This window comes from Nycticebus coucang, chromosome 22, assembly GCF_027406575.1.
Source record: "Nycticebus coucang isolate mNycCou1 chromosome 22, mNycCou1.pri, whole genome shotgun sequence".
NCBI classification, from domain to species: domain Eukaryota; kingdom Metazoa; phylum Chordata; class Mammalia; order Primates; family Lorisidae; genus Nycticebus; species Nycticebus coucang.
Genome location: NC_069801.1, coordinates 22,156,798 through 22,227,479, shown reverse-complemented (window position 1 = coordinate 22,227,479; position 70,682 = coordinate 22,156,798). Strand labels below are relative to the sequence as shown.

Below are 70,682 nucleotides of genomic sequence, written 5' to 3'. Positions count from 1 at the left end.
ACTCACTGAGCCACAGGCGCCGCCCGCCTGGCTAGTTTTTTCTTTTACTTTTTTTTTTTGTGAGACAGAGTCTCACTTTGTTGCCCTTGGTAGAGTGCTATGGTATCATAGCTCACGGCAACCTCAAACTCTTGGGCTCCAGCAATCCTCCTGCCTCAGTTTTTCATTTTTGGTAGAGACAAAGTCTCATTCTTGCTCAGACTTTTCTCGAACTCCTGAGCTCAAGCAATCCACCCACCTCAGCCTTCCAGAGTGCTGGGATTATGGGTCTGAGCTACCACGCCAGGCCCATTTTATTTTTTAATTAAGAAAGAAACCTTTCCGGGGCAGCTCCTGTGGCTCAAAGGAGTAGGGCGCTGGCCCCATATGCTGGAGGTGGTGGGTTCAAACCCAGCCCCGGCCAAAACTGCAAAAGAAAAAAAAAAAAAAAATTGGGCGGCGCCTGTGGCTCAAGGAGTAGGGTGCCGGTCCCACATGCCAGAGGTGGCAGGTTCAAACCTAGCCCCGGCCAAAAACCAAAATAAATAAATAAGTTGTGTTTTAAAAAAAAAAAAAAAAGAAAGAAACCTTTCCTAAGCCTCTCCTTCCTGTCCTATGGGCCAGAATTAGCTCACAAACTAGAGATTCAATGAACAAAGAAGAAACAGAAAAAGATTTGGGGTAGGTAAAATATTCTATTCAAATGTCTTTTGGGTCTTTTCCTCATAGACACGTAAATGTGTGTGTATATATGTGTATATGACAGAGTCTCACTGTTTTGCTCAGTGTGGACTTGACTCTTTGGGTCAAGGATTCTTCCACCTCAGTCTCTATGGTAGCGGGGACAGGCTGGGCGAGATGGCTCACGCCTGTAATCCCAGCATTCTGGGAGGCCAAGGCAGGCGGATTGCTTGAACTCACAGAGTTCCAGACCAGCCTGAGCAAGAGCTGGTCCCTAAAAATAGCTGGGCATTGTGGTGGTTGCCTTTAGTCCCAGCTACTCACAAAGCTGAGGCAAGAGAATCACTTGACCCCAAGAATCTGTGGTTGCTGTGAGCAGTGATGCTACTGCACTCTACTGAGGGTGACAGAGACTCTGTTGGCAGCGCCTATGCTCAGTGGACAGGGCACCGGCCACATACACCGAGGCTGGTGGGTTCAAAGCTGGCCTGGAAAGCTAAAAAAACAATGACAACTGCAACAACAATCAAAAATATATCTGGGCATTGTGGCAGGAATCTGTAATCCCAGCTACTTGGGAGGCTGAGGCAAGAGAATCACTTAAGCCCATGGGTGTGAGGTTGCTGTGAGCTATGACACCAGGACACTACCCAGAGCTTAAGACTGTCTCAAAAAAAAAAAAAACAAAAAAACAAAGTAGCTGGGACTATAAAGGCCTGATGACACCACATCCAGCTCTACATATGAATGTATTTTATACAAACAGATTATACTATAAATACTACTTTATAATTTAATTTATAACTTAACAACACGTTGGATATATCTTTCCATGGTCATACATATTCATTTATAACATGATTTTATTGGGTGAATGTCATTTTTGAGTGTTTTGCGTTCTGTGACATGTAGAAATCTTCCTAAACTTCTCTTGGCACAGTGAAAACCAGATTCACAGATGCATTCAAGCACTGGGTCAGAAAGAGATGGGTGATAGCAGAGCCTAATTTCTTGGATCCTCTGTCTCTGACTGAAAGCAAAAAATTAGATGTCCTTAAAAAAAGTTAGAAAAAAAATTAGATTTCCTCCCCCACCCCCGCCCCAGAAGAAGTATTCCAGTAGGCACACCCTCTAATTTCTTAGAGTTTGGCTTCCAAATCATTTCCCCCCCAGGGAGCTTGCTTCAGTAATTGTCACATCTTCCTTCTCACTGGCTGTTTTTACTTTCTCTTTCTTGTCTTTCTACAGCCCATGTAATTCCTTGGGATGCAATTTGAGACCTTTCTTTTCTTTCCTTTTAGAGACAGAGTCTTACTTTGTCACCCTCAATAGAGTGCTTTGACATCCTAGCTCACAGCAACCTCCAACTCCTGGGCCCAGGCGATTCTCTTGCCTTAGCCTCCCGAGTAGCTGGGACCCACCACAACGCCCAGTTATTTTTTGTTGCAGTTTGGCTGGGGCCAGGTTTGAACCCTCCACCCTTGGTATATGGGGCTGGTGAGCCACAGGCACCACTCCAATTTGAGACCTTTCATAATTATATATATCAGCATTCTTTCAGCTCCGAGTGACAAAAAGCCAATCCCACCTTCCTTACTCATAAAAAAGAATTTTTTTGCTCACAGAATTGAAGAGTATAGGTGAAGACTTCAGGCATAGCTGGATCTCGAGATCAGATATTATCATAAAAAATCTGTTTTCCTTCCTCTTCTCTCTCTTTCTCTGTTTCTACCTTCTCTCTTTTTTTCCCTCTAAATTTGACTTTCCTTTCTCTTAGCTTCCCTGGTGAAACAGAGCTGCTTTTCTCCCAAGAGAGCTAACAAACCTGCCAAAGAGGATTCTTATTGGCCCAGCCCCATGTGTCCCTTATTGTCATTGCTGCATTTTAATTGGCTAGGGTAGGCTCCATTGTGTGCCCACATCTGGACATAGATAGATGCAATCTGGCCCACCAGAATGATACAGACAGAGCAGGATAAATGGATCACTAAAACAAAACAGAAGTGTGCTGTTCCCAAAACATGTGGCAAGCCAATTGGTTAGGTAAATGTAGACACCCTTTCCAGGATATTCATGGCCTTGGAGCTGCTTGCTCAGTGTCCATTCTGATCAGTTGTTGCCCATGCCTTTCCATTTGTTAAATATTTTGAGGATCACCCCTGCTTGTTTCCATCAAACAGTCTTGCCTTCATCTATATATTTTTTCCAGCCAGATCTTCTGTTCCGGCCCTCAAGTGCACACATCCTATGGCCCACCCCAGTGGTCTATACCAATGGTCACGTTTCTCCAGACCTCTGTCTATGAAGGAGCAGTCTGGCTGTCTGATCCATCTTCAAAGACCAACTCCTTGAAGCCTTCTTCAAGCCACCCCAGTGGTCTATACCAATGGTCACGTTTCTCCAGACCTCTGTCTATGAAGGAGCAGTCTGGCAGTCTGATCCATCTTCAAAGACCAACTCCTTGAAGCCTTCTAATTGCCCCACCTTGAACTGACCTCAGACCTGCCTTACCCCACCTGAATGCTCTTTATTAACATCTCTTCCATTGTCTCTTTGTTTGGAATTAGATTTCTACTCGTTTTTATCTCTTCAATGAGACTCTAAGCTTGTTGAGGTCAGGGACTTCATCTGATTCATCTTTTTATTTCCCCAAAAGTCTGCCATAAAGATTCTCTGCCACTTAATTAGTCCTGTGACATTGGGTAAAATCGTTCACCTCTTTGCGCCTTGATTTATTATTTTGTAAAATAGGGAGGATAAGAGCCCTTACCTCATACTCTTGCTGAGGACTGAGGCACACACACACACACATACACACAATTTATTACATATATACCGTGTGTTTCACAGAGGTGATGTGCCTTGTGAAGAACAAACACTTAGTGTTGGCAGAGCTGGGATTCAAATGTCTTTCCCTAAATAGAGACTGTATTCTACCCATGTGGGAGAGATAGTGGCTGGCACACAGTGGGAGTGCAATGAATGTTGCTAAATGTTTGACTCTGTTGAACTGAATCAATTTCAGATTCACTTTCCTCTAGTTTGCCCTGTCTAGTTCTTCCTGGCTGTGTCATTAGACCACGTGGTACACCATCCCTTGGGGGCCCTGCTCACCTGACTGGTGTCTTCTGCGCACTCCAGTAAACTGGGAGGAGCCCATGGGCTGTAAATCCTAGATCTGGAACAGCCCAAAGGTCTCTGCTTACACTGACCCAGACAACAGCTGGAACTCCAGCCAGGGGAGATGCTGCCTGGTAGGGAAGGAGGAATGGAATGTATGAAACTTCCAGTCCTTCCCCACCCCAAGAAGTCCAAGGTCCAAGGCTGCAGGGCTCCCGTCTTGAATGGATGGCTCACCCTTTGATTTCTGAAGTATTTGCAGTGATAAAACCACTTCCCTCTGTAACAGCCTCATGGCTAGATAATTGGGAAAAGGATGCATCAAACTCGTATCGGTGCTCCTGAAAACATATTTGTCTCCAAAATCTATGTTTTCCATTTACCCAAGCAACTGACATGTGCCAGGTGTTACAGTGAACATATTATATGCATTATTTAATTCAGGATTTCTCAATCTCGGGACCTGTTGACTTTTTTCTCCTGGATAATTCTTAGCTCTAAGGGACTGCTCTTTACATTGTAGGATGTTTAGCAGCATCCGTGGTCTGTCTGCACTAGATGGCCAGAGGCAACCTCCCACTCATAACAACCAAAAATGTCCTCAGACTTTGCCAAATGTCCTGTGGGGGCAAAATCATCTCCAGGTGAGAACCGATGTAATTGATAGAACATAACTCTATGGGCTAAATGCCATTATTATCCCTTTTTACACAAGAGGAAAGTGACTTAAGAGTTGAAGTGACTCCCCTAGCGTGGAACCATAAACCATAAACTCTGACTCCAGGCTTGGCGCCTATAGCTCAGCAGCTAGGGCACCAGCCACGTACACCAGCGCTGGTGGGTTCGAACACCGCCGGAGCCTGCCAAACAACAATGATAACTACAACCAAAAAATAGCCAGGCATTATAGCAGGCACCTGTAGTCCCAGCTACTTGGGAGGCTGAGGCAAGAGAATCACTTAAGCCCAAGAGTTGGAGGTTGCTGTGAGCTGTGATGATACAGCACTCTACAGAGGGTGACAAAGTGAGACTGTCTCAAAAAAAAAAAAACTCTGACTCTGGCGCATAGGCTTTTTTTTTTTTTAACCCAAAACTCTTTTAGTTGCGGGAATGGGCCTTTTGGGGGCAGGCCAGGAGCCCTCACTGTACAGCCTGTTTATTGGCGCTGCTTCGAGCCCTGGGGCTTCATCACATTGGGTAGCTCTAATGGGCTGGAGAAGGGGCCTGGAAGACGTCTTTTGCCCTGAAGGCCAGTGCTACTGTGGTGGGGGCCTGTGGCCGTGCTGTTTGGCTGGTGAAGCCACACTCGCCCAGTGTCTTGCCATCATCCAGGAGCTGGTCATCCTTGTACAGTTGCTGCTCCTTGGGTGGCCGCTGGAGAATGCCCTCAAAGATGCGCTTTAGCTCAAACATGGTGCTAGATTGCTTGGCGTCCGTGAAGATGGTGGTCTTGTGGTGCCGGATCATGAGGAAAGCGTCCATCGAGGCACAAATAGAAGCTTTATTCATAATAGTCCAAATTGGAAACAACTCAATTGTCTAGTAGTTGGTGTATACATAAACAAATTATAATAGATCTGTACAATAGTATCCTACTCAGAAATAAAAAGGAAAAGGGCCCTGGCCGGTGGCTCACACCTGTAATCCTGGCACTCTGGGAGGCCGAGGCAGGAGGATTGTTTGAGCTCATGAGTTTGAGACCAGCCTGAGCCAGAGTGAGACCTCGTCTCTAAAAAATAGTTGGGCGTTGTGGCGGATGCCCATTATCCCAGCTACTTGGGAAGCTGAGGCAAGAGAATCATTTGAACCCAAGAATTTGAGATTGCTGTGAGCTGTGATGCCACAGCTCTACCATAGGTGCTAAAGGGAGACTCTGTCTCAAAAAAAAAAAATTTTTTTTTTAATTAAAATAAAAACAGTTGATGAGGGGTGGTGCCTGTGGCTCAAAGGAGTAGGGTGCCAGTCCCATATACCAGAGGTGGCGGGTTCAAACCTGGCCCCAGCCAAAAAAAGAAAAAAAGAGATTGCATTCCAATTATTAAAAAAAAAAAGAGGGGCGGCGCCTGTGGCTCAGTCGGTAAGGCGCCGGCCCCATATACCGAGGGTGGCGGGTTCAAACCCGGCCTCGGCTGAACTGCAACCAAAAAATAGCTGGGTGCTGTGGTGGGCGCCTGTAGTCCCAGCTACTCGGGAGGCTGAGGCAAGAGAATCGCTTAAGCCCAGGAGTTGGAGGTTGCTGTGAGCTGTGTGAGGCCACGGCACTCTACCAAGGGCCATAAAGTGAGACTCTGTCTCTACAAAAAAAAAAAAAAAAAAGAGTTACTATAATTTATCTCAATAGCCATGATCCAGGCATTAAATTTTAGAATTGACTTTCTTAAATTTACAGTAAGCACCCCTCCTGCTAATTTATAATTTCTTTGATCTAATGACTGCCTTACAATTCAACGAGAGACCCCAAAACAAAACTTTCTCATTTTTTCCCCATTTCTTCCTTAAGTTGCCATTTCTTTCTTCTTCTTTTTTTTTTGTGTGTAGAGACAGAGTTTTACTTTATTGCCCTCAGTAGAGTGCTATAACGTCACAGCTCACAGCAACCTCCAACTCCTAGGCTTAGGCGATTCTCTTGCCTCAGCCTCTCAGTAGCTGGGACTACAGGTGTCTGCCAAAACATTTGGCTATTTTTTTTGTTGTTGCAGTTTGTCTGGGGCCGGTTTTGAACCCGCCACCCTCAGTATAGGGGGCCGGCACCCTACCCACTGAGCCACAGGTGCTGCCCTCTTTCTTTTTTTTTCAGACAAAGTCTCACTTTGTCACCCTTGGTAGAGTGCTGTGGCATCATAGTTCACAGCACCCTCAAACTCTTAGGCTTAAGCAATTCTCTTGCCTCAGCTTCCCAAATAGCTGGGACTACAGGTGGCCACCACAATGACTGGTTATTTTTAGAGATGGGGGGGGGTCTCACTTTGAGACTAGCTCAGGCTGGTCTTGAACTGAGCTCAGTCAATCCACCCGTCTCGGCCTCCCAGGGTGCTAGGATTACAGGTGTGAGCCACTGCGCCTGGCCGTAAGCTGTCATTTCTTTGAAATTTAAGAATCTTTTATTTATTTATTTATTTATTTATTTGAGACAGAGTCTCACTTTGTCATCATGAGTAGAGTGCCATGGCATCATAGCTCACAGCAACCTCGAACTCTTGGGGTCAAGCGATTCTCTTGCCTCTGCCTCCCAGGCAGCTAGGACTACAGGTGCCCATCGCAACGCCCAGCTATTTTTAGAGACAGAGTCTCACTCTTCCTCAGGCTGATCTCAAACTCCTGAGTTCAGGCAATTGACCCACTTAGGCCTCCCAGAGTGCTAGGATTCTACCGTGCTGGCCCTAAGAATCATTTTTGAGGCCAAGCATGATGGCGTGCCTGTAGTCTTAGCTACTTGGGAAGCTGAGGCAGGAGGATCACTAGAACCCAGGAGTTTGAAGTTGCTGTGAGTTATGATTGTATCATAGCCCTCCAGCCTAGGTGACAGGGTGAGAACTTTGTCTCTTAAAAAAAAAAGGTAGGATGGTGTGTTGGCTCACACCAGTAAACCTAACACTTTGAGAGGCCAGGACAGGTGGATTACTTGAACTCAGGAGTTTGAGATCAGGCTGAGCAAGAGTAAGACCCCATTTCTAAAAAAAAAAAAAAAAGCTGGTTACTGTGGTGCATGCCTGTAGTCCTAGGTACTCACGAGGCTGAGGCAAGAGGATTGCTTGAGCCCAGGAGTTTGAGGTTGCTATGAGCTATGATGCCACAGCACTCTACCAAGGGCGACAAAGTGAGACTCTATCAAAAAAAGAAAAAAAGATGAAAAGTCTTAAAGAGAAAAGAAATGGAAGGAGGGTAAGTTTACTTTGAGAAAAGGGGGTCAGATCAGAACTCTCTGATAAGATATTAAAGATGGGAATTAAAAACTGAAGGTTTGGGCGGCGCCTGTGGCTCAGTCGGTAAGGCGCCGGCCCCACATACCGAGGGTGGCGGGTTCAAACCCGGCCCCGGCTGAACTGCAACCAAAAAATAGCTGGGCATGGTGGCGGGCTCCTGTCGTCCCAGCTACTCGGGAGGCTGAGGCAAGAGAATCGCTTAAGCCCAGGAGTTGGAAGTTGCTGTGAGCTGTGTGATGCCATGGCACTCTACCCGAAGGGCATCAAGTGACACTATGTCTCTACAAAAAAAAAAAAAAAAAAAACTGAAGGTTTTCAGGCATCCTCAAACTTTTTTTTTTTTTTTTGTAGAGACAGAGTCTCACTGTACCGCCCTCGGGTAGAGTGCCGTGGCGTCACACGGCTCACAGCAACCTCTAACTCTTGGGCTTACGCGATTCTCTTGCCTCAGCCTCCCGAGCAGCTGGGACTACAGGTGCGCGCCACAACGCCCGGCTATTTTCTGTTGCAGTTTGGCCGGAGCTGGGTCCGAACCCGCCACCCTCAGCATATGGGGCTGGTGCCCTACTCACTGAGCCACAGGCGCCACGCCTTTTTTGTTGTTGCTGTGGTTTTTGGCCTGGGCTGGGTTTGAACCCACCACCTCTGGCATATGGGACCGGCGCCCTACTCCTTGAGCCCAGGCGCCACCCCATCCTCAAACTTTTTTAATGTTGGGCCAGTTCACTGTCCCTCAGACCTGTTGGAGGGCCGGACTATAGTTTAAAAAAAAAAAAAATGAACAAATTCCTATGCACACTGCACATATCTTATTTTGAAGTAAAAAAACAAACGGGAACAAATACGATCACACCGCGTCATGTGGCCCATGGGCCACAGTTTGAGGACCCCTGATTTAGATAAAGAGCTAGCCCCACACTCTGGAGAACATGCCAGGTTGTGGGAATTCCTTGTTATCTTGCATCTCACAACTCCCATTTCACAGATGAGGAAACTGAGGCTTTGAGTCTAAGAAAATGGCATTGCTCAAATTCCTGCCCTCTGCTGAAGGGAAGAACTAAATGAACTAAACAGGCACTTTATTTATTATTTTTTATTTTATTATTATTATTATTTTGAGACAGAACCTCAAGCTGTCACCCTACGTAGAGTGCTGTGGCATCCCAGCTCACAGCAACCTCCAACTCCAGGGCTCAAGTGAGTCTCCTGCCTCCGCCTCCCAAGTAGCTGGGACTACAGGCCCCCACCACAACGCCTGGCTATTTTTTGGTTGCAGCCGTCATTGTTGTTTGGCGGGCCTGGGCTGGATTCGAACCCGCCAGCTCAGGTGTATGTGGCTGGTGCCTTAGCCATTTCAGCCACAGGCTCCGAGCCTATTATTATTTTTTGAGATAAAGTCTCAGTCTATCATCCTGGGTAGAGTGCCATGGCATCATCATAGTTCACAGTAACCTCAAACTCTTAGGCTCAAGCCATCCTCCTGCCTCAGCCTCCCAAGTAGCTGGGACTACAGATACCTCCCACAACACCCAGCTAGTTTTTCTATTTTTCATAGAGACAGAGTCTCCTCTTGTTCTGGTAGTCTCGAACTCCTGAGCTCAACCAATCCACCCACCTCAGCTTCCCAGAGTAAACAGGCACTTTATAAACATTTTCTCATTCGATTCTGATAGCAACATTTTTGGGATGCAGATGGTGACATTCCCATTTTAAAGACGAGGAAATTAAAGAAAGTTACCAAAGGTCACACAGGTGCTTGGTTCTGTTTATTTATATTCTGCCTCATTCCAGATGGACTTGTACTCAGATTTGAGCCTCATCTGTCTGGTTCCAAAGTCCAAGCTCTTTCCCCTACACTAGACTGACGCTGTGTCTGAGAGCTAGCCACAGAACAGACAACCAGCCAGGGAGAGACAATCAGAGCAGAGGCCAAGTCCATGGTGTCAGGAGGTTGTTATTTCTTAATAGCCCAGTGCAAGACCAGGCATCCTGATGGATACAAACATGTATTCCACACCTATTTATTCAGCCCCTACAACATATCAGGCCCTGTACTAGGATCTGGAGATAAATAAAGCAGGGAACAAACCAGGGCAAAATCCCTGCCTTCATGGAGCCCCCAGTCATATGAGATGAGGGAACCACACAAATGATTATAATCTTAGACACAAAATAATCCCTTGGGTAGGCATTTAATGCCATCACCATTATTTTAGGGGATGAAGGATTTGCATAGAAAAATAAAGGACAGAAAAAGCCAAAAAAAAAAAAAAAAAAAAAAAAGAAAAAGAAAGAAAAAAGAAAAAGAAAGAAAGAAAGAAAAAGCAACAATTCCCTGGAAAAACAGAAGTATTTTGTAAGAGTCAAAGAAGGAAGACCTATTCTTTGGGTGGTGATTGAGAGCCATCTGTAAACTGGAGATAATAACAGGCTCTACTATAAAGGGCTATGATGAGGATTAACTAAGACCATGCCTGTGAAGTACTTAATGGGTTACCTGGCATGTAGAGGGTACTAAATTAGCCTTGCTACCTTCTCCACTCACCCTCTCTTCTAATAAAGATTATCTGTTTTCTAATAAACAACAAAGTCTCCTTTGAAGACTTTCCATTACCCATAGGATAAAGTTCAAAATTCTTAACATGCCCTGCAAGGTCCTACCAGACCTGCCCTGGACTTTTTTTCTCCAGCCTCAGCCTTGGTCAAGTCCTCCCTGCTCCCTCTGCCCCTGCAAGGCTGCATTCTCCTTTCTGGTCCAAATCTTCCCTCTCGCTCTTTCCTCTGCCCAAAATCTTTTCTCCTCTCCCATTCCTGGCCAGCCCTTTCTTACCCTTCTGGTCTGGGGTAGCTTGTACCCCTTCAGAGCGCCCTGTTCTCTCTCTTTGCCCAGGGCTCATCACAAGAATTTGTGTCATGTTCATCTCCTTCCCACTGAGCCTTAAGGCTGCTGAGGCCAGGCCCATGTCTGTCTCATCGCTGTACTTCCTCTTTTAGCAGAGTCTGGGACCCAGAAGTGTGTGTAGGGGGGAAGCGGGGTCAGTGGATCCCCACGGTGGATCCCACTGTACTGGCATATGCTTTACTTGCTGGGTAAAGGACACAACTACAACTTGGACTTTACCTTACAAATGCAAGCAAATGTAACCTAATTGTATGTACCCTCATATTGATCTGAAATTTAAAACAAAGAAACTAAAAAAATGTGGATCTAGGCTGCAAATGTGTACAAGACTGGAAGAAGCCCCCACCCCCGGCTCCCCACATAGAAGCAGCGGCTAGAGAGATGCTGCCATTCTGATGTCTGAACAAACCCTTCTGGGGATGTGTGTGACTCCTAGCACAGAGGACAGTGGTTTGCACGTCTGCACCCACTGCCCACGCCAAGGCCACGCTGAACTCCAGCAATGGCTGACTTCAGCGTCTTGCCTTCCCACTACCAGTGGTTCTCAACCTTCCTCATGCTGCGACCCTTTAATACAGTTCCTCATGTTGTGTGACCCCCAACCATGTAGCAATAAAATAATTTTATGGTTGGGGGTCACTACAACATGAGGAACTATGTTAAAGGGTCGTGGCGTTAGGAAGGTTGAGAACCACTGCCCTAGACCAAAGGGAGGGAGAAAGATTTCCAAAGGGTTTCCCATTTTGCACAATGTCCTGTTAAACTACAATCTTTCCCCATTCATTTCCTACACAAAATCACTGCAGTGTGCCTTATTTCCATTTGCTTTTGCTAATTTTATTTTGGTCATGCTTCAAAGCCCAGTTTTCCATCTTGGAATGCTTTAGGGATAGAATTGTACCCTTAGGGTGGTGCCTGTGGCTCAGTGAGTAGGGCCCCAGCCCCATATACTGAGGGTGGTGGGATCAAACCCAGCCCTGGCCGAACTGCAACAAAAAAATAGCCAGGTGTTGTGGCGGGCACCTGTAGTCCCAGCTACTCTGGAGGCTGAGGCAAGAGAATTGCCGAAGTCCAAGAGCTGGAGGTTGCTGTGAGCTGTGATGCTACAGCACTCTATGGAGGGCGACAAAGTGAGACTCTGTCTCTAAAAAAAAAAAGAACTGTACCCTTAAAAATTATGCAACAAAAATATTTATTTAGGCTCAGCTCCTGTAGCTCAGTGAGTAGGGCGCTGGCCACATACACTGAAGCTGGTGGGTTTGAGCCTGGCCCGTGGCCAGCTAAACAATGACAAACTGCAACCAAATTATAGCCAGGCGGGGGTGGGCATCTGTAGTCCCAACTATTTGGGAGGCTGAGCCAAGAGAATTGCTTGAGCCCAACAGTTTGAGGTTGCTGTGAGCTGTGACATCACAGCACTGTACCGAGGGCGACATAGTGAGACTCTGTCTCAAAAAAAAATTGGGTGGCGCCTGTGGCTCAGTGAGTAGGGTGCGGGCCCATATACCGAGGGTGGTGGGTTCAAACCCAGCCCCAGCCGAACTGCAACAACAACAACAAACAAAATAGCCGGGCGTTGTGGCGGGCGCCTGTAGTCCCAACTGCTCAGGAGGCTGAGGCAGGAGAATCACAGAAGCCCAAGAGCTGGAAGTTGCTGTGAGTCCTGTGACGTTATGGCACTCTACTGAGGGTGGTAAAGTGAGACTCTGTCTCTACAAAAAAAAAAAAAATTAAAAACAGGGGGAGGACCCAGCGCAGTGGCTCACACCTGTAATTCTAGCACTCTGGGAGGCTGAGGCAGGTGGATTGCTTGAGCTGAGGAGTTCCAGACCAGCCTGAGCTAGAGTGACCCTGTCTCTAAAAATAGCCAGGCACTGTGGCAGGCACCTGTAGTCCCAGCTACTCTGGAGGCTCAGGCAACAGGATCATTTGAGCCCAAGAGTCTGAGGTTGCTGCGAGCTATGATAGTACAGCACTCTACCCAGGGCGACAAAGTGAGACTCTGGGAACAGAAAAAGTGGGGGAGATCCATCTTGAAATGTGACTTTGAACGCTCAGAAATGAGACACAAGACCAAGTCTCCTGCCTGCTCTCTGCTGAAAGGAACCAACTGAGGTTTGGTTGGATTTGGGAAGAAGTGTTACGCCCCAACTCCATCTTGCTGGGGGCTTTCAACACTCCCCCTTTAAGACAGGAAGCTCAGCTGAAAGAGTTCCGTAATAACTGCAAAACCCCAGCTTCCCCTTGTAAGGACTCCCCTTACCAGGTGTTGGCAGCTTGTGAAATTCGGCTTCATTAAGGATTCCCCCTCCCCTACCAAAAGCCCCTTACGAAAGGTTTCCACCCCTGCTTCTAGGGGTCGAGAGACTTTGAGGCGTGAGCCTGCTCTTGGCCTGGCTAATCAATAAAGGACCCTTGCTTAATTTGGACTCAGTGTACTGGCTTTTCTCTATTCCACTTGCTTTGGGTATAACAGAAGGAATTTCTGCTACCATAACCGGCTGAGATGTGGTTTTTCTTAGGAGCAGGGACATCACACAGAGGCAGACTTCAAAGAAGATGAGCACTGAGGTGGTACTTAACCTTCACTCCAGAGAGAAGTGACTTGCCCAAAGTCCCCCAGCATGGGAGCGAGAACCTATTCTGGCCATTCCAGCAGTTGCCTGCATACTCAGCAAGAGAATGGCAGGAAGTTATAGGACTGGGGCACAGGGTGGTGACAGACTATAGAGAGAATCTGAAGGTTCAGGCCTGTAAGACCTCAAGCAAGTGACTTCTCTCTGGTCTTTGTTTTCTTTCTTCTCTCTCTTTTTTTTTTTTTTGAGACAGAGTTTTACTTGTTGCCCTTGGTAAAGTGTGTGGTGTCATAGCTCACAGCAACCTCAAATTCTTGGGCTCAGCGATTCTCCTGTCTTAGCCTCCCAAGTAGCTGGAACTACAGGCAACCACCACAAAACCCAGCTATTTTTAGAGACAGGGTCTCTCACTTGCTCAGGCTGGTCTCGAACCTGTGAGCTCAAGACAATCCACCTGCTTCAGCCTCCCAGAGTGCTAGGATTATAGGCATGAGCCACCGTGCCCAGCCTACTGGTCTTTATTTTCATCACCACCTGTAGTAGGAGAACCTCTTATATCCAGTACCCTGGTAAGAAGACTCTGAAATGGAAATCTTTATATGGAAGATTTATTGGGGATCCATAACCTAAGACAGTGAGCAGCAGAAGTTGGGCTACAAGGTGCCTGCAACTTAGGACTCAGCTCATTCTAGGGTAGGCGCTGGAACTGGGCTAAGCCTTTAGAGTTATTTTGAATGGAAGCATAAGGCCCAGGCCTTTGTGCTCTCCTGTTCCGCCAACCAGTCATTGGAGGCAGACTGCCTGGAGGGGCATGACCAAGAGCTAAATTGCTCCTTTCAACCCAGGGCAGCTCCCAGAGAGGGACTCAACTGAAATTCTTCAGCCCTCAACACTTCTGATGGATTGGGGGGTATGAGAAGGAAAGAGCGCCACAGATTAGGTGGCACACTACAGCACCCACATCAGAGGAATGTTGATGAGTTTTCTCTCTCTCTCTTTTTTTTTTTTTTCTTTTTTTGAGAGAGTCTCAAGCTGTTGCCCTGGGTAGAGTGCTGTGGCGTCACAGCTCACAGTAACCTCAAACTCTTGGGCTTAAGCAATTTTCTTGCCTTGCCTCATCCTCCCAAGTAGCTGGGACTACAGGCGTCCACCACAACACCTGGCTATTTCAAAGCTATTTTGTAGCTTTCATTGTTGTTTGGCAGGCCTGGGCGGGCGGGCCTGCCAGCTCTAGTGTATGTGGCTGTCTTCTTGAGCTACAGGCATCAAGCCTAGTTTTCTCTTTTATGGAGCCCTAAGTTTCCAAGAAGATGCTTCAGTTGGGGCTTGGCACCCATAGCACCAGCCACATATACAAGGGTGGCAGGTTCAAACCCGGCCTGGGGTCAGCTAAAACAATAATGACAACTGCAACAGGAAGTGGCCAGCTGTTGTGGCGGATGCCTGGAGTCCCAGCTACTTGGGAGGCTGAGGCAAGAGAATCGCTTAAGCCCAAGAGTTTGAGGTTGCTGTGAGCTGTGACGCCACGGCACTCTACTGAGGGTGACATAGTGAGACTCTGTCTCAAAAAAAAAAAAAGATGCTTCAGTGGGTAGGAAACCACTCTCCTTAGATGTGTTAGAGCTTCTGCAAAAGTTGACCACTTCCCTACATTAGCCACCTCCTTGACTTAATTTTGGTAGACATGTACCACATGTACCTATCAGTACGGCAGGCCTAGTTCCTTATGTCAACTACCACTGTTGACCAGTTTGTTACAGTCCCTTAGGTGGTCAACTTATAGAGGTTCATATTTCTCCTTTGAAGTTCTGATCACAATTGTAATTTAATACTTAGTTGTGTAATGATTTAATGGCTGACTCACCCACTTGACCATAAATCCCAAGAGGGCAGGAACTATGTCTCCTTCAGTGCTAAATCTCTGGCACATATTACATACTAGGTGCCCAAAATCTGTTGAATGAATGAATACAAAGGAAGCTATTAAAGATGCAAATTTATTGGGCGGTGCCTGTGGCTCAGTGGGTAGGGCACTAGCCCCATATACCAAGGGTGGCAGGTTTGAACCCAGCCCCGGCCAAACTGCAACAAAACAATAGCAAAACAATAGCCAGGTGTTGTGGTGGGGGCCCAGCTACTTGGGAGGCTGAGGCCAGAGAATCACCTAAGCCCAGGAGTTGGGAGGTTGCTGTGAGCTGTGACGTCACAGCACTCTACCAAGGGTGATAAAGAGAGACTCAGTCTCTAAAAAAAGAAAAGGATGCAAATTTCTGAGCTCTGCCTCCAACCACTGGTCCTCTAGGAAAGCCTAAGGCAGTGATTTTTCAACTGGTGTGCTTCAGCACACTGATGTGCTGTGAGAGGATCTCAGCCAGAAAAAATTTTTAAAATCATTATTTTGAAACGAAATTCAAAGCACAGTAAATATATTCCTTTTTTTACCTCTTTTGGATCAACATAAAAATTTAAGTGTGCCATGGAAATCTAACTTTAGGTTCAAGTGTGCCGTGAGATAAAACAGGTTGAAAAACACTGGTCTAGGTGTAAAAATGTTTGTGAACCCTTCTCCAATCCACCTGCCCTAGGGTTCCATTGGATGTTTGAAACCTGCTGGAGGAGACTCACCTGACTCCTTTTTCTACTAACACACAGCATTCCTCAAAACAAGCATAGCTTCAAAGGCAAAAGAAAGGCACCATCGGCATCCTTTTGCAAACTCCAGGTTTGGGAAGTTGTGCCCCAGTCTTGGACTGCAGGCTAAAAGAAGTCTAACTTTGGGGTGGCCCCTGTGGCTCAAAGGAGTGGGGCGCCGGCCCCATGTGCCGGAGGTGGCGGGTTCAAACCCAAACCCGGTCAAACACTGCAAAAAAAAAAAAAGTTTAATTTTACCCCGTCAACTTGGGTAAATTTCTGAAAACTGAACAGCTCACTAGGTGCTAGATGCCCAGGTACCTGAACTGTACTGGGTGGTTTTCATGCATTATTTAATCCTCATAACCTTCCTGTGACCCTAAGCATTAATTCCATTTCATAAATAAGGAAATCGAGGAGGGAGAACTGAAGTAATTTGCTCATGGTCAGACAGATGTTAAATATCAAAGCTGGAATTTGAACCTGGGTCTGTCTAACTGCTAAGTTGATGTTCCCTAGATTCTCATTTGAGTCTCCATTTCCACATTTGTAAAATGGGAACACCACCCCTTTCTTCAGTTGGGGCTTGGCACCCATAGCACCAGCCACATATACCAAGGGTGGCAGGTTCAAACCCGGCCCGGGGTCAGCTAAAACAATAATGACAACTGCAACAGTCTAACTTTGGGGCGGCCCCTGTGGCCCCTGTGAGGGCTGGGAGATTAAGTTTGAAAACACAGGGCAACAGTCACACTCCATAAATGCTACCTGGAAAAGAAATGGAAATCTTTTACCCCCATTTCAAGCTGAGGAAACTTGAGTGAAATTAATCAGTACACCCAGAGATAGTAAGTGGCTAAATCAGGACCAGAATCTAAGTTTCGTACAAGTATGATCCATATCTTCTCAAATAACGCTAGAGGAAAGGGTGAGTGTATGGTAATATTGCAAAGATGAAATGCTAGCTCAAGGGAAAAAAGGAACAGTTAATCAGGGGAGGCTTCCTGTAGGAGAACCAGTTATTTTATGCTGGCAGCATTTAGAGGAAGTGGGAAGCCAGCATGAGAGGCCTTAGCTCTTAGTCATGATGTGGTTTTCCTGATAAGCTTACTAGTTTCTGGTGTCCGGAGAAGTTAAAAAGCTTGACCAAGGTCACACAGCTATAAATGGTAGTGGCTCAACTTCGGGGTTGCATCTACTTTTTTTTTTTGAGACAAGAGTCTCACTATGTCGCCCTTGGTAGAGTGCTGTGGCATCACAGCTCACAGCAACCTCAAACTCTTGGGCTTAAGCAATTGTCTTGCCTCAGGCTCCCAAGTAGCTGGGACTACTGGCACCCACCACAATGTTGGGCTATTTTTGTCACCGTTGTTATTGTTCTTCTAGCTGCCCCACCAGCCCCAGTGTATGTGGCCGGCTCCCTGGCCACTGAGCTACAAGTGCCAAGCCTGCATCTAACTTCTTAAGTCTGATTTTACTTTCTTGGTGCTGGAGAGGAAAGGATGAGAAGCAGGTAATCGTAACATGGTGGGGTGGGGAGACACAAGGATAAGGAATCCTCCCCATTCTTAAACAGCCTTCCTCTGTCCAGCAGTGGAAAAAACAGCAATGCCAAGGGCTCAGGGTCTAGTAGACCCTGCTTGGAATCTGTGCTCCCCCACAGATCTAGCTATGTGGCCTCAGCGATCCCACTTCATTCTGAATCATAATTCTCTTGCAGGATTGCTGCAGAATCAGACAAATGGTTTCTATGTCCTCAGCCCACAATGTCAGGCCAGCCACAGAGGGGTGGCAGGGCTGGATACCAAAGAGACAGCAGTAGACTTTCAATGCCAACATTCCCAACCCTGCGATCACTGGGCACAAGTACCCAAGCAGGGCAGGGGCTATCAGGTCAGAACTGTGATGCAATCACAGTTCCCTGCCTGGGCCATGAGGTGAACCATGACCTTCAGGAAATGGAAAACAGCCCATTAACAAGGAGTACAAAACAAAACCTCGGCGAATGTTTATTTCTCATCATATGGAACTGGTAATAAAGCCAAAGATTTCTGCACTTGAACACTGAACACCTCTCCCCACCCTCCCAGGGAACACTGACATAGGCTTCATGTCCCCTCTAGAACCCAACCCCCCATGCTGAGGCCCCTTCTGTCCTGCACACATTACAGAGGGGCTTTCAGGCCTAAAGGGGGTGCCAGCTGCTTCTCCGTGCCTGCACAGGGGAGGTGTGGGACGCTGGCGGGGCTCCTCTCCTGCCTGCTCAGAGAGGAGGGACAGGAACAAGAGCAGCAGCAGCATGGTCCTGGCCTGTCCTCAGTCACTTCCAGACTGGTCAGAGGCACAGACTGCTAGACTACAGGTAAGAGAAGTCGTCATTCATAGTTCTTTGCTACGGAAGGTAGCCTGGATCAGTTCTTGGTTGCTTCTGCCTCTAAGCAATCCACTTAAAAATCCAGGAGAGGGGCGGCGCCTGTGGCTCAGCGGGTAGGGCGCCCGCCCCACATGCCGAGGGTGGTGGGTTCAAACCCGGCCCCGGCCAAACTGCAACAAAAAAAAAATAGCCGGGTGTTGTGGCGGGCGCCTGTAATCCCAGCTACTCAGGAGGCTGAGGCAAGAGAATCGCCTAAGCCTAGGAGTTGGAGGTTGCTGTGAGCTGTGTGACGCCACGGCACTCTACCAAGGGCGATAAAGTGAGACTCTGTCTCTACAAAAAAAAAAAAATCCAGGAGAGGGGACAGAAGGGACAAGGGGTAGGGGTGGGATTGGGAGAGACTAACTGCAGGAGTGGGGGGTGGAGGGTGGGGTGGCATCCCAGAGGCCTTTAAGATCTTGCAAGAAAATCAGCGTGCTGTTGGCAGGTTGGTCTGAGAATCCAGGGGGCAGCATCAGACATTGTAGAAACTTAAGACACACCCTACAGTCCGCAACTGTGGTGCTTCAAAAGGTTTGGCAATGTAGCTACGGTCACTTGGCTAGTGGCAGGCCCCCCCCAAGAACCCTGGTGTCTCCTGCTGAGCCACAGTGCTAACTAAGCCACCTAGAAAAAGGCTCAACTTTTTGGCAGACATCTGCAGCACAGCCCCTGGAGCAGGAGAGTGGGGTGCCAGCCTCTGCATGGCAGGTATGGCAGAACAGGATTCTCCCTCTCCTTCTCTCACACTGACTGCAGCTCCATGGGTGAGGCCCTGAAGAGCTTTGAACTTCTACCATTTAAGGACAAACTAGAGAATTACTCCTTCTTCTTCAGACAGCCAAGTGACCAAAAGAAGCTCAAACTCTCTAAAGACAATCTTGTTTGATATGCTTGACTTTTCTCCTAAGGACTCATACTACCAGGCACGAAGAAAAGGACGAGGGTGAAGGAAGTCAAAGAACTGAACCAGGTCCTGGGCAACCAGGGAACAAGGGGTCTACAAGCCACCCAACAGAACAGACTTCTGGGGAACTGGATACACAGACCAGCTGTGACCTTGACTTTCACATTGATGGGTGAATGGCAAGTGGGAGGTAATGAAATCTGGAAATAAGAAGGGAGGGAAGGCAAAGCTGCCTGGAGTGTCAGTCCCTGGAGCTGTTTGCTCCTCTCTCTTGGGGGCCAGCCAAGGACTTTCCAGTCCAAGAAGGCCACAGTACTGTAGCATATAAGTCCAAACTCAGTCCATTTTTCTTCCTATGACCTCTGCCTCTGGAGGCAGGGGAAGGAGGAAGGGTGTGGCCCCTTGGGATCTCCTAGTCCTCTTCTAGCTCCCGGTCAGTGCAATGATCCTGTCTATTCCAGTGAGAAAAAGGAGGGTGTGGCTTGGGGGCTGCACATTACATACAAGCCCATGCCAGAGTGGGCTGGTGGGCATGGGACACAAAGGGGTCTGTGTCTGTTTCCAGACAGAGAAGTCCTTGCAGGGAAGAGGATGCCCCAAGGGTCAGCAGCTCCAGGCCCAGGTCCTGCATGGCAGAGAGTCAGGTCATGTAGCGGGTGATGGCACGGAGGGCGTAGAGCAGAGCAGCTTGCATACGGGCCTCCAGGAGCAGCAAGTTCACATGGACCTGGGGTGCAGATGAGGGCATGTTAGCAACTGATGTCACTTCCTGCCATCCCTACCCTTCCCAGACTTCCCTAATCCCTGGCCACTTACTTTATCCTTTCCCTTTCCTATAGAAATGCCCTAAGCTTTGCTAAAGCTCTGAGCAGTTTAGTGCAAGGACTGCTAAAGAATTTCAAGCACATTCATCCCTGTCATGACTCCTGAAAGCTAAAAACAAGAGCTACTACTAAGCACCTACGGGAAATCAGAAGTTTACATATGTTTTCTCATTTATCCTCCCAACAACCTTGAAATACAGAAGTACTTACTCCCATAATAAGGATAAAAAGCTCAGTGAGGCAAAATGACTTGCTCAAAGTCACACTGCTACCAAGTGTTATGATTTGAACCCAGGTCTATCAAGCTACCACTAGGGAGACCATGTGAGGTAGGCACCCTCATTTTTCAGTTGCGTAAAGTAAATCTGAAATCACACGTGATTTGAATCCAGGACAATAGACCCAGGTGTCCCTCTGGCAGGACAGACTCAATATGGAGTCCTGTGATGGGTCTTGATCCCTTGTCCTCTCTAATAGCTGGGCTTGTCTACTTCCATCCTGCTCTTCCTGCATGGGTTGGTACGTACCTTCTCTGAGTGGCGGAAGTGCTTCCAAAAAAGGTTGTACATTCTTCGTGTGGTCTTCTCTGGGTAGCAGGCCACTGTCTTGATATAGACCTTGAGATTCCGCTCCAGGAGCTGGTTCACCTCCCCATAATCATAGTCATCATATCTGGATGGAAAGGCCCCAACAACTTTATTTATCCTCTGCTCCCATAGGGAGCTCCTCTCCCCTACCCCCACTCTCTAGAAAGAAGAACAGAGTGATGAAGAAAGTCAGAACGTAGGAAGCAACAAGGAGCCTGGTTCCTCTTAGAAAAACAGCTGATATCATATATACTCATTTCACAGGCCACAATTCACAGGGGACCAAGGAACACACAGAGAATGAGCATGCTGTATATACTACCAACTTTGTGCCAAGTGGACAGGTACTCATGGAATGCCAAAAACTACCACATACGACTATATATACAACATGTTCCGTTCATCAACCCCATTTCATAGATGAGGAAACTGAGATTCAGAGAAATGAAGTCACTTTCCCTAGGTGATATAGCAGCAAGTGCATTTCACACCTAGGTCTGCCTGGCTCCAAGGCCATATTCGCTACCCTGCAGTAAAGGTCATGGAAGGTGGGGGAGAAATCAGTGCCTATTTACTCTGGAGAAGGAAGAAGAGGGTAAGGGTAAAAAGGGAGCCAGTACACATTCCACAGATGGACAATTGAAAACCTGGAGAAGGCAATTAACCTGTCAAAAAGCAATGTGATGATTAAGTCTAGAAGCAACTTTGTCACTCTGTAGTCCAGCCAGTTAGAGCAGCCATTGTCATCACAGATCGATATGGATGGGAAAAACCAGCTGAGGACAGATATGATAGACAAAGATACAGGAGTAAGGACCATGTTGGAACAGAAAGGCCTAGACCTGAGGGCAGGAACTAGCGTGGGCCACATTCTAAGATGCCCTTCCTTGGCCACCCTTGAGTTGGAACCTGCCAGTGACCAGCAAGAGGATAGGCAATTAACTATAGCTCAACCTTCTCTGTGAAATATGATTTACAGCTAGTAACACACAGAAACACAAATTTTCTTTCTTTTTTTTTTTTTGTAGAGACAGAGTCTCACTTTATGGCCCTCGGTAGAGTGCCGTGGCCTCACCTAGCTCACAGCAACCTCCAACTCCTGGGCCTAAGCGATTCTCTTGCCTCAGCCTCCCGAGTAGCTGGGACTACAGGCGCCTGCCACAACACCCGGCTATTTTTTGGTTGCAATTTGGCCGGGGCTGGGTTTGAACCCGCCACCCTCAGTATATGGGGCCGGTGCCCTACCGACTGAGCCACAGGCGCCGCCCAGAAACACAAATTTTCTATAAGGAACATATACCTTTTTATAAATTGGGATATAGCCAGATGCAATGGCTAACACCTATAATCCTAACACTCTGGTAGGCTGAGATGGGAGGATTGCTTGAGCTCAGGAGTTCAAGACCAGCCTAAGCAAGACCAAGACCCCATCTCTACTAGAAATAAAGGAGGATCACTTGAACCCAGGAATTTGAGGTTGCTATGAGCTAGGGTAGGTTAAGACAGTGGGACTCTGTCTTAAAAAATAATAATGGAGGCTGGGTGCCCATAGCTCAACGGTTAGAGCACCAGCTCTGTGCACCGGGGCTGGCAAGTTCAAACCTGGCCGGGGCCTGCTTAACAAAAAAAATAAAAAATTAAAAATTAAAATAAAAGGGAGATTATTTATTTATTTATTTTTAGGAGCTGGGGTCTCCCTCTTGCTCAGGCTGGTCTCGAACTCCTGAGCTCTAGCAATACACCCACCTCAGCTTCCCAGAGTGCTGGGATTACAGGAGTGAGCCAACAAGCCCAGCTTGGGAGATAATTTTTTGTTGCTTGGTATAAGCTGTTAAATAAAAAGAGAAAAATCATGTGTTTACTAAAATATGCTCATGTTTGAATAAATGAGTAAAATAAGTGAAATGAATAGGGAAGAAAATGACAACAGATCTTGTTTTTTGTAAAATTATACCATCTGCTGTTGTTATTAGTACACAGAAAAAAGACAGGAAGCAAGTATCGGACAATAAGAGCAGGTAGCGTTATGATTAATTTCTATTTTCTTTTTTTTGTTATTTGTATTTTTTAAATTTTCTAAAAATCAGGCTGTTTCTCTTTAAAAACACCAAACATATTTTTAAAATGAAATTAACAATTGTAATTTCAACTTAAAAATGTGGAGAATTTGGGGAAATTTTTTTTTCTTTTTTTTTTGTAAAGACAGAGTCTCACTTTACCGCCTTAGGTAGAGTGCCATGATGTTACAGGACTCACAGCAACCTCCAGCTCTTGGGCTTCCACGATTCTCCTGCCTCAGCCTCCTGAGCAGCTGGGACTACAGGTGCCCGCCACAACGCCCGGCTATTTTTTTTTTTTTTTTGGTTGCAGTTCAGCCGGGGCTGGGTTTGAACCCGCCACCCTCGGTATATGGGGCAGGCACCCTACTCACTGAGCCACAGGCACCACCCGAAATTTATTTTTCTTAATTCTTTGAATTTTCCATAATGTTATCAAAGTGAGACCTTTTTTAAAAATAACAAATTAATTGGGCCAGGTGCTATGGCTCATGCTGATAATCCCAGTACTTAGGGAGACTGAGACAGGAGGATCATCACTTGAGCCCAGGAGTTCAAGACCAGCCTGAGCAATATAGGTAGACACTATCTCTACAAAAGACAAAAAAAAAAAGAAGAAGAAAATTAAAATTAGCCAAGAGTGGTGGCCAATGCCTGTAGTCCCAGCTACTTGGAAGGCTGAGGCAGAAGGATCACTTGAGCCCAGGAGTTTGAGGTTGAAGTAAGCGATGATGACACCATTGCAAACTAGCCCAGGCAAAGTTGCCTGGCTAAAAAAAAAAAAAAAGTTAATTGTTCTATGTATGTCCTTGACAACCAATTTCACATCTAGGATTTATCTACAAGGATAAGACTAGCAAGTGAACTTTTTTTTTTTTTTGGCCGGGGCTGGGTTTGAACCCACCACCTCCGGCATATGGGAACGGCGCCCTACCCGCTGAGCCACAGGCACCGCCCGTGAACTTGGTTTTTTTAACAGTAAAAAGCTGTGAACAACCTTAATGTCCAAAAATAGGAAAATAATTGAATAATTGTAATACATCCATAAAAAAATACCATGCAGTGGTTAACAAGCATAAAGGATATACTCATACGGATAGGAAAGGTGGGTCAGGCTGGGCATGGTGGCTCAAGCCTATAATCCTAGCACTCTGGGAGGCCAGTAGGTAAATCACTTGAGCTCAGGAGTTCAAGACCCTGTCTCTACTAAAAATAGAAAAGTTAGCTGGTATTGTAGCAGACACCTGTTGTCCCAGCTATTTGGGAAGCTGAAGCAAAACAATCTCTTAAGCCCAAGATTTTGAGGCTGCTGTGAACTAATATGCCACAGCACTCTAACTAGGACAACAGAATGAGACTCTGTCTTAAAAAAAAAAAAAAAAAAAAAGGTGATTGCCACTAGATTGTTAGGTGAAAAAAGAAAATCGCAGAATGTCAAATATGATCCCATCAATCAAAAAAAAATCATTTATTTATTTATTTATTTTTAGAGACAGAGTCTTAGTTTGTTGCCCTCAGTAGAGTGCTGTAGCATATAAGCACAGCTTTTAGGCTTAGGTGATTCTCTTGCCTCAGCCTTCCAAGTAGCTGGAACTATAGGCGCCCACCACAACACTCGGTTATTTTTGTTGCTGTTGTTGCAGTTTGGCTGGGGCCGGGTTCGAACCTGCCAACCTTGGTATATGCTACTCACTGAGCCACAGGCACCGCCCTAAAAATTTTTTTTAAATCAGAAAAAATTTAACAAGCAATGAGATGAAAATGTAATTCATCACATTGTACTATGAAGAAACAACCACTAGTAAATAACATTTTACAGTTTTTGGCCAGGGCTGGGTTTGAACCTGCCACCTCCGGCATATGGGGCCGGCGCCCTACTCCTTTGAGCCACAGGCACTGCCCTAATAACGTTTTAGTGTATAGTCTTCCACACATTTTCCATGCATGCACATGTTTTAAAAAAGAAACAAAACAAGATTCTCGTTGGTAACCAGCTTTCTTTTCTTTCAGTACAGTTTGAATATGTTTCAGGACAATAAAATAGCTATTGTAATATTTAGTAGCTGCATATCTTATGACTTATATCTAGTAAAAAAAATTAAAAAGAAAAAGGCAGGTGCGGTGGCTCACGCTTATAATCCCAGCACTTTGGGGAGGCTTAGGTGAAGGGATCATTTGAGGCTAGGAGTTTGAGACCAGCCTGGGTAACATAACAAGATCCTGTCTCTACAAAAATGAATGAGTAAGTAATTTTGGTACAACTACCTCCCAGACTTTAACTATACAAAAGCGAACTATATGACCTAATCATATATACTCCTATATTAATCTAAAATAAAAATAAATAATTTTTCTTTTTTGAGACAGAGTCTTACTTTGTTACCCTGGACAGAATGCCATGGTGTCATGGTAGCTCACAGCAACCTCAAACTCTTGGGCTCAAGCATCCTCTGGCCTCAGCCTCCAGAGTAGCTGGGACTATAGGCACCCACCATGACACTTGCTAGTTTTTTCTATTTCTAGTAGAGACTGGGGGCGGGGAGTGGAGGGGCACAGCAACAATCTACCTGCCTCTGCCTCCTCGCCTCCTAGAATGCTAAGATTGCAGATGTGACCCACCACGCCCAGCCAAAAAAATAAATAAATTTTTAAACATTTAAAAAATAAAGAAAACAGGAGGGGTGCAGTGTTCCTACCTATAATCTCAGCATTCTGGGAGGTTGAGACAGACAGATCGCTTGAGTTCATGAATTTGAGACCAGCCTAAGCAAGAGCAAGACTCACCCACCCCCAACCCTGTCTCTACTAAAAATAGAAAAAAAACTAGCTAAGTGTTGTGGTAGGTGCTTATAGTCCCAGCTACTGGGGGGGCTAAGGCAGGAGGATTACCTGAGTCCAGGAGTTTGAGGTTGCTGTGAGCTATGATGATACCATGGCACTTAACCCAGGGCACAGAGTGGGACTCTGTCTCAAAAAAAAATTAAAATAGCCTCAGCGCCTGTAGCACATGGTTATGGCGCTAGTCACATGCACCAAAGGTGGTAGGTTCGAACCCGGCCCAGGCCAGCTAAATATCAATGACAACTGCAACAACAACAAAAAAAAAAAGAAAGAAAGAAAGAAAAGAAAAAGAAAAATATATAAAAATATAAATATAAAGAAAATAATAGCTGTATGATATTTCACTGAATGGAGATATCATTATTTTATCTCTCCTATTGGTGGACATTTACTTTGTCCTCATTTACTATAAATAGAACAAATGCTACTTAGAATATAAATACAAACAGAAAAATATATACAGTATATAGTGCATATGTGTGTATATACATATATGTGTGTGTGAATATGTGTTTATACATATACATGAGACCAGTTATCTCTGAAGGTGGGATTAAAGACCTTCCTTTACAAAGTTCAAACAATAAACCTCTGGGCGGCGCCTGTGGCTCAAGGAGTAGGGCACCAACCCTATATACGGGAGGTAGCATGTTCAAACCCGGCCCTGGCCAAAAACTGCATAAATAAAATAAAATGGCAATTCTTTAAAAAAAAAACAACAAAAAACAAAGTTCAAACAATAACACTGCCATTACCAGTATCTCTTAAAATCAGCAAAGAAATAAATTTGCTTTGAAAAATAATAGAGGCGATAAGCAGCTTAATTCCATTTGTCTAAAACAAATAAGAGATAGTGTAGACAAGAAGAAAGGAGAAAAATGAAGCAATTGTGAGGCCACAGTAAAGACTTGTGGTGTACACACTCCCAGGGAGATGGGACAGGTGCTCACCTGATGCCAAAGACACAGTGGATGTAGTTCCAGATGGCCCTTCGGAGCATGGAGGTATCCACACCGCTGTGCATGGCCATGGTGTTGTAGGTGAGGCTATAGGCTGCCTGGAACTTCTCGTCCAGCAGCTGTCCACCCTCAGGATAGAGCCGCTGGATCAGTGAGTAGCCATGGTCTTCCCAGGTATAATCCTTGGGAACATGGGAAGAGGCTGGTGAGCAAACCTTTGGAGCCCAAGGTTAAAGAGACCTTTGGAGTACGCCCTGGCTCCCTCCCTACACCACACAGCTAACATGCTGCTTGCTCTGGGCCTCAGAAGCCAAGGAAGATGCACCTTGGTGATGACCTCCTCCCTGAGGTCATCAGGACCCCTGAGTTTAGGGTGCAGATGGGTCCCTTTAGGATTCACAGAAGCCCTGCTGCCCTCATGGAATCTTGAGGAAAAGAAGGTACCCAGCTCTAGAACCACTCATCTACCCCCTGCTTATTCACAAATCTGGAGCAACAGCCAACGTTAGTGAAGATAGCCCTACCTGGGCACGGAAGGTAGGGGGTGCCTGAGTCCCTCGCCTGGTGAAGTCCTCATATCCAAAAGTGGGGTCTTCCACAAAGCACAGCATGTCCGGGTGTGGAGTGGGTTCCAGGATGTCAGCTGAGGACCAGAAAGAAGTCAGGGTGAACCTGAGGTACAGAGTACCTGATCAGAAGGGGACAGAGGAAGGCGGGATAGAGGGCCAGAGAAAAACCCCTTGCTACGGTGAGTGGGAGCAGGGCTTCAGCTAACGCCCAGCCTGGGAAACAGGGTGAATCAGGCCCAGGGACCCAGGAGGCGAGGCCCCTAGTACAGTAATAGTCATTTATGCAGCTGCTTGCCCTGGGACAGGCTCTGTGCTAAGAGCCAAGCCTCTGTTGTGCTGTTTGTGTCCTGTGTGTGTCCCACAGATCAACTTGAAGCCCTGAGGCAGAAAGTGACTTGTCAGTGGTCACAAAGCCAGAAAGGTTAACAGGCTGGGATTCAAAGGCGGGTCTGAGCCCAAAGCCCATGTTTGGAACCTCTCGGAAGAGAGGTTGACAGGTAGCTGCCTCTGGAATATAGGAGGTACAGTGCACAGAAGGGGCTGCTCCCCCACCAGAGAAGTGGTAAGAAGTAGGCAGACCCTGGAGCCTGGATGACCATGATCTTGTACCTGAGGGGGTTACCAGCAGGCTCTCTGACTTCTCCATCTCAAAGCGGTTTTCCATCTCCTCCTGGGATGCTGCCTCGTCCCGCAGCAGGCTCTCCTGCAGCTGCCTCATGCGTTCCATCAGGGCCTCCACATCTCGGGCAGCCTCAAAGCCCTGGAGGAGAGGCCCAGGGGTGACCATCTATTCCTTCTCCCCTGGCATCTGGCAAGCCCCACACATCCTTCCCACATGCCAGGCCTTCCTGAATGATCAAAAAGGCCTAGTGCAGCCTCTGTGCCAGGCATTATGTGGCCGGTTCACATGATCTGTGAAATTTATGAAGCTACAGTATAGATATGTCTTCCCTGAGCATCAACTTTTCTCACTGGTAAGGAACTTTTTAAAGTATCTGTACTTTTGTCTTAAAAAAAAAAAAAAGGCCACATTTTGGAATAAGAGGCAAACTTTGGTTTTGCTTGGAGACAGGGTTTTGCTCTGTTACCTGGGTTAGAATGCAGCGGCAGCATCATAGCTCACAGCAACCTCAAACTTCTGGGCTCGAGTGATCCTCCTGCCTCAGCCTCCCAGGTAATTGGGACTACAAGCATGCACTTCCATGCCTAGCTAATTTTTGTCATGTTAGGTAGAGCCGGGGTCTCTTGCTCTCAAACTCCTGGCCTCAAGCAATTCTGCCTTGACTTCCCAAAGTGCCAAGATTACAGGGCACATTTTGTATTTTAAAAATACTAAAGCACCAAAAACTGGCAGTCTCTAAGCCCGTGGGGCCACATACTGAGAGGTCAGTTACATGGTATTTCATTTAAGCCTTACAACCCCTGTAAGTAGGGATCCTATCCCTGTTTCACAAGTGTGGAAACTGAGCCTTAAAGTCAAATAACTCTTAATGGCCTCTCAGTGTGAGGGGATAGGGAAGTAGTAGCTTCCACACAAGGACCAAAGACCATGCCAGCTTCTTCCCCATCCAAGATCCAGGCCTGGGACTTACCCCAGAGTTGTTCAATGGGTCCCTGCTGGGGGGGCTGTTTTGTTCACTGGGGGGCGAGGGTGCCTGTGGGGCAGGGCTGCCCTCTGGGTCCCCCTCTGGGAGGATGCCACAGCCAAACACAAAGGAGGCCAGTGAGTGGCAATGGGTGAGCAGGACCAGAGCCTGAATGAGTTCAGCCAGGGACCAGCTGTGCTCGCCTGTCTTCAGCAAGGCCTGGAGGGGAGAGAAAACCAGACATACTTAGTGCCTGCCCCTGGGCTGCCCTCCATGTCCAAGCCAGGCCCCTGTGCTTCCTCAGGGACCTGCCTCTTCGCTCACTGCACCTGAATGTGCTCCTTGGTGATGAGCCACGGCCGATGTGCCAGCAACTTGTTGATCTCACTGAGTTTGCGCAGCTTCTCAGGGACCCGGTGGAGGCCCAGCAGCCACTCAGGGTCACCACCAGTCTGCAGAAACTCGGCCATGTGGGACCCCACCAGGTAAGAACACTGGTGGCGGGCAGCAGCCTGCAGAAGTGGTAGACAGAGCCAGGTTACCCTCTTCCTTCGGTGTCCTGCCCAAGGTGGGTTCCCCACAGAGGGGGATATCAGAGGACTCACTGTTCCCTAAGAGGTAGGCAACCTAGGTTCCAACCTCAGCCCTGCCACCAGCTTACAGGTTACCCTACCCCTTTGTACTTCAGTTTCCCAATCTGCGAAGAAGGCACTAAAAATGCCTCTATTCAAAACCTAAAATTCTATGAATGGTCAGAAAAAGCCAGGGTTTTCCTCCACTCTGTGCTGCCTTCCCTCCTTGCCTTATGGAATCAACTCAGAAAGCTCCCAGCAAAGAGATCCAAGGACAGAATCCTCCCCTACAAGTGTGAAGCCCAGACAGGCTCACCATGATGGCAATGTAGTGGCGCCAAGAGCTGGCCAAGGGGCCATCAGTATGTAGCAGCAGGTAGTGCAGGCGCCAAAAACTGTTAAGGTAGTCAGGGTGCAGGCCCATCACCACTGCCAGGTTGTCCACTCGTCCTGAGGACATCAGTGCCTCCAGCCCCAGGTGCTGCTCGAGGCTCTCAGTCCCCTCTCGAAGGACCTGCAAAGCAAAGGCGAGACCATAGGTTTCCCTCCTGTCCTTCCTACTAAAGATAGTGCCTCTTTGCCCACTGTATTCATTAATGTATTCTTTGCTGTGGGTTTTTACTAGCAATAAACAAAAACCACCACCATGTGCCAAAAAGGGGGAACATGGAGGAAAAGATATTTTAGTAAGTGATTAAACTAATACTACTTATTAGGGACCCTATATAATAATAGCCAATACTTATATGCACAATGCTATATACCAAGAACTGTTCAAGCATATTATATATATTAACTCATTTAATTCTCACAAGTATAAAATTGGAGTTCTATCTTCTCCATTTTTAGATAGGAAAACTCGGGCACAGAGACTAAAAGTATACATTCTCCTCCATTCATGGAGCTTTAATTCTTCTTTCTTTCTTTCTTTGGAAACAAAGTCACCCTGGATAGAGTGCGATGGCTCTCAGGAACCTCAAATTCTAGGCTCAAGAGATCCTCTTGCCTCAGCCTCCAAAGTAGCTGAGACTACAGGCACCTGCCACAATGCCTGGATATTTCTTTTTCTTTTCTTTTTTTTTTTTAAGAGACGGGTTCTCACTCTTGCTCAGGCTATTCTTGAACTCCTGAGCTCAAGCTATCCACCCAACCTCAGCCTCCCAAAGTGTTAGGATTACATGCATGAGGCTTTAATACTAACACTGCAAATGCATGCAACCATGGGCGTGGGGGGGCAGCAAGTGCAAAATAGTTCACTTATCCGGAGCGCTTTCTCAATGGTGTGCCTGACTTTGGAGACTTCCCTGCATTATCTCATTGAATCTTTTCAATAATCCTATGAAATTAATACTATTATATTTCCTCCGTTGACAGAGGAGAAAAATCAAAGGTTTTGTTGCTTGCTTGAGGTCACAGTTCTGGTAAATGACAGAACCAGGATTAGAATCCAGATTAACTCCAAAGCCTATCTTTTTATTATAAAAATTGGTTATTTATAAATGAAAAAAATACAAGAGCAATTCTTTTTTTTTGAGACAGTATCATTTTGTCACCCTTGGTAGAGTGCCATGGAGTCATAGCTCACAGCAACCTCACACTCTTGGACTCAAGTGATTTTCTTGACTCAGCCTCCCAAATAACTGGGACTTCAGGCACACGCCACAACGCCTGGCTATTTTTAGAGATGAGGTCTCGCTCTAGCTCAGAGCTGGTCTTGAACCCGTGAGCTCAGGTGATCAGCCCGCCTCAGCCTCCTAGAGTGCTGGGATTACGGGTGTGAGCCACCGTGGTTAGCCAATTTTTCTATTTATTTAATTAAATTTTTTTTTTTTTGAGACAGAGTCTCACTATGTTGTCCTGGGTAGAGTACCGTGAAGTCACAGCTCATAGCAACCTCAAACCCTTGGGCTTAAGAGATTCTCTTGCCTCAGCCTCCCAAGTAGCTGTGACTATAGGTGCCCGCCACAACACCTGGCTATTTTTCTTTTTCTTTTTTGTAATTGTCATTGTTGTTTTTATCAGGCTGGGGCTGGGTTTGAACCCACCAGCCCTGGTGTATGTGGCTGGCACCCTAACCACTGAGCTTATGGGCGCTGAGCCAATTTTTCTATTTTTAGTAGACACAGGGTCTCACTGTAGCTCAGGCTGGTCTCAAATTCCCGAGTGGAAGTAATCCTTCTGCCTTGGCCTCTCATAGTGCTAGGGATTACAGGTATAAGCCACCATGTCTGGCCTGGAAATTTTTTTTTTTGCAGTGTTTGGCCAGGGCTGGGTTTGAATCCACCACCTCCGGCATATGGGGCCGGCGCCCTACCCCTTTGAGCCAAAGGCGCTGCCCTGGAAATTTTTTTTTAATAATAAACCTATATTGGCTGGTCTAATGGTAGTGGGTTATCAGAGCTTATTAACATTACCTACTACTAAATTTGACTGTTTTAAAATAGTAAGAGGAATAATAATAAACATATATTACTATTGTAGCAAAAAAATATTTTTGTTGTGATATATACATAGTCAGGGGTGAAAAAGAAATATAGATAGTTCTATCTTATTCAGGAAAAACAGACACTGATCTGGCAATCAAAAGTTTGGCCATTACCTGGCTATATTATTAGTACTGTATCTCTTTGAGCCTATTTCTTCCCAGTAAAATGGGGTTCACAGTACCTGCTTCACAGAGCTGTTTTGTGAATTAAATGAATCAGGAAACTGAAAGGGTAATGTCAAAGTTGAAATTTAAGGAACTGAAACTCACCCATCCACCCACCAATACCCCATGTCCTTTCTTCCCAGGCACCAAAGATTCCTTACCCCTTCCAAACTTACCTCCTCCACTGGGATGAAGGCACTGGGGCCTCGAGGACCTCGCCGAGCCCGGCTCTCTCTCTGCTCCTGGGAGGAAAATATCAAGGTTAGTGGGTGGCAGTGGGAAGAATAAAAAGGATGGTTATCTCTTTTGCCTCCTCCTCTACCCTACAGGAGCTACAGTGAGCTTTTAAACCCACCCTTCTGGTGTACCCTGCACAGAGGAGCCAAGTGGGAAACGTACATCTATTTGGAAGGTGGCGGGTGGCACAAGGGTAAGCAAGGAAGAAGATTCACTCCAGGTTGCGTTCTTCAGAAACTGGGCAGGGACCCAGGAGCCCCAGGATTGCTGGGGTGGGAGGTATATAAGGGTATCATGTTGCATATCTCCAGGAGATTACCTTTTTAGCAACTCCAGGGAACTCATATAAGAAGCCCCCAGGCTGGGTGTCCATAGCTCAGTAGTTAGGGAGCTGGCCACGTGCTCCAGGGCTGGTAGGTTCAAACTTGGCCTGGGCCTGCTAAACTAAAAAAAATAGCCAGGCATTGTGGCGGGCGCCTATAGTCCCAGCTACTAGGGAGGCTGAGGCAAAAGACTTGCTTGAGCCCAAGAGTTTGAAGTTGCTGTGAGCTATGATGCCACCAAACTCCACAGAGGGTGACAAAGTGAGACTCTGTCTCAATAAAAAAAAGCACCCCCTCCGCCCCATGTTTGTATCTTGAAACCAGGTAACCAAGTATCCCAGAAGCCTTCTTATCCTCCTGCCACCACTACTTCATAGAGTAACTGTCACCATCTCTCATCTGGACCACACACACACACACACACACACACACGAAAACACAGAACCATGTACTAATTGTCTCCCTGTCTCCATTGCCCTGTCCTCTCCTGTCCATCCTCTACCCAGCAGCCAGATTAACTTTCTGAAATGTAAACTTGAGCAACTGGCCTAAAATCCTACCTCTCCCTCCCATGGCCTTCTAGATAAATTAGTCCCACTGCCCTCCCCCTGGTAACTTATTTTGTAAAGCTCTTTTTTTTTTTTGAGACAAGTGTGAAGAGTAGAGTGCAGTGAAGTCACAGCTCACAGCAACCTCCAACTCTTGGGCTTAAGTGATTCTCTTGCCTCAGCCTCCCAAGTAACTAGGACTACAGGTGCCCGCCACAGTGACCAGCTACTTTTTGTTGCAATTGTTATTGTTTAGCTGACCGGGGCCAGGTTTGAATCTACCACCCTTGGTGTATGTGGCTGGCGCTGTAACCACTGTGCTACAGGTGCCGAGCCAGCAAAGCTAACTCTTATTGTTTGTCCTTCGGGGTCTAGAAACCTTTTTATGACCCTTATCTGTGACCCCACAATTCCTAGGGCTGTAGCTTCTAAAAATGCTACCTTTTAATTGCGTTCCTTTTAATCATTTGTTATTTTAGAGACAGAATCTCACTGTCACCCAGGCTAAAGTGCAGTGGCACAGTTCTAGCTCACTGTAGTCTTGAATTCCTGGGCTCAAGCAATCCTCCTGCCTCAGCTTTCCAAAGTGTTGGGATTACAGACATAAGCTACCACACCCAGTGCTTATTATCTATTTTATGTCTTTCTATTACCAGATCACATTTTATGGAAGGCAGGGCTGTGTCACTCATACTAGTCTATGAATGAAAATAGAGAATGCATCTCACACCTGTAATTCTAGCACTCTGGGAGCCAAGGTAGGTGGATTTCTTGAGCTGATGAGTGTAAGACCACCCTGAGCAAGAGTGAGACCCTGTCTCTACTAAAAATAGAAAAATTAGCCAGGCATTGTGGTGGGCGCCTGTAGTCTGGAGGATCATTTGAACCCAGGAGTTTGAGGTTGCTGTGAGATATGATGGTGGTGATTATTCTGACATGTGTATATTTGAGCGTCTTTAGAAACCATCAGAATCTTAAAAAATAAAGCCCTTCCTCTTTTAAACACACACACACACACACACACACACACACAAGAAACCACCAGAATCATGTACTCACTAAATATGCTACTTCTAGTCCTAGAGATGAATTTCAGGTAGGCTGTTTTATTTACATTAATTTTGGTTTGGGGGGGCTCTCAGCACTAGCTTTACATACAGTTTAGCCAAATCAGAGTCATGCTGTCACTGGGAAGAAGCAAGAGTCCCCTCCCCATTAAGTTCTAGACTTAATATGAGCCCCCAGGTATCCAGGGGCTAAAATCTATAATTGAACCTTCCTTCTCAGATAGCCAAAGGTGCTCTGAAGGAGGCAGACCTCTGGGGCCCTGGAAGACTACAAAGAAAGTAAGGAGCTATGGGACCTGGAAGTCTCAGGGGTACCAATTGGTACTGGGGGTACCAATTCTGTCACTAACCAGCTATGTAGCTCTGGGAAAGTTACCTAGATTTTTTGGGCCTTAATCCTGGACAAAGAAGATGATAGGACCGAATGTAGGGACCCGCCCAAATAGAAGGGAGGGCAGGAACACAGAAAAGAAAGCACAAGTCCCGCCCAGGAAGGAATGAGTGAGCCAATCTCCACTCCCAGAACCCTATATTCCCACTCCGCCTTAATCCACGTGCTGACTTCTTTTTTGAACTCAGCCCACTCGCACCCGAGTGAATAAAGGCCACATTGCCCACACAGAACCTGGACTCCACTCACGACTCGGGATAACCTCTCATTTTCAGTACTGAACCTCTCAAAAGGCAGCTGAGTTTGACTGTTCAGGTCCCTTTCTGCCTACACTTCTGGGAGCTACCAGCCAGGCTGGTCCAAGTTCAGCGTAGTAACCACCACAATCTCCATGGACTCCCTTGTCAGCTTCCTCCTCCCTCACCAAAGAGAAAAAGCCCAACAGCTCAGTCTGGGAGATAAGGATTGCTGACTCCACAAACTGGGCCTCCCCCTCAGGGGACCTGAGGACAGATAGAAAATTACAGCAGGAGTAGGGCAGGGCAGAACTGGAGAGGGCAGAGAGGGCCCACCAGAGGTGCAGGGAGGAAAAAGAATCACCGCTCACTGCAAAATCTGACCCAGGAGCTGATACCTATAGATCTTTTAAGGGAGTAGCCTGGATCCATCATTTTCTAATAATAATAATAATGTACAGTTAAAAGACAGGGGATCCTGACACAAACTGCCTGGGCACAACTGATAGCTCTACCACCTATCTTATTAGCCATATAAGCCTCAGTTTTCTTACCAAATAATGGGGATAACAGGACCTGTTTTCACTAGGTAGTCATGAGGATTTAATGAGCTATTATCATACAACTTACCACAGTATTTCCATCACAATTAGCACTTAATAAAAGCCAGCTATCATTAACCTCATTGTTATTTCAAACAAGAGCTTCTCAACCAAGCAGTATATTAGAATCTCTTTGAGAATCTTTTATTTATTTACTTTTTATGGGGAGAGGGTCTTGCTCTGACGCCTGGGTTGGAGTGCAGTGGCATGAGCTTTTTAAAAAATATTGACGCCAGGTCGGGTGTGGTGGCTCATGTCTGTAATCCTAGCACTCTGGGAGGCCGAGGTGGGTGGATCTCTGGAGCTCAAGAGTTCGAGACCAGCCTGAGCAAGCGTGAGACCCCGTTTCTAAAAAATAGCTGGGCATTGTGGCAGGCGCCTGTAGTCATAGTTACTTGGGAAGTTGAGGCAAAAGGATTGCCTGAACCTAAAAGTCTGAGGATGCTATGAGCTATGATGCCAGGGCACTCTACCTAGGGAAACAAAGCGAGACTCTGTCTCCAAAAAAAAGAAAATACTGAAGCCAGGTGGTGAGACAGGAGACCAGCCTGGGAAACACAGCAAGACCCCACTTCAGGGAGGCACCTGTGGCTCAGTGGGTAGCGTGCCGGCCCCATATACTGAGGGTGGTGGGTTCAAACCCGGCCCCAGCCAAACTGGAATAAAAAAAATAGCTGGGCATTGTGGCAGGCGCCTGTAGTCCCAGCTACTTGTAAGATTGAGGCAAGAGAATCACCTAAGTGGAAGTTGCTGTGAGCTGTGTGACACCACGACACTCTACCAAGGGCAATAAAGTGAGACTCTGTCTCTACAAAAAAAAAAAAAAGAAGACTCCATTTCAATTAAAAAATAGATAATAATGTCAAGGTCTTACCTTTAGCAATTTTAATTTAATTGGTCTAGGGTGGGGTCCCAGCATAATATACAGTCAGGGTTAGGACCATTGTTTGCATCATTTATCATTTTTTTTTTTTTTTTTTGTAGGGACAGAGTCTCACCTTATTGCCCTCGGTAGAGTGCCGTGGCGTCACACAGCTCACAGCAACCTCCAACTCCTGGCCTTAGGCGATTCTCTTGACTCAGCCTCCCAAGTAGCTGGGACTACAGGTGCCCGCCACAATGCCTGGCTATTTTTTTTGTTGTTGTTGTTGTTACAGTTTGGCCGGGGCTGGGCCACAGGCGCCACCCCATCATTTATCACTTTCTTAAGTATAAGGCACTGTGCTAAGTGCTTTTCAGGTGAAAAGCGAATTAATTTGTTCATTCAACAAATTAAAAAAAATTTTTTTTTGCTGTCAATCTCACTTAAGTATAATCAACAAATGTTTTTGATGACTGTATATTGCAGCCACAAGAACACAGCAGTGAAAAGACAAAGTCTCGGCCTTGATATAATTCTGGATCTAATGGCAAAAGACAAACAAATGAATAGGATTTCAAATCATAGATTCTGTAAGGTGAGTGAAATAAAACAATGAATATACAATGGGTGGAAGAGTGTGCATTATTGTAGTATAAGAAGATAGGAAAAGCCACTAAGGAGGTGGCCTTTGAACTGATATCAGGGGGTCCTCAAACTATGGCCCGTGGGCCACATGAGGTGGTGTGATTGTATTTGTTCCCGTTTTGTTTTTTTTTTACTTCAAAATAAGATATGTGCAGTATGCATAGGAATTTGTTCATAGTTTTTTTTTTTTAAACTATAGTCCAGCCCTCCAGTGGTCTGAGGGAGGGTGGTCTGAACTGGCCCCCTGTTTAAAAAGTTTGAGGGGGCGGCACCTGTGGCTCAAGGAGTAGGGTGCCGGTCCCATATGCTGGAGGTGGCAGGTTCAAACCCAGCCCCGGCCAAAAAAATCACAAAAAAAAAAATAAATAAATAAAATAAATCTTTAAAAAAAAAAAAAGTTTGAGGACCCCTGAAATGATGAGAAGGCAAGAGGGCCTGTGAAAGACTCTAGGGCAGTGGTTCTCAGCCTGTGGGTTGCAACCTGCAGCAACTGTATTAAAGGGTTGCAGCATTAGGAAGGTTGAGAACCACTGCTGTAGGGGGACGAGCATTCCAGCCATGTCTATAAAGCCATGAACACTATAAAGCCCTGAAGCCAAGATCAAGTAGATTTGGCTCATGACTCCAAGGCCCCAAATGCCTCCCTGACTTTGACTGCAGGGGAAGTTCAGGGGAAGCAGGCAAGGCAAGGTCCTACTGCCTAGAGATGGTATCTCCAAATCAGCCCTCTCCCCATTCCCTGGCATGGAGAGTCAAAAGCCAAAGCCACAGTGGTTTGTAACAACACTGGTTACCGCTGGCTAAGCACTGACTTCACATACACTAGCTAGACTTTAAGGTAAAAGCTACTAACTACTAGGGCCCTCATTTTATGGATAAGGTCTAAGGCTCAGAGCTTACTTCTGGGTGCTTAGCTGGGAAGGAGGAAAGAGAGCTGGGGGATATAAACCAGGTTTCTGCAAGTGCAGAAAAGATTCCCCGCCCTCTAAATTTCTCAAGGTCTCAATAATCTCCAGGTGTTTGCACCTGAGGCTCACCAGGAGTAAGCACTTTCTGTCCACAACCATAACACCTGTCACACTGTTTCTTGCCTCGAGAGAACACACTGAACCTAGTTCCTTGTTGCTACTCCAGTGTTTAGCGCAGCATTTTTTGCTATGGTGGAATGCTTTATAACTGCGCTGTCCAATAAATATGGGAGTCTCTAGTCACTGTTGCTGAGCATTTGAAATGTGACTAATGCAACAACAACAAAAATGAATTTTTCATTTTATTTAATTTCAATTTACCTAAATGGAAATAGTCACATGTGGCTAAGGGCTGCCATACTGGATAGCACAGGTTCAGCAAACCTGATGAAGGCACGATTCCAGTCCCACTTAGCAGAGAAGAAAAAGGGAAACCCAGAAGGGGCAGGTCACCTAGTGTGGGTCAGAGAGAGAACCAAGAGTAACTATTCCTATAGTGCTACCAGGAACACTGAAGTCAGACAACCCATGGCGTGGCCACTCAACAGGAAGGTCTTCAGGCAAGTTGTAAAGATGGTAGTGGCCTTAGAGCTTAGTGCTTGGCTAATTTAAAGACTCGCTACATGTTAACTTTTATATTAGCTCAGGTAATTACATACAGCTTAGTTTTTTTTTTGAGATAGTCTCTCTTTGTCGCCCTGGGTGGAGTGCTGTGGTGTCCCAGCTCACAGCAACCTCAAACTCTTGGACTTAAGCGCTTCTCTTGCCTCAGCCTGCCAAGTAGCTGGGACTGCAAGCGCCCATTGCAAAGCCTGGCTTTTTTTTTTTTTTTGGTTGTAGTTGTCATTGTTGTTTGGCAGGCCTGGACTGGATTCAAACCCTTCAGCTTTGGTGTATGTGGCTGGCAGCATAGCTGCTGAGCTACAAGCGCTGAGCCTGCACACAGGTTCCATTTAATTTTCATCCATTTGGGGGTAGGGGGCTCTATTTTGCACACAAGACTAAGTGTCCAAAGGTTAAACATTAGCTGACAAGAGGCCAATCTGAGATTTGAACCTATTCACTCTGGCTTGCAAGGCTTTTATCCGCTACTCACAATGGCCTCTTAGAGAAGCCCTAGCATTTATGTGTTTTTTTATTTAGAGATGGGGTCTCACTCTTTCACCCATGCCAGAGTGTAGTGGTGAGATTGTAGCCCCTTGCAGCCTCAAACTCTGGGCTCAAGTGATCCTCCTGCCTTAGTTCAGCCTTTATTCTTTTTTTTTTTTTTAATGTAAAAGTATAATTTATTTTCTATTAGAGAGAAGGAGAAGAGTAGAGGGAAGAGATGAGAGAGAAAAGAGAGCAGGGAGTGAGAAAAGGGAATACAGGGGTGGGGAGAGAAAAGGAGTGAGACAGAGAATCGTGTGGCATCCCAAAGAAAGAAGGGAAGAATGCCAGCCCCAGCCTTTATTCTTGATATGTATCTAGAGCTTGAGAGCCCCTGGACTCACTCTGTGCCAGGAGGGGGCAGACGCTATCACTCCCCAACCCCAACTCTGAACTTAGAAATTTGCCTGAGTTTATACCTGAGAGGAAGGCCCAGCGATATGGCCCATGCAGCTCCTGACCTCCAACCCTCTTAGAGGGGGTATGTGTGCCATATATTTGTCCTCCCGTGATGAACTGGGCACCAGGCTAAGTGCTTTACACATCTGATCTGATTCCTCACAACCACCCAGAGGGAACTAAGTCTTGTTATCTATCCCTTGTTTAGAGACAGGTCTCTGAGGCTCAGAAAAGTCTTCTTCCAGATAGACACAACTCAAATCTGATTCCAAAGATTGAGCAGTTCACAAGGATCACCTACCCCAACAAGAGGCAGATAGTTACATTTATTAGGTACAAAGAACAGTGCTGGGAGGAGATCTGCAAGGTGTATGGAGTCCAGCAAGGGAGACAGACAAGAAACACCTAATTACACAACTGTTTCACAAAATGGGACAAAAGCTCCAACAGTGGAGGAGGACTGGAAAAGGATATACAAGGGCCCTTGTTTGGGGAGGAATGGCTTCCCTGGGGAAATGCCTGAGAAAGTTATTCTAGAACCTAGCATGGCTTTGAACACATACTACCAACACTAATTAGTGTAAAGTCCTTGAAACTTTCTGGAAATACACACATTTGAGGGCCCCAGCCCCCCTGAAAAGGGGTGGTGGTGAAATAACAGGGAGTTGAAGGGCCTTGGGCACCAGGCTCTATAAAATCAGTACCATGCAGGAGGTGCCTGTGGCTCAAAGGAATAGGGCACCAGCCCCATATACCAGAGGTGGTGGGTTCAAACCCGGCCATGACCAAAAACTGCAAAAAAAAAATCAGTACCATGCTATCTTCTAAGGGCCCACTTAGTGCAGACATCTTCCCACTTTTCTCAAGAAAGAACACATGAAAATATTCCAGACATCACCAGTTTTCCCCATGGATCAAACAGAGCTTCTGTCTACAGGCCTCGAAGCCTGCCTAAACCACCTGAGACACTATTCTCTCCCTAGACCACTTCCCAGGTGTTGCCCTGGAGAGGGATGTACCAACTCTCATCTCAGGCAGGCAGGCAGGAATAGGCTTAGATATTCTAGTGGGACACTCTAGGTTAAGAGAAATGTGTACCTTGGCCACATTTTATAACAGCTCAAATGTTTGATGCCATTACTATGCTCCAGGCACTGACTGTGCTTTGGCCTTTGCTTGAATTCTGAGTTAATTCTCCCAAATAGTCCTAGGAGACATTATAAAAACTGGGTATGAGAGAAGTGATCACCAGGGTCTAGGCTAAGGCCACACAGCAAGTTAGCCAAAGGCTGGGGCATGAATCTAGTGCGGGCTTGCTCTAGCACCCAGGTGCTCTCAATGGTTATATTATTTCCATTTTTCAAGAGAAACACTCTGTAAAGTGTCACATAGCAGAGAAGTGACATGATTGAGGGTCATTCCTCCACATTCGGCTCCTAAACAGGGTGGGGAAGAGTAAACAAGCTAACAGAAAATCCAGGACACAAACCATGCACCCTGGAGGTAGGACCCCCAGAAACCAAGCAGAAATTTTCCAGAGGTCACCCAGCTTGGTACTAGCACACCTCCATGCTCCAAGTCTAGAAACAAGCAAAACTCTCTGCAGTAAAAAAACACTCCCCACAATCCTATAGATACCCAAGCCAAAGAATGAGCTACCTGGTGGGGCTGGTGAAGAAAACCTCTAAGCACTTCCTGGACCTCCATTTGTTCATCCAGTAAAATGGGGCTATAGTGTAGCTTGTATTTTGCTGGTTTAGTCCTGAGAACTTAGGGAAAAGCCGAAATTCAAGCCTGGCCAGGTGCTAAGTACTTAATAAATGATAAACTATCCATTATCACTGCTGGCTGGGGGCGGGGGGTGTGTGTGAGCGAATTTTTAGATTAGGTCCGGCTTCATTCCAGGGCCCGGCGCAAAGCCTCTCCGTGCAAAGCCTCTCCGGGCTCTGCCGTGGGGACTTTCTGTGAAACGAACTTCTGGGACCTCAGACCATTTACTTAGTAGGGCACAGCCTAATACGTGATCGGGGTTGTCCCCTCTACCCACAGTGTTCACAGTCACCGCAGAGTCCCGGGCGGCCTGCCAAGCCCCCAGAACATCCGCGCCCCCCTTCCGAACCAGGGGTGTAGTTGGGTTGGATGGAGACAAGGTCGACTCTCGCTGGCCAGTCCAGGTAGCCCATTCCCCGCGCCGGGGGATAGGAGCCGGGACGCATCCTAGAAAGAGTCCTCTGCCTGCCGGCCCCCGCTAAGAGGAAGGGAATCTGCGGAAGGGGGCGGGGAGGAGGAGTGGTCGGGCCGCTTTGGCCGGGATTTGCCTGGACTTGAAGACGCTCTCAACAGGAGCCTAAATCCTGAGCTTCGAGAAGGCTACCCCTCATTGGCCAGGAGTCCGAAGGAGCCCAGGAGACTCCATTGCCCCGAGGGGAGGGGGAGGGGTGGAGATGGCCGAGGCTGTCAGTTGATGCAACCCCAGTCCTGGGTTACGCGCTTAATCCTCTCTCCCAGAGCCCGGGGGGCGCACAGACTAGGCTCGGGACAGCTTGAAGCTAAGAAGCGGCTCGGGGTTCAAGGGAAGAGTGGCGTCGCTCGGCCGCTGCTTACCTCTCCTGGCCCCTGGCCGCCGACGCCTCCCGGGGCGAACGGCAGGTAGCCCTTGAGCTCCGCGCGGCACTCAGAGTCCGCAACGATCATCTTGTGCGCCAGGACCCAGCCGCAGCTCGCCGACGACCCGTGCACCGGAGGGGGTTCTGGACGGACGCACGCAGGAAGCCGGGACTGGGAGCCGCTGGGGAGGTTCTAGAACCCCAGGGTGTCTCTCGGGGTTCCAGAACCCTCTGAAATCGGAGAACGGCCGCTGCTGTGCTGGACTCTTCCCCCAGTCTGGCTTCTGGAACGGTGAATGGCCTTGGGGACCTGGGATTGGCCGCGGCGCAGGGGTTTTCACGGCCTCGGAAGTCCGCAGTGGCCAGAGCTGCTCGCGGACCCAGCGCTCCTCAGCATCCCCGCCGCGGAACTGCCAGCGCTCGCCCGGCTCTGACACTGGCAGAGCCCCTCAGCCCGCTGCGGTCCCCGGGGGAGGGCGGGGACACAAAGCCCCGCGGCGCAGCCAATCAGATGTCTGTTTCCCGGGGAGGCGGGGACGACACCTCCCTCTGGAGCCAACAGGTCCGCCAATCGGCTCCTGGAAGTGCCTGGGAACTCTGGGAGCTGTAGTCGGCCGTGGACAAATGCTGCAAACTTTTGCAAGAGGGTTTAGTCAGATCGCTGGCAATACCAGAAAACAGTGACAGCTCAGAGAGTCATTAGGTCTGCGTGATAAAAAGGGACTTTACCGGGCTGGGCCAGAGAGGTGGGTGTGAAATCTCTCCCAAATGAATTCTTCATCTTTTCAGTTCCTGGAGGGACTGGTTAGGGTTTTGGAGAGATTTGTATCCAGTGTATCCAGTGGTGCTAATTACAGAGGTGAACACCAGATGTTTGAAAGTTAAGAGTACACAACCCTCTTACCCCTGGCTTTGGGGAGGACCCTACTTTCAAGTGTGCCAGACATGGATAATTCGCTTCATTTGTGGAGTCTCTGGAAAATGCTTCATTCCTTGAAATCTCATTGGTAACCTTATATCTAACCTCAATCCCAATTGCTGCAGTTTCTCCACCGTCTGCTCCTTTGGACTGGAGGCTCCTAACCACCGTCCTCAAAACTTTGTAACAAGGTGTTTTGCTCAGGCTATTCTCACCTCTGCTTCTAGCCACTCCTTCTCTGACTCCTCTTTTCCCTAAAACGCGGGTGCTCTCCTTGTTTCTGTTTTTATCCCTCTTCTCTCCAAACATGCTCTCCCTGATCTTATCCAGTTCCTAGCCTTCAACTCTACTCTTGCCAGGAAGTTACCTCTATCTGCACCTCAAAGTGGAATTCCTTCACAGTTTTCCCTCACAACTCCTTATTTTGTTTCCTTTTTTTTTTTTTTTAAGACAGAGTCTCACTCTGTTGCCCAAGCTAGAGTACTGTGGCATCAGCCAAGCTCACAGCAACCTCAAACTCTTGGGCTCAAGTAATCCTCCTACCTCCGGAGTAGCTGGGACTATAGGTGCCCACCACAACACTCACTAATTTTTCTATTTTTAGTACAGACAGGGTCTCGTTCTTGCTCAGGCTGGTCTTGAACCCCTGAGCTCAAGGGATCCTCTCCTTGGCCTCCCAGCGTGTTTGGATTACAGGAGTGAGCCACTGTTCCCGGCCTTTTTTTCCATTTTAAAGTCATTGCTTATTCAAGATGTGGAACCCTGGCAGGGCCAGGGATGGACCAAATCCGCAAAGTCACATGTGAGACGGAATCTAGGCTTATGATTTCAAGGATCAGACTCTGACTTGATCTTCTGCCTCCAGCTTCTTGAGAAGAATGTTGTAATGTTTTAATGTTCTTTTTTTTTTTCACCTTTTGCCATTTTTATTTCTAGTTTTAGTCCTCACCCTTTTTTTTTTTTTTATTGTTAAATCATAGCTTTGTACATTGGTGCAATCAAGGTGTACAATGTGCGGGTCTCATATACGAGATGAAATATTCTCATCAAACTGTTCAACATAGCCTTCATGGCATTTTCTTAGTTACTGTATGTAGGCATTTGTATTCTTTTTTTTTTTTTTTTTTTTTGTAGAGACAGAGTCTCACTTTATGGCCCTTGGTAGAGTGCCGTGGCCTCACACAGCTCACAGCAACCTCCAACTCCTGGGCCTAAGTGATTCTCTTGCCTCAGCCTCCCGAGTAGTTGGGACTACAGGCGCCCGCCACAACGCCTGGTTGGAGTTCAGCCGGGGCTGGGTCTGAACCCGCCACCCTCGGTATATGGGGCCGGCGCCTTACCGACTGAGCCACAGGGCCCCCCCCCCCCCCCCCGCATTTGTATTTTGCATTTAGTAAGTTTCACCTCTACCCATTCTAAGATGCACCGTAGGTGTGGCCCCACCTAATACCCTCCCTTCCCCAAGACTTCCCCACTCCCTTCCCCTTCCTTGGCCCTTTCCGCATAGTGTTTTAATGTTCTTAAAAGAACATTAATTTCACTCTCCCTGAGTTCTCAAGGCACTTGGGCTGGGTCTCTGTTTTAACACTTATATTCTACATTGTATTGTGATTTTTGTGTACATGTCTTATCTGACCCTTTTGATTATAAATTCCTTGAGGGCAGAGTCCCCATCTTGACATCTTTGTCTCTTGTCCTATACCACCTTGTATAATGTCCTGCAAATAATATGCCTGTGGTCACTGAATCTTTCATTGCATCAAATTCCCTTCTAAATTGTCCTATGTCCAATTCAGTTTTTATTTAGAAAATTTACTCTGTAGTGTCAATGTCCGGCTCAAAAAATCTTCACTGGTATTTCATCAGCTACAGAGTAAAGATTAAGTCCCTATATTGATATTCAAGGTTTGCCAAAATGTGCCTCAATTTAACCTTTCTTTTCTTATCATCTGTGACACCCCTATTCCTTGTTTGGCCTTTGCACTTTTTTCAAGTACTCCTGTTACAAATATCTGCCCATTGAAACTGTATCCAACATTCAATGCCTTCCTTCCTGTTTGTGATCCTACTGAAGACCAGACTTCTATTGCTACTCCTTCTAAAAGCCTTGCTTCTGGCAGTGGCTCATGCCTGTAATTCTAGCGCTCGGGGAGGCTGAGGCAGGTGGATTGCCTGAGCTCACGAGTTCAAGACCAGCCTGAGCAAAAGTGAGACTCTGTCTCTACTAAAAATAGAAAAACTGAGGCAGGAGGCTCTCTTGAGCCCAAGAGTTTGAGGTTGCTGTGAGCTATGATGCCAGAGCACTCTACCCAGGGTGAGTGAGACTCTGTCTCAAAAAAAAAAAAAAAAAAAAAAAGCCTTGCTGGGCTGCGCCTGTGGCTCAGTGAGTAGGGCGCCGGCCCCATATGCCGACGGTGGCGGGTTCGGACCCAGCCCCGGCCAAACTGCAACAGAAAAATAGCCGGGCGTTGTGGCACGCGCCTGTAGTGCCAGCTGCTCGGGAGGCTGAGGCAAGCGAATCGCCTAAGCCCAAGAGTTAGAGGTTGCTGTGAGCCATGTGACGCCACAGCACTCTACCCGAGAGCGGTACAGTGAGACTCTGTCTCTACAAAAAAAAAAAAAGAAAAAAAGCCTTGCTTCTTCAGCTCAGTTGAAAGCAATCTCACCTACTCAACATTTTCATTACATTCTTTCTACCTCTTTTTACCTTGGTCTCCAAACTTGATGCAGCTTCACAGTCATGTTTATGAGATCTTACCCCTTCCCTACAGCTAATAATGGACTATGTTATTTACCACTTATACAAAATGAGGAAATGTAAATTTAAAGCAGAAACTGTGTTAGCACTTTTTTTTTTTTGGAGACAGTCTCCCGGGCTCCAGTGCCATAGTGTCTGTCAGTCTCCATCACAGCAACCTCAAACACTTGGGTTCAAGCAATCCTCCTGCCTCAGCCTCCCTGAGTTGGGGGGTATCTTGGTCTTGTTCAGGTTTGTCTACAACTCCTGAGCTCAAGGGATCCTCCTGCCTCCACCACTGTGCCTGGTCCTATAAGTGGCCTTTTTATCCCCTGCTAGCATATACAGGTATACCTTGGAGATATCACCAGTTCTATTACAGATCATGCTGATAAAGTAAATGTCACAATAAAGGAAGTAAAATTATTGGTTTCCCAGTGCATTTAAGTTATGATCATACTATAGCATAGTCTATTAAGTGTGCAATAGCATTGTGCAAAAAAACACAATGTATATACCTTAATTTAAAAATACTTTATTGTTGGCTGGGCGCAGTAGCTCATGCCTATAATCCTAGCACTCTGGGAAGCTGAGATGGGTGGACTGTCTGAGCTCACACATTTGAGACCAGCCAGAGTAAAAGCGAGACCCCGTCTCTAAAAATAGCTGGGCATTGTGGCAGGTGCCTATAGTCCCAGCTACTTGGGAGGCAGAGGCAAGAGAATCACTTGAGCCCAAGAGTTTGAGGTTGCTCCAGGGGTCCTCAAACTTTTTAAACAGGGGGCCAGTTCACTGTCCCTCAGACTGTTGGAGGGCTGGACTATAGTTTAAAAACAAAAAACATGGGCGGCGCCTGTGGCTCAGTCGGTAAGGCGCCGGCCCCATATACCGAGGGTGGTGGGTTCAAACCCGGCCCCGGCCAAACTGCAACCAAAAAATAGCCGGGCGTTGTGGCAGGCGCCTGTAGTCCCAGCTACTCGGGAGGCTGAGGCAAGAGAATCGCTTAAGCCCAGGAGTTGGAGGTTGCTGTGAGCCGTGTGATGCCACGGCACTCTACCAAGGGCCATAAAGTGAGACTCTGTCTCTACAAAAAAAAAAAAAACAAAAAACATTGGGCGGCGCCTGTGGCTCAGTTGGTAGGGCGCCGGCCCCATATACTGAGGGTGGCGGGTTCAAACCCGGCCCCAGCTGAACTGCAACCAAAAAATAGCTGGGCGTTGTGGCGGATGCCTGTAGTCTCAGCTACTCGGGAGGCTGAGGCAAGAGAATTGCTTAAGCCCAGGAGTTGGAGGTTGCTGTGAGCTGTGTGATGCCATGGCACTCTACCAAGGACCATAAAGTGAGACTCTGTCTCTACAAAAAAAAAAAGAACAAATTCCTATGCACACTGCACATATCTTATTTTGAAGTAAAAAAACAAAATGCAAGCCATAGTTTGAGGACCCCTGCAAGCTATGAGGCTGTGGCACCCTACTGAGGGTGGTAAAATGAAACTCTCTCTCAAAAAAATAAAAAAGTGGTAGCACCCGTGTCTCAGTGAGTAAGGTGCTGCCTCCATATACTGAGGGTGGTGAGTTTGAACCTAGCCCGGGCCAAATCGCAACAAAAAAATAGCCGGGTGTTGTGGTGAGCACCTGTATTCCCAGCTACTGGGGAGGCTGAGGTAAGAGAATCGCCTAAGCCCAGGAGTTGGAGGTTGCTGTGAGCTGTGACGCCACAGCACTCTACTGAGGGCAATAATGTGAGACTCTGTCTCTAAAAAAAAAAAAAAAAAAAAGCTTTATTGCTAAAAATGCTAATGATCATCTGAGGCTACAGGGTGAAGTAATCTTTTTCCTGGTGAAGGGTCTTGCCTTCATCTTGATCAGTATTGATTGATGATGATGATGGTGATTGCTAAAAATTGGAGTAGCTCAGGCAATTTCTTAAAATAAGACAACAATGGGGCAGCGCCTATGGCTCAACGGAGTAGGGCGCCAGCCCCATATGCTGGAGGTGGCGGATTCAAACCCAGCCCTGGCCAAAAACTGCAAAAAAAAAAAAAAGACAACAATGAATTGGTAGCATCAATTGACTTCCTTTCATGAAAGATTTCATTGTGGTATGCAATGCATTTGATAGCGTTTTACTTACAGAACTTCTTTCAAAATTGGAGTCAATCCTCTCAAACTTTGCTACTGCTTTATCAAGGAAGTTCATATAATATTCTAAATCCTTTGTTGTCAATTCAGCTGTATTTACCAGGAGGAGATTCTATCTCAAGAAACCACTTTTTTGAGCAGCGCTTGTGGCTCAAAGGCGTAGGGTGCTGGCCCCATATACCAGAGGTGGCGGGTTCAAACTTGGCCCCAGCCAAAAAACTGCAAAAATAAATAAATAAATAAACAAATTAAAAAAAAAAGAAACCATTTTTTTTGCCCATCCCTAAGAAACAAATCCTCATCCATTTAAGTTTTATCATGAGTGCAGTAATTCAAACACATGAATTTAATTCATGAGTTGAAACAATTCTACCAAGTCACAGCTTAAGGCTCCTTTTCTAATTCTAGTTCCCTTGTTCTTTTTACCACATCTACAGTTACTTCCTCCACTGAAGTCTTGAACCACCTCAAAATCATCCATGAACATTGGAATCAACTTATTCCAAAATCCTGTTAATGTAATATTTTGACCTCACATAAATCACAGATATTCTTTTTTTGTTGTTTTTTTTAGAGACAGAATCTCACTTTGTCGCCCTCAATAGAGTGCCATGGCGCCCACAGCTCACAGCAACCTCCAGCTCTTGGGCTTAGGCGATTCTCTTGCCTCAACCTCCTGAGTAGTTGGGACTATAGGCGCCCGCCACAATGCCCAGCTATTTTTTTTGTTGCAGTTTGGCTGGGGCCAGTTTCAAACCCACCACCCTCGGTATATGGGGCCGTCGCCCTACTCACTGAGGCATAGGCGCCGCCCAGATTTATCATAATTCTTAAGGGTCCTGAAATTCTCAGAATGGTAAATGAGCATTAGCTTCAACTTAAAGTCACAACTGCACAAGCCCCCCACAAGAGAGTCAGCCTGTTCTTTGAAGCTTTAAAACCAGGCATTGAGGGGGCAAGACATGATTGCAAGAGGGACTTTGCCTAACAATTGCAATCAATGCAACCTGGCATATTGTACCCTCAATGAATCCCCAACAATAAAAAAAAAAAAAAAATGGAAAGAAAAAAAAAACAGGCATTGACTTCTCCTCTCTAGCTATGAAATTCCTGCATAGCATCTTCTTTCAAAATATAAAGCTGTTTTATTACATTGAAAATCTGTTGTTTTATCCCTTATCAAAGACCTTAGCTAGACCATCTGGATAATGTGCCGGCTTCTCCATCAGCACTTGCTGCTTCACCTTGCACTTTTATGTTCTACAGACAGCTTCTTTCCTTTAACCTCATGAGCCAGCTAAAGTTTATTAGCTTCTGACTTTTCTTCTGCAGCCTGCTTACCTTTTCAGCCTTTCTAGAATTGAAGAGAGTTACTGCTTTTCTCTGAATTAGGCTTTGACTTAAGGGAATGTTGTGGCTGGTTTGATTTTCTATCTAGATCACTAAAACTTTCTTCATATCAGCAAGAAGGCTGTTTTGCTTTCTTATCATTTGTGTGTTCACTGGAATAGCATTTTTAATTTTCTTCAAGAATGTTTTCTTTGCATTCACAACTTGGCTAACTATTTGGCACAAGAGACCGAGCTTTTGGCATATCTTGGCTTTCAACACGCCTTGGCTAAGCTTAATCATTTCTAGCTCTTTTTTTTTTTTTTTTTTTTTTTTAAGAGACAGAGTCTCACTTTGAGAGTACTGTGACATCACAGCTCACAGCAACCTCCAGCTCTTGGGCTTAGGCGATTCTCTTGCCTCAGCCTTCCAGGTTGCTGGGACTACGGGCTCCTGCCACAACACCCAGCTATTTTTTTGTTGCAGTTTGGCCAAGTTTGACCCCACCACCCTCAATGTATGGGGCAGGTGCCCTACTCACTGAGCCACAGGCGCTGCTCCATTTCTAGTTCTTGGTTTAAAGTGAGAGACATGTGACTCTTCCTTTTACCTGAACACTGAGAGGCCATTGTAGGGTTATTAATTGGCCTAATTTCAATATTGTGTCTCAGGGAATTAGGGAGGTTGTGTGTGTTGGGGAAGGGATGGCAGGTTGGTGAAACAGTTATAACACAAAACATTTGTTTCATGTGGGTGTAATTTGGGGTATCTCAAAACAATTGCCATAGTAACATGAACAGTCACTGGTCACAGATGACCATAACAGATGTAATAATAAGGAAAAAGTTTGAGATACTGCTAGAATTACCAGTGTGACATGGATACATGAAGTGAGTTCATGCTTTTGGAAAAATGGCGCTGATAGACTTGCTTGATACAGGGTTGTCACAAACCTTCGATTTATAAAAAACAAAATGCAGTATCTCTGTAGTGCAATAAAATAAGGTATGCCTATAAATACTTTTTTTTTTTTGAGACAGAGCCTTAAGCTGTTGCCCTCGGTAGAGTGCCGTGGCATCACAGCTCACAGCAACCTCCAACTCCTGGGCTTAAGCAATTCTCTTGCCTCAGCCTCCCAAGTAGCTGGGACTACAGGCACCCGCCACAACGCCTGGCTATTTTTTGGTTGCAGCCGTCATTGTTGTTGGCGGGCCTGGGTTATATTCGAACCCGCCAGCTCAGGTGTATGTGGCTGGCGCCTTAGCTGCTTGAGCCACAGGCACCAAGCCTATAAATACTTTTGAATGAATGAATACGAGTTACTTTGTAGAATAACCCTTTAGAATTGTCAAGTGACTAAAGCATTCCTAAAGCTTACTTACGAAGTTAGTAAGGAGGAAGAGTTTGAGGAGGAAAGGCAAAAAATACTGATATGACCAATTAGATGATCTTTTGTGAACCAGTCTCCAAGAAAGAAATGGAGGGAAGAGGCTCAGACACTAACATTTACTGAACTCCACCAAGGATCCAGGATACACCCAGTGTCTCATGGAACTCTCACCACAACCTTGTGAAGCAGGCTATAATGTCTCCATTTGAGCGATGAGAAAACTGAGGCTCAAGAGGTGTATTGGCCAAGGTCAGATAGCTTACTAACATGCTGAGTAAGGATTCAGACCTAGTCAGGAATGTCGCCAATGCAGAAACTCCACCACACCTGTGACAAGAGGATGTGAACATGGAAGAAGCAGGCTGGCAAAAAGAACTGAAGCTTCATTGGGAGTGAGAAATGTAACTGTCAAGTGGCCTATAACTGATGGGCCAACGCATCCCTCTTTTGTAGGACATCCTCGGTGGAAAGCCAGGTTTTCAGGTAAATGTGGCTAGGCCAGCTGGAATCTGAGCAAAAGGAACAAGTGAAAAGATGGATCACTGAACTGGCTCTACTCAGAGCAAATCTGTTGGTTAGGACTTCAGCTCCTTTTCTCCCTCTTTCGCTCAGTAAATATTTATTTACTATTTAGTGTGTACCAGGCACTGTGCTTGGCTTTGGAAATTCAGTGCTGAAGATACCAGCCCAGTGGGGTATGGCAGGGTGCCACTGACTGGGCCCATTCCTCCCCTCCCCATGCCTTGTATTTTTGGTTTAGTAAAGATCTCCTTTTGCCATACTTTCTCTACTCTTGCATCAGCAATGTTGAGGCCACTGATTGGCCAAAGCTATTTTTATTGTTCAATCACATTCCAGCCTCAAGGATACATCTTGACTGAGTTTAAAAGAAATGTTTTTGAGACTTATTCAGTTCAGATCCTCTCCCAGATTATGACCTAATGGGGTTCTCATCTATTCTTTTTTTTTTTTTTTGGCTTTTGGCCGCGACTAGGTTTGAACCCGCCACCCTACTCCTTGAGCCACAGGCGCCGCCCGGGATTCTCATCTATTCTATGTTCATTTTTCCTAAATTAATTTTTGAATCGCAAATTCTGGGATCACTTTTTTAATGACCTTGTATTAGGACCATTCCTGGGGCTGTGATTTACCACCCCAGATGTTATGTTCTGAGTTCTTCTTATTTTACTTTACCATCCCCCAGTCTCAGAACACAATTACCACCCAGGAGGAGGTTTCAGTAAAGAAGCCTCACTCCAATTGGTTCGATAAAGAAGACCCACCCTAAGGCTTATTCACACATTCATTCAATTACTCATTTAGCAGGCATCATGCTAGGTGCTGAGGGAAGTTCTTCCTGCACAGAGCTGACAAGCTCTGAGCTGTCAAGGTACGCAATCAAAATTGAAATTGTCCCCTGAAGTTGTGCATTAGGGGACAGGACACCCACAGACTCCCGGAAACAGAGCCAACTATCTCCTAAGAGCATTTTCCAGGAGTCTGGGAACTCAGGTGCTAGTGTTTAGTCATATGACCCAAATAGAATTTTTTTAAGCTCTTAGAATCTTTTCTTTATCTGCAAAACAAATAAATCAGCCTGTAATCCCAGCACTTTGGTAGACCAGAGTCTTGATGCCAGGAGCTCAGATCACTTGAGGCCAGGAGTTAGAGAATAGCCTGGTCAACATAGCAAGACCCCATCTATTAACAAGAAATTTATAGGCCAAGGCCGTGGCTCACACCTGTAATCCCAGCATTCTGGGAGGCAGAGGCAAGCAGATTGCCCAAGCTCAGTTGTTTCAGATCAGCCTGCGCAAGAGCAAGACTTGGTCTCTACTAAAAATAGAAAAAAACAAAACCAAAAAACCTAACTGGGCATTGTGGTGGTCTCCTGTATTCCCAGCTACTCCAGAGGCTGAGGCAAGAGGATTGCTCAAACCCAGGAGTTTGAGAGGTGGTTGTGTGCTACGTTACCATGGCACTCTACCGAGGGTGACAGATTGAGACTCTGCCTCAAAAACAACAATAACAACAAAAAAAAAAAAAAAAGAAGAAGAAAGAAAGAAATTTATTCTGAAGTTTTGGAGTCTTGAAAAATTTAGCCAGGTGTGGTGGCGGTACTTGCCTGTAGTTCCAGCTACTCTGAGGCAGGAAGATTTCTTGAGCCCAGGAGTTAGAAGCTGCAGTGAACTATGATCTGGCCACTGTACTGTATCCTGGGCAACAGAGCAAGATCTTGTCTCTTAAACAAGGGAAAAAGAAAAAAAATTAAAATTAGCTCTAACCGCCTGAGCCACTAATGGAGAGAGCTGGTGTTGGACAGGAACCTTAAGATTTGGAAAAGTTCTCCCTTTTTAATAAATGCAATAGGGCAGCGCCTGTGGCTCAAGGAGTAGGGCGCCGGTCCCATATGCCAGAAGTGGCGGGTTCAAACCCAGCCCCGGCCAAAAAAAAACAAAAAAAACCAAAAAAAAAAATAAATAAATAAATGCAATATTGGCGGCACCTGTAGCTCAATCAGCAAGGGCGCTGGCCACATACACCTAGGGTGGTGGGTTTGAACCCGGCCGGGCTGCTAAGCAACAATGACAACTGCAACCAAAAAAAAAAAAAAAAAAATAGCCGGGCGTTGTGGCGGGCGCCTGTGGTCCCAGCTGCTTGGGAGGCTGAGGCAAGAGAATGCTTAAGCCCAGGAGTTTGAGGTTGCTTTGAGCTGTGATGCCAAGGCACTCTACTGAGGGTGACATAGTGAGACTCTGTCAAAAAAATAAAATAAAATAAATAGAATATTAAAACTGGCTTGGTGCCTGTGGCTCAAGCGGCTAAGGCGCCAGCCACATACACCTGAGCTGGCGGGTTCAAATCCAGCCTGGGCCCGCCAAACAACAATGACGGCTGCAACCAAAAAATAGCCAGGCGTTCTGGTGGGCGCCTGTAGTCCCAGATACTTGGGAGGTGGAGGCAGGAGAATCGCTTGAGCCCAGGAGTTGGAGGTTGCTGTGAGCTATGATGCCAGGGCACTCTACCTAGGGCGACAGCTTGAGGCTCTGTCTCAAAAAAAAAAAAAAAAAAAAATATATATATATATATAAACTAAAACTAACCCACTAGATGCTTTGGGGCAAATTTCTTCGTTCCAGTTGTTTGTTGTTGTTGGCTGAGTGAGCCCTCAACGCCCCCTGCAGGCCAGACCCTGCTACAGCTCAGTGAGAGAGAACCTGGAAAGGGCTGCCTCAAACCGTTTTGAGTTTATAGGATTGTTGGGTAGTAAGTCACCGCCTGAAGGTCTTGAAAAGAAGCCAGGCAACAGTTAAGTAAAGATCGAGTGGTTGTTAAAGATTTGCCCTACTGCTAGCAAAGACTTCATAGGCCAAATGCACGTCCCATTGTTTTGGCTTACTCCTTCTGGCAGAGAAAGAATTTGCCCAAGGTCCCCCGGAGACCAGAATCTTGAACTCCAAGTCCCTTGTCCAGGACCACTTACACCTTTTTGGTTACACCTGTTACCAAAAAATAGCCAGGCGTTGTGGTGGGCGCCTGTGGTGGGCCCTTTGGGGCGCCTCCCAAGTAGCTGGGACTCCTAGGCTGCCCCAGGAGCTTAACATTTCCAGAGAAAAACAACTTTTTTTCTTGTCTCCTCTCCTTCTCCCGCTCTTTGCCACTATCCTGTCTGAACCCGTCCGTACTCCCAAAAGACTTCCGTGCCCCCCTCCTCCAAAAAGTCTGGGCTTGGAACCGGTATCGGAGTTGAAGTTTCCAGTTCCAACCCCCTCTGTGAGAACACGGGCAAGTCATTTACCTGAGTTTCCTGCTGTGTAAAATGGAACACTAGTTTACTTCCACGGGGCTGTTGGGAGAATGAGAACTAATGCATGCAAGCCCCTTAGCAAGGCTTGATGCAGACTGAATGCTCAATAAACTGTAGTTATTATTTATATTGTTACTATCCTTAGTTTAAGGCTCAGTGACTGAAAGATGGTTGATGTTCAAGAAAGGTGGCTATAACCATTAATATTTAAATGTTTGCAGCACGGAGTCTGGCAGTTAGTAGCAGCTTAATAAATGGTGGCTAGGATTGTATTTTGACCCATGAGCGCCCACCACAGTTTCAGCCCTCCCGTCTTTTCAGCGAAAGCTGCAGCAAGCACTTTTAGCTCAGCAACAGGCTCCTCTTTCATAAACGCTGCGGCCAATGAGCAGGAATAGGGGCGGGTTTTTTTGGCAGCCAATAGTAGCCCTCAGCGGCTAGCTAGGTAGGCCCAAGCGAGTTTCCAGGCTGAGTACAAAAGCCAATTCCCCTGGAGGTTTGATGGGCGGGGGGTGTCTCTGAATTCTCCCGGCTAGGCCTATCAACCGGGCTCTGATTGGTGCGTTTTGTGGCGGCCCGGCCCCGCCTCCGCAGGAAGGTACTGGGAACGTCTAATCTGCTTGTCATTTTTGTTTTCTTCCTTTTTCTTCTTTTCTTTCATAACCTCATTCTTATTGGGATGAAATATACACATAATTTATCACCTTTATCTATTTTAAAGTGTACAGCTAAGTGGTAATAAATACATTTATATTCTTCCCCCGATCTCCGTCTTACCTCTACCCTCCTCCTCCTGTTCCTGGAGCCTTCTCCCCTCTCCCCTTTCCTCTTCCCCACTCCTCTCTTCCTCTGCTCTCTCTTCCTCCCCCTCCCGGCTTCTGGTAACCACCAATCTACTCTATGTTCATGAGTTTTTCTTCTTTTATCTATTTTATTTATCTATTATTTTTAGAGACAGAGTGTAGCCCTGTCGCTCAGGCTAGAGTGCAGTGGGATGATCATACCTCTCTGTAACCTGCAACTCCTGGGCTCAAGATATCCTCTCCAGGCCTCAGCCTCCCAGCTGCCGCCACATCCGGCTAATTTCCTCCCTCCCTCCCCTCTCTGTCTCTCTCCCTTTTCTCTCTCTCTCTCCTTCTCCCTCACCACTCCCTCTTTCTTTTTGTAGAGATGGGCTTCTCACTATGTTGCTCAGGCTGTTCTCAAACTCTTTGCCTCAAGTGATCCTCCCACCCCGGCCTTCCAAAGTGCTGGGATTATAGGCATGAGCCACCAGGCCTGGCATATTTAAAACTGGAGGCTAATTGTAAAACCTTAAACATTTGTTTCTTTGAACATTACTGATGTCAAAGATGGGCCTGGCATTGTGCTGGGGGTAGGGGGGATTGGGAGAGCACAGAGCTGAGTAACGCCCAAAATCTGTCTGGCAGAATCAAACAGGTCATGAGACAGAATGAAATATAAATAGCTCAGATAAACAAAGACATCTGAAAATACTTTGACCAAGTGACTACTGGGCAAAACTCTGAGTGTTATAGCTCTTTTAGAATTTGTCTGGCAGGTTTTCTGGTTTTCACAGGAAACTCCCCTATGCAAAAATCCAAAAATAAATAAATAAATTTTAAAATCCCTTACTGTCTTGCCTTGTAGCAGCTGGACATGTACTGGGTCATAATTTAATTTGCTAATATACATTATTCAGTTCTCTGGGTTTAAAAATAGAGAGATTTCATATCAAGTCTCCAATTCATGAATTCTCTAGAAAACAGGCAGATCTGGCAATACCAAGTCTGCATTCCAGGGGCCATCAGCCAGACTTAGTAACTAGGCTTACCTTCTCTAGGTCTCAGATCCCATAACAGTAACACATAGGAACCTTGACTCATTTACATTACCTGACTGGCCTCAGAAGAAACCTGAGTTTGAAACATCTGGAAAGGGTCAAGATTCCTTAACATGGAAGATTCAAAGTCCCTTGAAAGTCTTGTGTCTTCCTTTTCGTCCTTTCATTCTTGCTCGACTCTGCTTATATCCACCCTTGCTCAAGGTCAAAGTGTAAGGCAGTGGCAGAATGAAGATTAGAACCAGGATTTCCTATCTCATCCAGGCTCTTTTAACCATCTCATTTGGTTATTCATTTATTAACTTGACGTATTTTTCTTTTTAAAAGACCAAGGTCAGCCAAATTTGCATAAATCCAAATGGAATGGAATGTTGAGAAGAGAAAGTTTTGCTTTAGGATGTGCAACCCGCATACAGCTCTCGCCCATTATTTCCTATTCCTCTTCCCCTTGCTCACTCTGCTTTAGCTATCCCAGCCACTTTGTTGTTCTTCATCCACATCAAACTATTCTTATCCTGGGGGCTTTGCTATTAGATAACATCTTGGAATGAATGCCCTGTATCTTCCTAACTCATGTTATTATGTCTTTTTTTTTTTGTAGAGACAGAGTCTCACTTTATGGCCCTCTGTAGAGTGCTGTGGCCTCACACAGCTCACAGCAACCTCCAACTCCTGGGCTTAAGCAATTCTCTTGCCTCAGCCTCCCGAGCAGCTGGGACTACAGGCGCCCGCCACAACGCCTGGCTATTTTTTGGTTGCAGTTTGGCCGGGGCTGGGTTTGAACCCGCCACCCTCGGTATATGGGGCCGGCGCCTTACCAACTGAGCCATAGGCGCCGCCCATGTTATTATGTCTTAAGGCATCTTCTTATCAGCTAACTTTCTATATAACATGACAACCCTATCAGATCATACTATATAAAATGGTTCATCTCCAGCCAATTTATTTCTTTTATTTATTTATTTTTTTTAGAGACAGAGTCTCACTTTGTTGCCCTTGGTAGAGTGCTGTGGCACCACAGCTCACAGCAACCTCCAGCTCTTGGGCCTAGGCGATTCTCTTGCCTCAGCTTCCTGAGTAGCTGGGACTACAGGCTCCTGCCACAATGCCTGGCTACTTTTTGTTGCAGTTTGGCCGGGGCCGGGTTTGAACCCGCTACCCTTGGTATATGGGGCTGGCACCCTACTCACTGAGCCACAGGCACTGCCCAATCTCCAGCCATTTTATGTCTCCTTGCCCTGCTTTAATTTTCTTCCACCTAACGTGGATACTTTTTTTTTGAGACAGAGTCTCATTTTGTCACCCTTGGTAGACTGCTGTGGCCTCACAGCTCACAACAACCTCAAACTCTTGGGCTTAAGCGATTCTCTTGCCTCAGCCTCCCAAGTAGCTAGGACTACAGGCGCCTGCCACAACACCTGGCTATTTTTACAGACAGGGTCTCACTCTGGCACAGGCTGGTCTCGAACCTGTAAGCTCAGGCAATCCATCCACCTCGGCCTCCTAAGTGCTGGGATGATAGGCATAAGCCACTGTTGCCCAGCTAACTTGTATGCTTTTTAATATTGTGCCTCCCTCATAAGATATAACTTCAAAAATGAATGAACAGGGTGGCGCCTGTGGCTCAGTGAGTGGGGTGCCAGCCCCATATGCTGAGGGTGGTGGGATCAAACCCAGCCCCCAGCCAAACTGCAACAAAAAAATGGTTGGGCATTATGGCGGGTGCCTGCAGTCCCAGCTACTCAGGAGGCTGAGGCAAGAGAATCGCCTGGGCCCAAGAACTGGAGGTTGCTGTGAGCTGTGATGCCACTGCACTCTACCGAGGGTCACAAAGTGAGACTCTGTCTCTAAAAAAAAAAAAAATGAACATGCCACTGCACTCCAACCTTGGTAATAGAGTGAGACCCTGTCTCTCCAAATAATAATAATTAACCCCCCCAAAAGATATTATTAATATAAAGAAAGTCAAAAAGCAACCCACAAGGCCAAATGTAGTGGTCCAGGGGCCTGAGGCAGGAGAACTGCTTGAGCCCAGGAGTTTGAGGTTTCTGTGAGCTATGACCCCATGTCACTCTAGCCTGGGGCAAGAGTGAGACTCTGTCTCCAAAAAAAAAAAAGAAAAAAAAACCCAACCCAGAGTATGGGAGGAAATAAGGATTTAGTAGTATTCAGAACATACAAAGAATTAAGTCTGGGCAAGGTGGCTCAAGCCTGTAATCCTGGCACTCTGGGAAGCTGAGGCGGGTGGATTGCCTGAGCTCACAGGTTCTAAGCAAGAGCGAGACCCCGTGTCTAAAAAATAGCCAGTGTTGTGCCAGGCACCTGTAGTCCCAACTACTCAGGAGGCTGAGGCAAAAGAATCGCTTGAGCCCAGGAGTTTGAGGTTGCTGTGAGCTATGACACTATGGCACTCTACTGGAGGTGACAAAGTGAGACTGTCTCAAAAAAAAAAAAAGATTATAACTCAACAACAAACATACAAATAACTAATTAATATAGACAAAGGACTTAAATAGCAATTACTTTATTATTATTATCATTTCGTAGAGACAGAGTCTTACTTTGTTGCTCTTGGTACAGTGCCATGGGGTCACAGCTCACAGCAACCTCCAACTCCTGGGCTTAGGCAATTCTCTTGCTTCAGCCTCCTGAGTAGCTGGGACTACAGGTGCCTGCCACAATGCCTGGCTATTTATTTTGTGTGTGTTGTTGCAGTTTGGCCGGGGCTGTGTTTGAACCTGCCACCCTAGGTATATGGGGCTGGCGCCCAACCCACTGAGCCACAGGCGCCACCCATAAATAGCAATTTCTTTTCTTTTCTTTTTTTTTGAGACAGAGTCTCAAGCTGTCCCCCTGGGTAGGGTACCAAGGTGTCACAGCTCATAGCAACCTCAAACTCTTGGGCTTAAGCAATCCTCTTGCCTCAGCCTCCTAGGGAGCTGGGACTACAGGTGTTTGCCACAATGTCGGGCTATTTTTTAGTTATAGTTGTCATTGTTGTTTGATGGGCCCGGGCTGGATTCGAACCCCCAGCTCCAATGTATGTGGCTGGCACCCTAGCCACTTGAGCTACAGATACCAAGCCTTAAATAGCAATTTCTCCAAAGAAGATGTACAAATAGCCACTAAGCACATGAAAAGATGCTCAACATTATTATTTATTAGAGAAATGCAAATCAAAACTATAATGAGATACTTTTTTTTTTTTAGAGATAGAGTCTCACTTTATCACCCTCGGTAGAGTGCCATGGCATCACAGCTCACAGCAACCCCCAACTCCTGGGTTTAGGCGATTCTCTTGCCTCAGCCTCCTGAGTAGCTGTGACTACAGGCACCTTCCACAACACCCGGCTATTTTTTTGTTGTTGTTGCAGTTTGGCCGGGTCTGGGTCTGAGCCCAACACCCTTGGTATATGGGGCTGGCGCCCCACTCATGAGATACCACTTTTTTTTTTGAGACAGAGTTTCACTTTTTCACCCACGGTAGAGTGCTATGGCACCACAGCTCACAGCAACCTCAAACTCCTGGGCCTAAGTGATTCTTTTGCCTCAACCTCCCAAGTAGCTGGGACTACAGGTGCCCACCACAATGCCCAGTTATTTTTTAGAGACAGGGTCTGGCTCTTGGTCAGGCTGGTCCAACTCGGGAGCTTAGGCTATCTACTGGTCTCAGCCTCCCAAGTGCTGGGATTATAGGCATGAGCCACCATGCCCAGCTAGAGATACCACTTTACATCCACTAGGATGGCTAGAATCAAAAACTCAGATATAATAAGTATTGGCAAGGATGTGACGGAACCAGAACCCTTGTACAATGCTGGCAGGAATAAAAAATGCTGCAAGCGTTTCAGAAAACATTTTGGTGGTTCTTCCACTTTTTTTTTTTTTTTTTTGTGGTTTTTGGCCGGGGCTGGGTATGAACCTGCCACCTCTGGCATATGGGACTGGCGCCCTACTCCTTGAGCTACAGGCGCCACCCTCTTCCACTTTTTTTGAGACAGAGTCTCAGTTGCCTCGGGTTGAGTGCCATGGCTTCATAGTTCACAGCAATCTCAAACACTTGGGCTCAAACAATCCTAGTGTCTCAGCCTCCTGAGTAGTTGGAACTACAAGCATCTGCCACAACACCTGGCTAATTTTTCTATTTTTAGGAGAGACAGGGTCTGGCTTTGCTCAGGCTGGTCTTGAACCCATGAGCTCAGGCAATCCAACCACCTCAGCCTCCCAGAGTGCTAGGATTACAGGTGTGAGCCCCTGAGCCTGGCCCAGTTTGGTGGTTCTTCAATAAGCCAAACATACCATTATCAAATGACCCAGCAATTCCACTCTTCTGTATGTACCTTAAAGAAAACAAGTGTTCAAACAGATACTTGTCCATGAATGCTAATAGCAGCACTATTCACAATAGCCAAGAGGTAGAAACAACCCAAATGTCCATCAATAGATGAATGGATAACCAAAACTGATATAATCCATGCAATGGAATATTACTCATCCATAAAAATGAATAAAGTATACTGATAGATGCTATTCTTTGGATAAACCTTGCAAACATGCGAAATGAAAGGAGCCAGACATAAAAGGTCATATATTGTATGATTACATTTATGTAATACGTTCAGAAAAAGAGAGCCCCTAGAGGTTTCCAGGGACTGAGTGGATGGGGCAATGGAGAGTGACTGCTTAATGGGTAGGGAATTTCCTTGTGGAGTAGTGAAAATGAATGTCTTCAAAATAGATAGAAATAATGTGTGCACTGGCTTGGTGCCCGTAGCACTGTGGTTACAGTGCCAGCCACGTATATCAAGGGTTGTATGTTCGAACCTCCCCTGGGCCAGCTAAACAATGATGACTGCAACAAAAAAATAGCCAGGTGTTGTGGCGGGCGCCTGTAGTCCCAGCTACTTGGGAAGCTGAGGCAAAAGAATTGCTTAAGGGAGGCGCCTGTGGCTCAAAGGAGTAGGGTGCTGGCCCATATGCCAGAGGTGGTGGGTTCAAACCCAGCCCTGGCCAAAAATTGCAAAAAAAAAGGATCGCTTAAGCCTAAGAGTTTGAGGTTGCTGTGAGCTGTGACACACAGCCCTCTACCCAGGGCGACATAGTGTGACTCTGTCTCAAAAAAAAAAAAAAGAAAAGAAAAGAAAAGAAATAATGTGTTTACAACATTGTGAGTATAATAAATGCCACTTAAGGCTCGGTGCTTGTAGCACAGAGGTTACAGCACCAAGGCTGGCAGGTTCAAACTCGGCCTGGGCCAGCTATAACAAAGGCAACTGCAACAAAAAAATAGCCAGGTGTTGTGGCAGGCACCTGTGGTCCCAGCTACTTGGGAGGCTGACGCAAGAGAATTGCTTAAGCCCAAGAGTTTGAGGTTGCTGTGAGCTGTGACAGCACTGCACTCTAGTGAGGGTAACGTAGTGAAGCTCTGTCCAAAAAAAAAAAAAAAACGCCATTTAATTATGCTCTTTAAATGGTTAATGATTAATTTATGTTATGTGAATTTAATCTCAATTAAACAAAGAAAGTGGTTATCGAAGAGGAGTCTGTGAAATATGTGCCAATTGTGGGGATGCACCAGGTGGCACTAAATGAAGTGGTGGCATGCTCCATGCTTCTTTGTTCCTTTGCCTGTTCCCAAGAGTTCTGTTCTTTCCAGCGATTGAAGTATAGATTTCCAGAGGTATGGTATAAGTGGGTTAGGTATTTTCTGCTCTAACAAAGGACTGTTAATGAAGAGGGAATGGAGAGAGACAGAAAGGGAGGAATGGGAGAAGGGTGAAGAAAGGATCACAAAATGGGACACAGCAAGCTTGCGTGTGGCCAACCCACCCCTCGGAAGACTGATAGAATCAATCACACTACACGCAGTCCCTGGCTTACCAAGTGGATATGTTCTGTAGGTTTGTTCTTAAGTTGATTTTTTTTTTTTTGAGACAGAGTCTCAGCTGTTGCTCTGGGTAGAGTGCTGTGGCATCACAGCTCACAGCTGGACATTATAGCGGGTGCCTATAGTCCCAGCTACTTGGGAGGCTGAGGCAAGAGAATCACTTAAGTCCAAGAGTTTGAGGTTGCTGTGAGCTGTAACAGCCCAGCACTCTACTGGCGGTGACATAGTGAGACTCTATCTCAAAAAAAGAAAAAAAAAAAAAGAAATTCTGTCCAACAGGTTTTCAATTTACTTTGCTCACATTCACCAAAAGAATCACTATGTATGGTAGCTACAGCCTTAAGATTTAATTAGTCCTGAAGTGCATTTTTTATTTACTGACAAGAGTCTCTATGTTACCCAGGCTGGAGTACAGTGGTGTAATCATAGCTTACTGTAACTCTGGTCACTGTATCCCCTTTAACCTCAAAGTGCTCAGGATTATAGGGATGAGCCACCCTGTCTCGCCCTAAAGTTTTTTTTTTTTTTTTGTAGAGACAGAGTCTCACTTTATGGCCCTCGGTAGAGTGCCGTGGCATCACACAGCTCACAGCAACCTCCAACTCCTGGGCCTAAGCGATTCTCTTGCCTCAGCCTCCCGAGTAGCTGGGACTACAGGAGTAAAGTTTTATTAATAAAGCTTCTTGGGTCGGTGCCTGTAGTTCAAGTGGCTAGGGCACCAACCACATACACCAGAGCTGGCGGGTTCGAATCCAGCCCGGGGCCTGCCAAACAACGACGACAACTACAACCAAAAAATAGCCGGGCATTGTGATGGGCACCTGTAGTCCCAGCTACTTGGGAAGCTGAGGCAAGAGAATCGCTTAAGCCCAGGAGTTGGAGGTTACTGTGAGCTGTGATGCCACCGCACTCTACCCAGGGTGACAGCTTGAGGCTGTCTCAAAATAAATAAAATAAAATAAACTTTCTCAGGTACTTTTCAATGTACACCCTGCGCTGAGAACTACAACTTAGATTTACTGTTGTGAAAATCTCAAATTAGGTTCTTTTGCAAACATGTGTTTGCATCATGTAGGCATGCATACACATGCTGATGGGGTTTATGTCACAGCCAAGATGCTAATGCCAATGTTAACCGCAGGCATTTCCACATTTACTGCCAAGAGCCTTTGCTTTTACTACCCATCCCCAGATGTCCACACACATTATCTTATTTGTTCCAGATTGAGAAAGGAACTGATAGCTTTACCACTATACTGGAACACTCAAGGTTGTGGGAGCAAGAGTTCTGAAGTAAAGACCTTGATCAGCAGAAACCTGATAGTGTGACCTCGTGAAAGTTACTTCACAGTAACTTCTCTGCTTCAGTTCCTTTGGCTATAAAATTAAACTAGGCTTCCAGGTTGTTGAATACCAGAGAGGTGCCTGGAAGGGGGGTCCATGGAGCTTCCATGCCCCCTAATGCTGTCCCCCTAATGCCCTGCCCTATGCATCTCTTCATCTGGCTGTCCCCAAGTTGTATTCTTTATAATAAAACGGTAAATATCAAGTGTTTCCCTGAGTTCTGAAAGCTGCTCTAACAAATAATGGAAGTTTAAGAAGAGGTTACGGGAAACTCCAATTTATAGCCAGGATCAGAAGTTCTGGAGACCTGGATTTGGGATTGAAGTCTAAAATGGGTGAGTCTGTGGGCCTGAACTCTTAACAGAGGGGGTCTGTGCTAAGGTCAGGTATATAGAAAAAAAAGAAATTTAAAAAAACGCAAAAAGAAAAAAAATGTAAACTAATGGAAAGGACCTATTTGCCAAAAAAAAAAATCCTCAGATTTAAAGAATAAATAATTGTAAAGTGCTCTATAAATATATATTGTTGGGCGGCACCTGTGGCTCAAAGGACTGGGGCACCAGCCCCATATACTGGAGGTGGCAGGTTTAAACCCGACCCCGGCCAAAAACTGCAAAAAAGAAAAAAAAAAAATACACACACACACACACACACACAGTTGTACAATTATTAAATAACTTCATTTCAGGGTGGTGCCTGTGGCTCAGTGAGTAGGGCGCCAGCCCCATATACCAAGAGTGGCGGGTTCAAACCTGGCCCTGGCCAAACTGCAACAAAAAAATACCCAGGCATTGTGGCAGGCACCTGTAGTCCCAGCTACTCGGGAGGCTGAGGCAAGAGAATCACCTAAGCCCAAGAGCTGGAGGTTGCTGTGAGCTGTGACACCACAGCACTCTACCGAGGGTGATAAAGTAAGACTGTCTCTAAAAAAAATTAAAAATAAAAAACAAATAACTTCATTGCATAAAACTCCACAAACTGGGCAGTGCCTGTGGCTCAGTGGGTAGGGTGCCGGCCTTATATGCCAAGGGTGGCAGGTTCAAACCTGGTCCTTGGCCAAAATGCAACAGAAAAATAGCTGGGTGTTGTGGCGGGTGCCTGTAGTCCCAGCTACTTGGGAGGCTGAGGCAAGAGAATGGCCTAAGCCCAGGAGTTCGAGGTTGTTGTGAGCTGTGACACTACAGCACTCTACCGTGGGTGATAAAGTAAGACTCTGTCTCTAAAAAAAAAAAAAAAAAAAAAGAAATAAGCACCCCAACAATTCTGACACGAATGTTTTGGCAGCTGCTTAGACAGACCAGCTTCTGCAGTTCACAGAGCTACTCTGGTCTCTTCCTTTCCTAAGTCTTGTTTGTTCAAGTCTTCTTGAGATTTTTGTGAGATAATTGCCTGTATTCTTCCAATAAATTACCAGCCAGTGCTGATTTCTGTTACATGTAAACTAAAAGGATTTTAACTACTGCAATAAACCAGTGAAGAATTTCACAAATTGCATTCTGCAGAATGCAACGTTCTAAAATGTTAACTTTATTTATTTATTTATATTTGAGACAGAGTCTCATTTTGTCAAACTTGGTAGAATGCCATGACATCATAGCGCACAACAACCTCAAACTCTTGGGCTCAAGTAATTTTCTTGCCTCCCTCCCGAGTAGCTGGGACTACAGGTGCCGGCCACAATACCCAATTATTTTTAGAGAGATCTCACTCTGGCTCAGGCTGGTCTCAACCTGTGAGCTCAGGCAATCCACACGCCGTGGCTTCCCAAGTGTTGGGATTACAGGTGTGAGCCACCGTGCTCAGCTAAGATGTTAACATTTTATACAAGAAAATTATTATTTTGGCCGGGCGTGGTGACTCACGCCTGTAGTCCCAGCGCTGTGGGAGGCCGAGGTGGGTGGATTGTCTGAGCTCAGAGGTTCAAGACCAGTATGAGCAGCAGTGAGCCAGAGTAAGACCCCGTCTCTACTAACAACATCAAAAACAGCCAGCACCACCACAGGAAGAAGAAAATGAACAAAAAAGGAGAACTTAAAACAAAAAAGAATGAACAAGCAAACTGAAATTAAAAGTTAAAAAAAATTAAAAAAAAATAAATTATTTTTTTATTTTCCTACACAACTTTTTACAAGAAAATTCATTTTTTTTTTTTTTTTGAGACAGTCTTATTATGTCACCCTTGACAGAGTCCTGTGGCCTAAAGCTCACAGCTACCTCCAACTCTTGGGCTTAGACGATTCTCTTGCCTCTACCTCCCGAGTAGCTGGGACTGCAGGCACCCACCATGACACCCAGCTATTTTTTTAGTTGCATTTGTCATTGTTGTTAGCAGGCCTGGGCCGGGCTTGAACCCACCAGCCTCAGTGTATGTGGCTGGTGCCCTACTCACTGAGCTACGGCACCGATGCTACAAGAAAATCCTTTTTTTTTTTGCAGTTTTTGGCAGGGGCCAGGTTTGAACCCACCACCTCTGGTATATGGGGCCGGCACCCTACTCCTTGAGCCACAGGCGCCACGCTACAAGAAAATACTTAACGTACTTTATTTCTAAATCATAAAGCAGCACTTATATTAACAGCTATATTAAATGTTAGTTTTTATAATTTTTTTTTTTTTTTGTAGAGACAGAGTCTCACTTTACTGCCTTCAGTAGAGTGCCATGATGTCACAGGACTCACAGCGACCTCTAGCTCTCAGGCCTCAGCCATTCTCCTGCCTCAGCCTCCCACGCAGCTGGGACTACAGGCGCCCGCCACAACGCCCGGCTATTTTTTGGTTGCAGTTCAGCCGGGGCTGGGTTTGAACCTGCCACCCTCGGTACATGGGGCTGGCGCCCTACTCACTGAGCCACAGGCGCCACCCTATAATTTTTTTATTCTTAATAATCTGCCTTTGTGTTTTCGTTTTTTTTTTTTTTTTTTTTTTTTTTTTTTGTAGAGACAGAGTCTCACTGTACCGCCCTTGGTAGAGTGCCGTGGCGTCACCCGGCTCACAGCAACCTCTAACTCCTGGGCTTACGCGATTCTCTTGCCTCAGCCTCCCGAGTAGCTGGGACTACAGGCGCCTGCCACAACGCCCGGCTATTTTTTTGTTGCAGTTTGGCCGGGGCTGGGCTTGAACCCGCCACCCTCGGCATATGGGGCCGGCGCCCTACCCGCTGAGCCACAGGTGCCGCCCTTTCGTTTCCCTCTGTGTCCTGGGTAGAGTGCTGTGGCATCATCGTAGCTCACAGCAACCTCACTCTTGGGCTCAAGCAATCCTCCTGCCTCAGCCTCCCTATTGGAGCCCACCATGATGCCTGGCTAGTTTTTGTATTTTTAGTAGAGATGGTGTTTCCCCATTGCTCAGGTTGGTCTCAAACTCCTGAGCTCAAGCAATCCACCTGCTTCAGCCTTCCAGAGTGCTAAGATTATAGACATGAGCCACCGTGCTCAGCCTTTAAGTGTTCTTTGCCCAAAATTGTCAACAGATTTCATGAAAAACTACCTGTACTACAATGGTCCTTCAATCTAGTTCATTAACAGAGTCAACTGGAGGGTTATTGGAGGATAACTGGGTTGAACATCCCATTCAGCAGGTTTGTGGTGAGGTTTGAGAATCTGCATTTCTACCAAGTTCCTAAGTGACACTGACATTGATGTACTATTATAGTATTTCCCAACTTTGCCTAATTCTAAGAACCACTTAGGGTGCATATGGGTCCCAGGTAATACTTATGACCTATCCTATTATTTTATGGTTACTGGTTCATGTCACATAAATTGGGATTTTAACATACATTTGTGATATTCCTTACTAGTTACATTTACTTTTACCACAACATGATAGAAAAATTAACCACAGGTGTATCATAACAAAAAGACAATGAGTTACCATTTTCACGAAGTTCAGATATATTTATATTAGCCTGTTCCAAAAATTTATTTTATCTTTTAGAGAATTCAAGCTATGATTCTTTCATCTGTGTTTTTTTTTTTTTTTTTTTGTGGAGACAGAGTCTCACTTTATGGCCCTCGGTAGAGTGCTGTGGCATCACACAGCTCACAGCAACCTCCAACTCCTGGGCTTAGGCGATTCTCCTGCCTCAGCCTCCCGAGTAGCTGGGACTACAGGCGCCCGCCACAACGCCCGGCTATTTTTTGGTTGCAGTTTGGCCGGGGCCGGGCTTGAACCCGCCACCCTCGGCATATGGGGCTGGCGCCCTGCTCACTGAGTCACAGGCGCTGCCCTTTCATCTGTGTTTTAAAGTTCCAACTTTTTGCTTGTTTTTAAAATTATCATTAGACTTGCCTTTAATGGTGAAAGTTGTAAAGAAAAAAATTATAATTAGATTGATATTTATTTTTTGAGACAGAGTCTCACTTTGCTACCTCAGTAGAATGCCATAGTGTCACAGTTCATGGCAACCTCAAACTCTTGGGCTTAAGTGATTTCTCTTGCCTCAGCCTCCTGAGTAGCTGGGACTACAGGCGCCTGCCACAATGCCCCGCTATTTTTTTTTTTTAGAGAGGAGGTCTCACTGTGCCTCAGACTGGTCTTGAATTCGTGAGTTCAGGCAATCCACCCACCTCAGATCAATTTTTACTTAAAATAAAATACCTACGTATTACAATGGTACTTCCCTATTGAGGAATCAACTCAGAAACATCAATGTTAATATGGCAATTGTTGATTATAGTCACAAAAGTCTGGGTGCGGTGGCTCATGCCTACAATCCTAGCACTCTGGGAGGCCAAGCCTAAGCTCATGGGTTTGAGAACAGCCTGAGCCAGAGCAAGAGACCTCCTCTCTAAAAAATAGCTGGGCATTGTGGCAGGCACCTTTAGTCCCAGCTACTTGGAATTCTGAGACAAGAGAATCGCTTGAGCCCAAGAGTTTGAGGTTGCTGTGAGCTATGATGACACAGCACACTTGTATCAAGGGTGACAAAATGTGGCTGTCTTAAAAAAAAAAAGTCACAAAAATACTATCATCTACAAATTTAGGGGATTTTGTATGTCTTGTATTTTGGTTATAAATATGCAAAATGGAAGATGTTTATTGCAACTTTTTCCTAAACTAATTTTTTTTTTTTTTGTAGAGACAGAGTCTCACCTTATCGCCCTCGGTAGAGTGCCATGGCATCACACAGCTCACAGCAACCTCCAAATCCTTGGGCTTAGGCGATTCTCTTGACTCAGCCTCCCAAGTAGCTGGGACTACAGGCGCCCGCCACAATGCCAGGCTATAAACTAATTTTTAAATGTTTCAAATTTTGCACTGTTATAAAGATAAAAAAGTGGGCAGCGCCTGTGACTCAGTGAGTAGGGCGCCGGCCCCATATACTGAGGGTGGCGGTTAAAACTCGGCTGCGGCCAAACTGCAACGTGGGTACCTGTTGCCCCAGCTACTCTGAAGGCTGAGGCAAGAGAATCGCCTAAGCCCAAAAGCTGCAGGTTGCTGTGAGCTGTGATGCGACAGCACTCTACTGAGGGCCACAAAGTGACACTCTGTCTCTAAAAAAAGATAATCATAACAATAAATAAGTAAATAAATAAAAGATTTTGGTAGAGGGAGGGTAATGGGTGGGGCCACATCTATGGTGCATCTTAGAATGGGTACAGGCGATTGCACTAATGTACACAGCTATGATTTAACAATAAAAAATAAATAATAAAAAAATAAATAAATAAGAGGCATTTGACATACGGATGACTGTTACGTGAACTTCATCTTTGAGGTGATTTTGTTGTTGGTTACTTGAATCTCAGCACTCACACCTCAGAAGTGTCTATAAACCTTCCAACAGTGGCATTATAATTCAAACGGTTCAGTTTAATAGGCAAGCAAGTTTTGGAAACAGCTTATCTGTATGGGCAAGGTCAATGACTCCTTCAAGCTTTTATCATTTGATGGTCCTAAAGGCCTTTGTTAAATAGTGTCTTGTAACAAATGACTCATCACGATTCTAGGCAAATAATATACTGAACCTGTGAAATGAAAATGTTTTCCTAAATGACCCAAGTATCACCTCAAGTTTTTTTGCCTGGAAGAGTCACACGAGTGTATAAATGTTTAGTTAAGTGTGAGTGCTGTGGCTCATGCCTTTAATCCTGGCATTCTGGGAAGCTGAGGCCGGAGGATTGATTGCTTGAGCCCAGGAGTTCAAGATCAGCTGGAGGAAGATGGAGACCCTGTCTCTACAAAAAAAGAGAAATTGGCCAGGTGCAGTAGCTCATGCCCATAATCGTAGGACTCGGAGGAGGCCAAGGTGGTCGAATAGCTTGAGCTCACAAGTTCGAGACCAGCATGAGCCAGAGCCGAGACCGTGTCTCTACTAAAAATAGAAAAACTGGCTCTGTGCCTATAGCTCGGTGCTTAGGGTGCAAGCCACGTACATTGGGGCTGGTGGGTTTGAACCCAGCCTAGGCCTGCTAAACAACGACAACTATGATAAAAAATGGCCAGGCAGGGGGTGGCACCTGTGGCTCAGTGAGTAGGGCGCCGGCCCCATATGCCGAGGGTGGCGGGTTCAAACCCAGCCCCGGCCAAACTGCAACAAAAAAATAGCCGGGCGTTGTGGCAGGTGCCTGTAGTCCCAGCTGCTCGGGAGGCTGAGGCAAGAGAATCGCGTAAGCCCAAGAGTTAGAGGTTGCTGTGAGCTGTGTGACGCCACGGCACTCTACACGAGGGCGGTACAGTGAGACTCTGTCTCTACAAAAAAAAAAAAAAAAAAAAAATGGCTAGGCGTTGTGGTAGGCGCCTGTAGTCCCAGCTACTTGGGAGGCTGAGGCAGGATTGCTTGACCCCAGGGCTATGAGGTTGTAGTGAGCTATGATGACCTCACTGCACTCTACCTAGGGTATCAGAGCTAGACTGTCTCAAAAAAACAGTAAAAAATTAATTAAACTAGGCCTTAAAGTCTAATTTGAAACAAGTACACACGGGGCAAAGCAAAATATACCCTAAGAAATAATTCCGATATTCCATTACTAACAGACTTGGATCAGCAGGCAGTCCCAAAACCTGGATGCAATTCTCCACTCCTCTGAGGGACTATAGGCAATACATGACTGCTAATTCCAGTTCTCTCCATCTGAAAAATCACATTGATGACTAGTTCCTATGAAGAGTTCTCTAAACCATTTTATAAGTAGTAAATGGTGTTATTAATGATGTTACCTTGAATCACATCTTTCAAAGCAATAATCCATCTCTGTTCTCCAGTTTGCCCCTTGCCTTCATGCTTTGGATTGGGGTTTATCCTTCAAGAAGCTTTCTCTGCACACTTCTATCTAGACTAGGGAGGAGTTTCACAGTGCTTATCACCTTGTGCTTTGTCAGCTCCTTGTGGCAGGGATCTGTCTACTTTATTTTAGCAGTCCAGTAGTGTCTGTCCCTCTACCCTGTTCCACATAGAAGGCAACAGACACAGTTCACTGGTGACAATTTATTATTATGTTAGTAGCACACAGACAAATATTAATTAAACCAG

General features: G+C 46.1%; 2 protein-coding genes, 1 non-coding gene and 1 pseudogene across 4 annotated transcripts in view; 1 reads left to right on the top strand and 3 right to left on the bottom strand.

Moving 5' to 3' along the window:
* Nucleotides 1-4,920: 4,920 nt before the first annotated feature.
* LOC128574865 (elongin-B-like) lies at nt 4,921-5,262 on the bottom strand (annotated as a pseudogene).
* A 12,538-nt stretch (nt 5,263-17,800) lies between these two features.
* SESN2 (sestrin 2) lies at nt 17,801-56,182 on the bottom strand. Of its 2 annotated transcripts, none has more exons than XM_053575804.1 (11): nt 56,030-56,182; nt 41,809-42,444; nt 31,954-32,019; nt 29,444-29,641; nt 28,885-29,067; nt 28,562-28,774; nt 27,579-27,729; nt 26,925-27,043; nt 26,392-26,582; nt 20,484-20,628; nt 17,801-19,859 (listed from the first exon to the last, which is right to left on the bottom strand). In XM_053575804.1, exons 2-11 carry the CDS (start codon nt 41,896-41,898, stop codon nt 19,773-19,775), a joined length of 1,443 nt encoding a protein of 480 aa, XP_053431779.1. In that variant the 5' UTR covers nt 41,899-42,444; nt 56,030-56,182; the 3' UTR covers nt 17,801-19,772. The 2 variants fall into 2 exon arrangements, with proteins under 2 accessions (XP_053431779.1, XP_053431780.1); XM_053575805.1 differs by lacking the exon at nt 56,030-56,182 and adding an exon at nt 55,139-55,169.
* Nucleotides 55,662-55,724, top strand: LOC128575681 (U7 small nuclear RNA). Its single transcript, XR_008377095.1, has one exon. It is a non-coding gene; the product is annotated as a U7 small nuclear RNA (small nuclear RNA).
* Nucleotides 56,183-70,622: 14,440 nt separating the features above from the next.
* Nucleotides 70,623-70,682, bottom strand: part of ATP5IF1 (ATP synthase inhibitory factor subunit 1) — a 1,996-nt gene continuing 1,936 nt past the window's right edge. Inside the window, exon 3 of the mRNA XM_053575824.1 lies at nt 70,623-70,682. This exon is cut by the window's right edge and continues 202 nt beyond it. The gene's annotated coding sequence lies outside the window, so the exon portion shown is untranslated.

Bases quoted from the DNA above. Each gene is read 5' to 3' on its own strand.
- SESN2 (XM_053575804.1), bottom strand. From the start codon at position 41,898: ATGATCGTTGCGGACTCTGAGTGCCGCGCGGAGCTCAAGGGCTACCTG. The intron at 32,020-41,808 runs GTAAGCAGCGGC...TTTTCCTCCCAG, and splicing joins GCGGCCAGGGGCCAGGAGAG to GAGCAGAGAGAGAGCCGGGC. The intron at 29,642-31,953 runs GTAAGTTTGGAA...TTTGCTTTGCAG, and splicing joins CCTTCATCCCAGTGGAGGAG to GTCCTTCGAGAGGGGACTGA.